This window comes from Motacilla alba, chromosome 11 (genome assembly GCF_015832195.1).
Source record: "Motacilla alba alba isolate MOTALB_02 chromosome 11, Motacilla_alba_V1.0_pri, whole genome shotgun sequence".
Taxonomy (NCBI): Eukaryota; Metazoa; Chordata; class Aves; order Passeriformes; family Motacillidae; genus Motacilla; species Motacilla alba.
The window spans coordinates 11,936,150-12,008,238 of NC_052026.1; the positions used below are offsets into that span (position 1 = coordinate 11,936,150).

Sequence of the window (72,089 nt, forward strand, 5' to 3'; positions counted from 1 at the left end):
ACACCTGTTTTCAATATGAGCAAGAAAGTCAAAGTTTAGAGGAAGAGCATCCTCAGGTCTGGTCTCTTGTCAGCCCCACCCAGAGGGCTCTGGTCTACCCAAAACGCTGCCACTGCCCTTGCAGTCATTTTACATCAGTAAGTGCTAAAAATTATACTCTGGTCCCATGTTCCACACATGAAATCACACAGCTTGAAACATCCCCAAGCTCCCTTTCTAGAACTGGTTTCCACCATCTCGTGCTAAGGGAATAAAACAGCAGTGGGTGATCGGTAGGTACAGATTGCGCACATGGCAGTTTGCAGTTTGTGATGTGGGCGTGGGACTGCACCCCGAAGCAGAACTGTGATCAGGCCAACTAAACCACCAAGGTGTTAAACGAGTAGGGAGATTGTTTACATCTAAATCACGGCTGATGTGACTGAGGTTCTCCATTCCAGCCCTGCCTCACCTTGCCAAGGAAGCAGAAACCCCCAAGTTCCCTACGGGTTTTATAAGAGGAAAAATGAGAAGGTTTCAACAGCCTGCAAAGCCGTGACCAGCTGGACTGTGGCACACTGTAAGTGTGTAATAAATGGACTACACAGCTACCAAGCTTTCCTCCAGGGCACAGTGAGAATGTTAATTACCATTGTGCAATCCTTTGCACTATTCAAATTACTTTAAAAGTAACATTTTGGTAGACTTCACCAAGATGAATATTGGGAACAGGTTAGTGTAAACACTCCCATTAAAAAAGAAAAAAATCCTTCCCTCCAGTTCCACCTGACTGTGCTGAAACTTAACTTGGGAGGTTTTGATGATGAAGTGATATCTGGCATGAGGTGTATCTGACTACAGAGAAACACACCTTCTTATCTTGATGTGATTTCTTCCCCTTTTTTCAATTTTCAGTACAAAAAGGCAGACTGGCTCTCCCTTGACTTAAATGTAGCATTTTGAGTTGCACAGATAAGTGCGTGACCCGTAAGGTCAATTAAATGCAAACACGAGTGCAATTTCAAGTTCAATACTTTGTTTCCTCTGGCAACAGAAAGAGAACACTAAGCATGTAAACAGTTACATCATGTTGCCTAAAATGTGTTGCACTAGGAGAGAAACACGCATCGTACAGATTTCTGGCTTACTAGAACACGCAAAAAGACAAAAACAAAACAAACCCCCCCCCCCCCCCACAAAACCAAAACCACAAAAAAACCACCACAACCCCCCAAACACCAGAGATGTCGCAAAGTATAAATGCACATCTAAATCTAGGAGAAAAGTGTGTAAGGCTATTTATCAAAGCCTGATGCTCTGTGAAAATACATTAAAGCAAAGCAGAAGTTACTTTCAAAAGGCAATGCACATTGTAAGCATCTCTTTTATTGTAATATAAAGAAGCATACATCATTCAGTTCTTTAAAGTACAACTCAAATTGTACACTAACAAAAAAAGATCCATTCAGACATCCATGAACATGTCAACAACAGAATTCATTATATTTTGCTCTGCTGGTATTGCACTTGGAATGATTGAGAAGTAAGGCACAGTAAAAACAAAGTCATTTAGTGCTTCTACAGCAGATGTCTTTTTTTAAACACGTGCTACATGACGTAAAAGTACTTCTAGCTTATGTATATACACACGGGAAAAAGAAAAAAGCATGCACTAGAGAATTCAGATTTCAACATATCTTGCTGTTTCATAATATACAAATAAAGTAGTTTAAAGATGTAAACAAATTGCATGCACATAAACTAGAGCAAAATCTTTAATACAGTATCTGAAAGCTATTATGCTTAAATAAAAAAATATAACTTATTAGTACTCAGGTTTATGTGCCATTTTTGTCCTGTAGAGATTAAAAATATGGGGCTGGGGCAGGGTGGGAAGAGAGGATTTTTCTGGTTTTGCTGTTGGTTTTATTTTTTTGCTTTAACATTGGCAGCAGTACACTGGTAAGAAGGTCAAATATGGCTTTTGCAAAACAATGTCTAATGAAAACATGAAAAAGCACAATTGGTTCAGGATCCAGCATCCTGATATTTTCCAGTCAAGAACAAAACAAAACAAAAATCAATATGATCTACGCTTTGAACTGGGTAAGCCATGCATTCCAAAAGACCTTTCTAAAGACATTTAAACTCTACAAGAACGAGACACTTTGTCAAGTGTAAACTCTTAAAAACTAAACACAGAAGAATCTGAATGACTCAAGCATCGTTTTCCACTTCAAATGCTACTGAGTAAGTTTCACCCGTGGCTGTGGTAGCTGAAGTGATACTGGACTGTCTTCAGAATTACCTGCATGCCAGGAGCAGCTTTGTTTCTTTTTACACAGGTATGTTAGAAATTAACTAAATTAACTGCACAATTTTTTTGGTTTCACTTTATCTTTGGCATAGGAGACGCCATTTTTCAAATTAAAAAGGACATGCACCATGCTGCATTCCAACACGTTATGCTGAAAAGGCACATTTGTTGCTGCCTGGGTGGCAAGGGAAGACTTCTTATTTTGCAAAAGGCACGGTGTTGAGTGCAACATCCTTTCCTCATCCTCCAGAGTGTTCAGTTAGACCAGGTACAATTGCACACAGCGGCTGCCCAGGAGCTGTCCGCTTCTCTCAGCCACCGCCTGCTTAGCTAGATCCAGGCTTGGGAAAGTCACCAACGCCTCGCCACTGGGCTGCCCACTAAAGTTGTAAAGCATGAGGATGGAATCTGCTTGGAGCTGCAATGGTACAAGAAGAAAAAAAAAGATAAAAAAAACCTATTAAGACCAGAGACAACACCTGGAAATGCAGTTTTTAATGCTGGTGCATTTTTTAGTGCATCTGGCTCACTCCACTCCTGTGTCCATGGTGAAAATATTCTGGATGTTAAGAATGGGAAGGAGAAGGAACCAAGATTAAAGGAAATTCAGCTTTTAGCTTGGGAAACAGCAGCAGCTCTTATTCTGCTGGAGTGCTGAGTATAGTGATGTAGACATAATTCTGTGCAAAAGTTTTGCTAGAGAAGCAATTGAGATTAAAGGTTGATAAAAGGAGAGATTTAGATGTTAATAGGAGGTGAATGGAGCAAGAAGTCCAGGCATGAATAATCCTTGTACTATGTGGACTACTGACCAAGTGACAAAGGCTATTAAGGCATGTCAATACTCACACACAAAGTTAAAAAAAAAACCCAACACACATGCCAAAAATAAGAGAGCTGTATGAGTTCTGTGTTGGGAGAATGAGCTGAACTCAACACAGGTATACAGTGCAAGGAGGATTTTTTAGAAAAGTTAAGTAAAATTTGGTGCAAAATAGAATTAAATAAATATTTATTGCCATTTTAACAAGGCTAAGAAAAAGCAAGTTAGCAGACAAGTCATTGGAGTTGATTTGCTTTTGAGGGCATTTGCCCTCATAAAGTCTTAAAAGGCAGTTCCAAATTGCTGAGTTCAAAGCAGACATTACAGTCAGCCCTACTGTACCCCATCCATTTTCCATAAGATGCAGGAAATTCTTCCAAGCTAAGTTTGAACTCCTGGTTGTTGCATAGAAATGAATCTCAGTAAAGTTTCAAAATGAGAAACTGAAGGATCAAAAGCTCAGCATACAAGGTTAGTTTCTTTGAAAAACAGTGTCAGACAAAGCAATGCTGGAAAACCAACCAGTTTTGTGAGTATTAATTCAAGTTATGTTCATATGACATATGTCCTCTTGAGTTTATAAAAGGTTAAAATATTTAAGTGTTTCATTTCTGTAGAACTTGGGTGTGTCTGGTGTACTACAATAAACAGCAGACTTCTCAGTTATTACCAATAGCATTTCATTCATGCATCATATAATATATCAGCTTTACATTCAAACATATAAAAATAAATCAAGGGCATGCCAGAGCTTCACTCACCCAAACACTGAGCAGGCAGTAAAACTATTCTTAAAATATAAGCAACGGCACACTTTAAAAACCAAAAGCATGCATGAGACAGTTAGTACAAACTTTCTACCATTTCTTCTCAGAGAACTAAAGTTAGTCAAGAAATAGCATGCAAAAGTAATCAAAAACAGATATCATCCAGATATCATCAGCTCTAAAGCCCACTTCTAGTTTGGAAGCAATCTTGATTTATTTCAGAGTAACCCTATCTCGAAGAGAAAGCTGCACACAACTTGGGTTGAGTTGCAAATCTGACCTAAAAGGTGCTCTGCTCTTACCCAGCTCTTTGCTGTTAATCCATATGGGATCAACTAATTTACCATCAGTCCAGAACAGAACTTTAATATTTCAGCTCAGTCAGCTGAAAACACACATGGAACATGGTTCGACCTCTGAGCACAGAGGAGAGCTTTAAAAACATAGTTTAAATAGCAGTATTGGTGTAACACCAATGTAGGGATCTGGAAATTCATGTTATGAGAGCTGCACAGAAAGTTAGCAGAGAAGTCTACACCCTCTGCAAGCAACATATTAGAAAGAGCTAAAGGGACCCCTTCAGTTTCATTTTAAGACATACTGCGTTTAAGTTCTTATTGATAGATAATTCTAGAGAAATAGATTTTCTGTATGTACACGTGTGTTTTAAAACTAGATTCAGATTCACACAAATCTTTTTCCTGGATTTTTTTAACTCTATAACAGTGATACCTGTATAATACTACCTTGTAACACTTAGAATTCAGACTGAGCTACTCCCTGAGTTAGTCAAAGACTGTTTCCATGTCATACGTAGTAGAAACCAATTGCTGATCTGGTTTTCCAGTTATTCACCAGACCATGCTGTCCATCTGCTCCCTACAGATCAAACATGAGAAAACAACTAATTTGAAAAAAACTGAGTTGATGGTTGTTAGTGAAAGTACATTTGTCTGTGAAAGCAATCCTCTCAAGGCAAAGTATGTGACTGCCATTTTTAAACTGGAAGCTTGTTCTGTTTTTTTCTTAAGGAAAAAGAAAATGTACTAACTAATCAGTAGCATTTTGAATGGAATACAATAGTACTGTGGCATCATGTAGTTCACATCGGCCATAACAAAATTTCTCTAAGAATTATGTGTAAGTGCCAAAGTTGCGGGGAAATTTACTGTTAGCAAATCTAGTTAGTTGCATTAGAAAGTCACTATACCCAAAAAACCTCTTCTGGAAAACCTAATGAAATAGTTCACATTGCATTAGGGAGATCAAGAATGAGAGATATTAATCTCTAGCCAGTTATATGGTACAGAAAAGACACCGCCAGAGGTTTCGGGGTTTTCACACACACATTTGTATGTGTTTTCTAGCAATATCAGGGAGAAAAAAAACTCATCTTCTACAACTCTACTAAAAGGAGAATATTGGACTGAAAGGTCATGAGATACAAGCATTAACAAACCCTTCTGGAAGCTGAACACACCATCTGAGCAGAACCAGGCAATCACTACCTCCACCACTGCTGGCCCAGCAGCTACAGATCACAGTCAGCCCATCTCCTTGGGTTAGTTGATTTTTGAAGCAGGAAGACTAACACCAGGAACCCAATGCAAGCCACTAAGGGGGAAAGCCACAAGCAAAGATCTCTGTAGCACCAAGCCCTTCTTTCCCTTCCCATTCACCTCTGGAGACCCAGGCTCTGGCAGTCACATCTTACCTTCTTCAGAAGTTACAAAGAGTTACAAACAGACCCACTCTTTCGGTGCTTGTAACACACTCCTGGCTTGATCGCTCAGCTGAATTAGGCCATTGTAGTCATCAGGTGCATACTACAGTACAAGTGTGACATCGGACAATCAGCAAGAGAAGGAACAGTCTGGCACAGCAAGCCACACAGACCATCATTTGCAACCACAATTAAGAGCATCAGCTATAACAACTGGCAGGAGACACTGAATTGGACAGAAACCATTTTTACGTAAAATAAAAAAATACATTAATTGCGTTACTGGTTGTAGAAATAAAGTAAATGCTTGTGGGGAATGTTCTAAACTGTGTATTTGAACTGCTCCTTATCAAGGAAGGGAAATAGCTCAGACCATGAAGTGCTCCTTTTTTCCTTCTACTCATGAGATGGCAGCATCAGGTAACCAAACTCTTACATTTTCATAAGCACAATCACAAACCCAGTAATGGCTCTCACTGGGACGGATGAGCATCTTCCAGCCTGCACACTGAGGTGAGGGATCAGAATAATTGTATGGATCTCATTCAGATCTTTTATGCACTCAGGGAAATAAAGTGCAGCTTCTCTAGGGTAGAGTGACAAACACTTGAGCTGCAGATAATACTTGTACTCCACAGACTACACCAATGTAATGAAAGAAAATCAATGTCCCACCATGAATGCATTCACCAGGTAAAAGAGCATTTATGCTAGTGTAGTGTATTTCTACACTGGAAAATGAAATAAACTACACAGTGTAACTGCATCATGACAGATTGGTAAAAGTAATATATTAAAATAAAAACAGTGACTGTACAGAACAGTCACACCATCAAATTAGAACAAAACCCTCATATGTGAATCAGATCGAAGAATTCTTTGGGATCCTGAATATGAGCAGTAATCACTCATACTACTATCCTGGTACAAATATGACACATATTGTCAGGAAATACATCTTGGAGAATATGAAATATTGTTCTTAGCACATAATCTTTCCAAATCACATATCCTGGGAAGGGACTGAGCATTCTTACACATGCTGCAAACACTACTTGAGTGGTTCCTGTAATCCAGAAGACAAGAGTGTTTAGCATAACCTGAGTTGTAGAATATCTTTTCAGTGGCAAGAACAGTGTCCTGTCTCCCCCAGACAGAGTAATGCTTTAGATGATTGCCAAATGCACACAATGTAGATACACTATGCTGCCTTTCCTTTGATATTTCTATGATGCAAAAAGTCTCCTGCCAGCTTAGGGAGAAAAGGGGTATATGTGGGCATACAGAACACATATCCATCCAAAGGGAAGTTGAAAAGGAAAACACCAGCCATCTCATACATACCTTTCACAGAAAACAATAACCAAGAGCCCAGAGAATACAAAAGAAAAGAACCCCCCAGAATTTTACTACTGAATTCTAGCCACATCTAAACCCATGCCAATAAGTAAAAGACAAATATAGGAAGTATTTTCTAGATAGTCTCTGCCAGGGCAACCAGACCGTGCAAATATTAGATTTATGAGTTCCCAGACCTGCCCTTGAAACAAATCTACAAAATGTAAGTTTACTCTTTGGAAGGAATGTCTCAAGATAGTACATACTTTAGATTATCAGTAGATGTACAGTAGGCAAAGTTCTACAGTCTTACTCTTGTAAGGGACAGTATTTCATAAGTTACACTTGAAATGGAATAAACAATGTAGAAAATATGAAAGCTGGAAAAATATCCTGTACAGAGTTGTCAGAGCTTAGGCAAAGACCTAAAGAAAGCGAGAAAGAAAGAAGAAAAATAAATTCATCAAAAGACCTAGAAATAGAAGTAGCATCTAATCACAAGGACAGGTGAGAGACTGCAGTCTATTAAAACAGAAGCTGTAGAACAGTAAATTCTTTAAATAAAATGAAAACTACCCTAACTTGCCTGAGTAAGCACATGATTGTGAATATTTCTGATTCTGTCTGCATTTCAGAGTCCGTAAGAACAAAACAAGAACATCCAACCACACAGGACCAAACCAAGGGTAAACTGGTTAATAAAGATGTAATACACTAAACTTCCTCCTTGAATTTTCTTTTTCTTCAACCTATTTTATTTCTTTGTTCTTCTCTTGCTGAGAGAAATATGGGACTGTCTTCCCCTCATAGTCTGTGCACAGATTTAACCAGGTCACTAACCAGTAAGTCATTGATTTCCATTTCATTTTTGCAGTTCCTACAGTGAATATTCAAAGCTCAGTCTAAAAACAGCACATACAAAGCAATCTAGAGAAAATAACCCACTGCTAAAAAAAAAACAACCCAGCACTGAAACTGGAAAGCATATTTAGACACACTCCAACTGGGAAAAAACAGAAGCAAATGATAGAAAAGGAAAACATCATAGGCAAAATGGCCACTTCAGGAAGGCAGCTGCAATTCCTGCCCAAACTGCCCATAAACTTTATCACAGAACAGTTCCCAAGGGGAACTCTCAGGCTCTGGAAAAAAGCCTAGCTAGACTAAGCCTGGAGTATAGAATCAGATTTGATGGTAGGTAACTGCAACCTTCAGCACAAGTCAGGAGAAATACCCTACACTGGCTTTGCCCCTAGAAGCACATCAATTGTACCATAAGACTGCCAATACAAACACCCACAAACACCTGAATTCTGTGTGGAAGAGACACCACCTGAACCTTCTGTGTATCAGAGACTGAAACAGGTCATGCCTGTTCCAAAAATACAGAGGGTGCCACTTCAGTCTCTTGCTTCAAGCGTGGGAGGCAACAGACAGAAACTGTAACCACTAATTTACCAGTCTCAGTCTCACAGACGCTTTCTCCACACAGGCAGCATTTCCAGGTGGGAGATAAATTTAGGAATAAAGCAAAACAAGCAGTGTGCTCTATTCTGAGAGTGTGGGGGTGAGCATGTAGTGTCTGTATTGCCAGATGACTTCCAACCCCAGTAGGTGGGAATTCTTCCTCTACCACTTCCCCTTTCCCTTTCCTAGTCAGAGGGTGCCATGCCTAGGACGGGCACACAGATGATGGGGTATCCCCCTCTGAGACTGCAGAGAATCAAATTTCAAAAGGATCCCAAAGGAAATAGAGAATACTTCTTTGTTTAAGCACACATTTCAGAGAAAAAACTCCTAATCCCTAAAAAGTCAGCAACAATGAAGTCTGTTGTCCTGATACAACCGAGAAATGTCGTTAGTGCCCTTGGAATTTAGCCATCCGTCCACTTCACTTCCTTATTACTGTTTTAACCACAACTCACCCTCCTGCCCCCCACCAGCAAGCCTTAAATTCTGTGTCTCTGAAGCCTTGGAAGATTAATATACTGCAAAAGCTCTTTATAGCTGCAGACAAAAGACACTTAAGCCCAGTACAGGTTTAAAGAACACTATTTATGTAGAAACATGTACACAAAGAAGTCCTTACATTTCCATCCCAGCCTTTTTCAGCAAATTCAGGGGGCTTTTAAAAAGTTCAGATGGTGACCATGGCCCCTAAATCTTAGTCATCTTCTAGTTTGGTTTTTTTTTTTTTGTTTTGGTTTGGTTTTTTTTGCTGCTATACTTACACAAAACCTACCTAAATAGCAAGTCTGCTTTCTAAGAACTAATCCACAGGGTCTTTTTCCAAGCAGGCGTGAGTTCATTTCATATTCATGTCAACCTCCAAGAAACTGGGCAAGTACTACTAAAAGGAGGCTGAATCCTGGCCAAGACAACGGCTGTGAACTGGTTTTTGGTCAGCTAAGACCACAGGCACAGCTAAACTGCCTCTGCTTCTACATTAACCTAACAGTTCTTGTCATGTTACCAACCCTGCCGCTATTTGCGTTCTCAGAAAAAAAAATATTGAAAAACTGCACACCAACAAAAACTCACACAAACATACACAAAACCTAAACAAAACAAACAACGAAACCAAACCAAACAACAACAAAAATAAGAAAACTGAAAACCCTACCCCAAAAGAGTCTCCAGTATTTGGAGACCAAAATATTTGGCATTGATTCCTTTAGTGGCTAAATACTAAAACCCGTGAAGTGTTTAGCCACTAAATAAAGAAAAATAAAAATACTTTAGTGAAAAATTTTGTTCTGCTATGCATCAACTTCACACAAATCCATCACAACTACTACCCCTGTTCAATCATTATTTGTTGGAGTTCTCTCACTGCTTCTGCAGCTGTACAGAGTGATGGTCTGAAGTAACACTGAGGAGTTTTGCTGTATGTTATTACTACATTGACACCACTTCTTCCCCAGACTTCACCCCGTGATACGAAATATCAGTTATTTTTCTGAACTCCTGAAGAGTCTGCTCACAATCCCATCCATGGATCCCTTCAACATAAAGCCCAGAGACCAAGATCTGCTGAGCAGCTAGCTGGTGAATAGCAGGGTGAGGATTTTGTTGTTGTTTTGGTTATTTTGGGGTTTGTTGTTTTTTCAATGTGGTTTTAGTTGGCTTGGATTTTGTGGTTGCTTTTAGCTATCCTTTAGCTATGTATCCAGCCTATAATTGGACTCAAATCAATGGCCCTATTGCTTTACAGTACAACTAAAAAGCAATTCAATGTGAATTACTGAATCAGAGAGTACTAATTTTAGCTCTTTTGAGGATTACAGTACATTACAATATTATACAGAAAGGTGATGGGGAAAATTGCCATCTCCCTGATTTACTATTAAAATTCTTCCCAAGTTTTTCAATTGCTTAATCCAAGTTACAATAAATACATGCGAGCTGGAAGGAATTTTCACCAATAAAAACAAGAAAACAGAACTACAGGAAGAAATTGAGCTGCTGAAACACTAAACAAGAAGGTAATACTAATAAAACTAAATGAAAATTAAAATGCTGATCTGCAGACTTTAAAATTATTTGTTTTTAGAAGCATGTACTGATGTTGAGACCAGCTTATTGAAGCCCATGGTATCTCTTAAGAGGCAGGTCTGGTATGAAAAGTGCTTTCACTTAAGTAGCAACATGTGCACACATGCAATATACAGAGCCCATGAAGCCTGAAGGAAAAATTCAGAGGAGAATAAAGCAAGAACTAAAACTTAAACCCTGTTCCTTCCAGACAAGGACACACAAAGACAAAAATCACCCTTCCATTTCAGCATCTCCGATCTGGTTCCCAGAATACCAACACTGAAGACCATTGAATACCAACATCAGTTAGCTGTACAGAGATTAAAACCATGCCCAAACCACTGATGATTATTAAGGGCTCACTTTATGAACGAGCAGAAGCATCGTGCAATAAATCCTTGGGCAGCAGCAGAAAATGAGAAAACAATGTGAAGAAAGAAAAAAAAAGATTAGTTATTGCTCCAGAGATGTAATATTGTCCCATTACAGTAAATCACGATCTCTTTTTCCCCTGAAGGAATGAGTGAGTATAAAATTAGCATTACCACATGCGGGATTCCAAGAACAATTCAAAAGAATTCCTGGTTCCTTTATAAGATTTTGAACCTGATCTCATTTGGACAACATCTTCTAAAGAAATCACAGAGGTGACCAATTTAATAACAGTAACTGATGATCATAGGAGGCTGCAGCAGCAGAATATAGGTTCCACTTATAATGGCAAAATTTCCTATAACCATTTAATTGTGCAATACAAACACCAGGAATTGCTCTCCAGATGCAGAAATGAGGAGAAGAGCAAACTGAGCACGAGACACAAACTTCAGGTTCACTAAACTGAAGATTTACAAAAGGTAGAGGTGCTAGAGGTGGTCACTGACCTGTTTCATGCATGGACAGGTCAGGCCACATTTGTCAATAAGGTGCAGTTACACTTCTAGCTGAATTTCAATTTAGCAAATAAGCTTCCACACCATCTATTCACCAAAACCCCCAGCCAGTAGAAAACAATTAAAAGGCAAAATATTGATGGCTAAACAATAGGATGAATGTTTATTATTTCTCTGGGTATCATGAAAGCCACAAATAACTGAACTTGGTTTGAACTCTGGAAATATCTGTGGAAGAAAAAGCCCTAAAATACAACAATATGCAGTTTCTTTTTACTGTTTGTCAAAATTCACTACACTTTTTATGTGACAATCTTTTTCCACTGAAAAACTGAGTATGCAGAACTGCTTTCAAACATAAATGTAACGTTCAAAGAGAAGACACAACAGGTAGAGCACTGCATCTTCCAAATACTCAAAACTTGGAACATACATATTTAAGCATCTGTTCTCAGTCTACATTCATTTGCATACCAGATATCTGGCTCAACAAATTAAAGCTCATTGCCTTCTAAGAATCTAAAGGTAAAAAAAAAAAAAAAAGAAAGAAAACATACCACGCCTGAATGTTTCCTATTACCTCTTGCAATATCGCTGTTATCCCAGAATGTTGAAGGACAAACATGCAAAGATTATTGCCTTTTGACACAAATGCCTTGTTCACTTGCAGGGGTTTGAGAGCCACAAAGAGGATTTTAGGTCAGAGCTTCCAAGTAGTACCCAAAAGGGCAGAGTTGGAACTGTATAAGTGCTGTTACCCACAGAAGTTAAATACTCACCAGAACATATTCAATTACCTTTCCTTTTAGCGAATATGTCATGACAAATCATGGTTATAGATACAATATACTCTGAGACAAAAGGCAGAAGACATAAAAAAGGCTGCTGGAAAACAGTGTTTGTAGCTGGTGCCTTTTTTTAACTTATCAAGAAGATAAATTTCTGTTTGCACACCTGAGAGCATTCCATCAGTCCATACAGACTGACATTACTTAGAGTATATTTGCTGTCAATATGGACAGCCTGAATAATATACATTTCCTTTAGTTTGCAATGTAATACAGCTTTAATGAAAGATGTTCGTGCCTGTAACCAAAATAATTAGCAATTGAAACAGTGTTTGACCAAGACATCTGTGTCTCCTTTTGCAAGTCACCATACCCAGCTCACAGCTCTCTGAATCAGAAATCATAACACTTTCAGTGTTGAAGGTCAAACACTGACCCTACCAAAAGGCTCCCACCAGCAAGTGGCCAGGACTGAAAACTTTTGGCAGCCCCCACTTTCCTGTGGCAACCCCTTTGCAGCCCATTCACACTGGGGCTCTGAGGTCTTCAAACAAAAACCCCGAACTCAGACACCAAATCACTGCTTCCAGATGAGGATTTGTTTATTTAATAAGAAGGAAGGCAAATCGTGTGTTACTCTTCAGGCTGCCAGTTAAATACATAACATGCAGCTTGCACTCTTGTTTGGCAGTTTCCAAAAGCTCTTGCTTGCTCAGTTTGGCCTCCACTGATCAATACCCAGAGGTCCAAATACCGTCTCAAGGAGAGGGCTGCATACTAACCTGGTACCCCTGGAAGAAACTGAGTATCTCCTTCATTCCTGTGTTATATGGCAAGCCCTGCATCCGGACTAAGGCTCCAGGCTGGGGCAGGATGGGAGTGTGGGTGGCAGTGGCAGCAGCTGCCACAGCTCCTGGGGGAGCTGCAATGTACCCCACCGTGGTAGGAGACACTGGAGGACTGAAAGAGAGAGAGGAAGCAAAATTGTTACAAAAACCAATAACTGGTTCTACTACTCAGAATAGGCAAAGATGAAACTGAAAACTTAGATTTGAAAAATAATCCAAATACCACAGAAAACCAAGAAGTCCTGATGTGGATTGTTTTGTGGACTTCCCTAATTTCTCTTCTGCATCTCATGATCTATTTTTAGAGAAGGGAGGGAAGGCAAAATAGCTAACATTTGTAGTTAAAGACATAAGGAATGGCATTTGTTATTTCACAGGGGAGTAGAAAAAGTAGCTGCAGACGACTTAAGATCATTAGTAAAAACACAAAGAAATAATGGGAAGGGGTGTGCCATAGTATGAAGAGGAGGAAAACACTCAAATCTGGCATTTGTGGACCACACAATAGCGAGTAATTAGCATCTCCATCTCTGCTCAGAGCCCATTTAGCAAATTACCAGGTACTCAAGCTAGCAAGTGTCACACAAGCCTAGGAGCTATCAGTGAACAAGCTATTTCCCCACAACCCTTGTACCAGACTTAGGTGACTCATGCTGATATCATCTGTGGGAGGGGAAAAGGTGGAGATTTGTTTTGATTTCACATGTAAAATATTCTTTGGTCTCACTGATGTACAAAATCAAACCTAGTTCGATTAGGTAGACTCACCTGTGACTCACCTATGATGAGTCTTTCAGCATGAAAACAGTTTTGTAAGTAAAAGAACAAACTAAGAGGTGAGGGTAGAGGTGTGGATTGACACAGCTCTTCTGGCCAAGAAATAGAACTGCCTTGATCACATTGCCTCAGTGCCAAAAAAATCCCTTTTTGGCCAACATTATCATGATATTCAAGCAGAAGCTACAGAGGAGATGAACCCCCTTACAAGGTCACAGAGAAACAGTTACTGTGATTTCTGCCTCTGTTGCTGAACATTAAGTTCCCAGGACTATCTGCACTAGAAGTGCAAATTTAAGAGCTGTTCACAGGTGACCACAGAGTCACCTACTGCGCTGGGATGAAAGGTCAAGAGGAGCAGTGAAATCTCAGGGTTACCTGGGATAGTAAGCTGTGTAGTTCATGTAAAGCTGAGCAGCCTGGGCTGGGTAGTAGGTAACAGTTGGAGGAGCAGCTGCAGAGGCCTGGGGCGTCCTGGTGGATGGCAGGAGGGCTTGTGGCTGGTAAAGGGCTGCTGCCTCTGCTGGGATCACAGCTGCTGTTTGGAAAGCAGCATAAGCTGGTGGAGAAAGACCTAAAACCAAACCAGGACACAGCAACAAAAAGCAATCAGAATGGAGAACTCTCAGATGAGTAACCCCTCTCCTACAGCAGTGTGATTAAAACCATCTGGGCATGATTGATGAACACTTGAGCAAAGGCTGCTCTCTAGCCTCTCCCCTGGAGACCTTTGCTACATTGCCACGAATAACAACTGGAGCATTTGGAATGAGTAATTCCTAAAAGTTCACAGCTCCTAGATCTGAGCAGCCTTGTCTATATGTAAATGGAAAGTAGGGAACTTCAGAGTTAATAAAAGAAAGCATCAAGCCATGTGCATAGAGAAAGCAGGCGTGCACACCAACACACCCTGGTGTTTTCTAACAGAAGTCGTACTCTGTGGGACAAAAGCACCATAATAGTGCTTGGGCATCCACATGGATGCACACACGGGCATCCATAACTACTGACCATGAGACTTCCTGAGACTTCAAAAAGTATTTTTAGGATGTATCAAATGGAAGGGAGAATACCCCACTAGATCACTAGTCTGATGTGTTTTGATGAACAAATACCTAATTCATACAGGAACAATAAACTTGGCTTGGTGTGCAGTCAAATTGGTTTTATATACTATATTTGGCAACTTTTTACTATTTTGCAAATACACATCAGTATCTGCTTTGTGATTTGGTAGTGAGACTAATTAGGACCATACAGTAAAATTCCATTATAGCTCCTCAGTAAGGTTCATTGTAATCTTAAAATAAAAAAATTAGAAGCCATCCAACTTCACCACTCTATGGTTTGTTAGTATGTCATCCCAGTGGGTGTTTTTCTTCAAAAATAAGCCCAAAGAGTACCTTCTCAATGCTCTGAGGCAAGATAGCAAGAGCACTCATCGGCAGCTGGAATATAGAACTTCTCCCCGTTTTAAAAATCCCTCTCATTCCAAGTAGGTTTCACTACAGGCAAGTCTACTGCAGAGCTCAGAAGAACAGTACACCCATAAAAAGCAAAGTGTGCAACAATTTCATTGGCAAGGCCTTGCTGCCCTCTACTCACCACCGAAAATACAATAAAAATGCCTCTGATCAGTCCCATTATTGCCCAGAGGGAACAATTCCAATCTTAGCATGTACACAGATGGATGATTATTGATCATGGCAAAACCCGAGTCAAAAGGTGAAAGGCCACAAAGCTTCAGCACCTACCACATATCAGCCTTTAGCAGCAGAGAGCAGAAGAATTGGAGACTTACATGGTAACTTACATGGCGGTGGGGATAAGCCACTACGATTTAAAGTGCCACCCATTAAAACAAAGTTCATCTCCTCTCCAGAACACTGGAATACTTCCACATAACGGTCCTTCATCATTTTTTTGTGACATTTTTGAGCCACCATAAAGGCTTTGTCAGCAGATTTCATTTGGATAAAAGCATCGCCTGACGGTCGTCCCTAGGGGAGGCGGGAAGTAATTGTAGGTCAATCTGTTATGAAATCACCCAGATCACAAGAAATGCAGAAAGGACCAAGATCAAACATCAACTGAAAGCCTGTATCGTTATTCCTTTTCTGGCATGAGTGACTCACAACTCAACAATTCTATCTGGGAGCAGAAAAATCAAGACTCATGCAACAAGTGCCCAGTGAACACAATGCTACTTCAGTCCTCTGCAGAGAGAAAAAGAATCATGTAGCATGGAAAAAAATTTTGAGGTCTCTTATCCAAAAGCTGTTCAAAGCAAGACTAACTTTCAATTTACGTCAGGCCACTCATGGCCTTCTCCACTTGAAATTTGAGCATCTCCAGGGGTGAAGGTTCCATATCACCTCTGGGAATCTGTTCAGGTGCTTAGCTAATTTCTCATTGTGATTTTATTTTTTCTCATTTCCATCAACTGGAATGGGGTTTTTGGATTAGTTTATTCACATTGTCTCTTATTCTTTTGCTGTGAAGCCGTAGGAAGAGCCTGGCTTTGCCTCCCCTACAACTACTTTCAAGGTAATAGCCCAAAAGCATGAAGTTACAGATCCTTTGGTAAAATCCATAGCTGCATTGGAGGTTGATTTCCAAGTCTGATTTTCTGCAATCATACAGATATACCTGTCTGTATAAAATACAAAAAACTTCCTTAACCAAAAAAATATACACACACAAAATGCCCCCCCTAAAAAAATATAGTAGATCTCTCATTTGGTTTTTTTAATACCTCAGTATTTCTGTCATGAAGAACTTACTTTTAACACAAGACAAGAGGGAAAATATATCTCTATGATCACATCATTAAAATACACCCAAACCATGATTTTTAATTATCAACTCTCTTTAAAGCCTGAGCAACTGCTAATCAAGTTAGAAAAACCTCATTTTGACACAAAGGGCACTCAACACAGCAGGAACTCTGAAGCTGGCAGAGCAGCTATGCCATCTAAAGGAGAAATTTATGTTGTGTATCTCAAGCCTCTGGCTGAAAACAGCCTCCAGGATAAGGTTATCACTCAAAGAACAAGCTTCATCTTCCCCAGGCTGATGCATATATACATACAGAGAGAGAAAAGCAAGGGTGTATGTAAAAGGGGAAGAGAAATGAGGCAAAGACAGATGAAGAGAACATTGTATTTTCCCAAGGTTGGAGAAGACTAAAGCCAAGATCAGGTAAGCTGCCCTGACTTCTAACCTGTTCAGTCAATGCAAAGTTACCCCTCCCATGCAAAATGCTGTTACCTGCTGATTAAGGACCATGTGAACTCCATGGGGCTTGATATCCCCTGTGGCATCTCCCATAAATTCCAAGATGTCATCAATGCCAGCAGTGTAAGGGAGACCCCTGAGCCGCACGCAGTCGCGGACGCTGCCCGTGGCGATGGTGTACGGTGGGGGTATGACTGGAATGATGGGAGTTGGAAGGGTTGGAATGAGAGGTGTTGACATGTATCGATTAAGTACCTGTTGGCAAAAACCCCACAGCAATGCAGATTTACAATCATGTCTGAGCATAGAGCAGTTCTCACAATACTATTTCCAACATCAGAGAAAAATCCCTTCTTACACCAAGCTATTGCAGTTATTTTCCTGTTGGGCATTTGAAAGTTTTAAACTCAGAAAAGGAGAGGGGAAGGCTAACAAATTCAATTTGCCAGACCCAAATAACAGACTTTTCTCATGTCAATATTAAAAGCCAATTACCGTTTATAGTATCTCAAAAAGGAACATCTGAAATCACATCTGTGCTAATAAACCAGTATTGCCACATACAGTTCTTAGTTAAATCAGGGCAAATTAAAAGAACAGAGACCTGAAATAGCTAGTAAGGAAAAGCACTAATTCTGTTTTATTCTAAGACCTGATTGGTTAAATGAGGGTGCTTATTTGTTTAACCCCAAGTACAGATTTTCTGAGGGAAAAATAAAAATTTTATTATAAAAATATATTCTTATCTTAAAGATAAGAATATATTAAAGATAAGACTTTGATCTCAACATTTTCTCTTGACACATTTCCAAATGACAAAGGGAACACAGGGCGCATGTAGGGGCTTACTGCTGCAAACCATTTTTAGTGATCATTATCACAAATAAACACATTCTACTGAAAGAGATACTAAGAAACAGGTCACAAAGCTTTAGTTTTGTTAAAAGTGATTCGGCTTAGGGAGTTTGTTTCAAGAATCTCCTTGTAATGCATTTCAGGACAGAAATCTCTCTCAGTCGTGTGGAGAATATTACAATTACTTTGTACTAACACGAAACAGATGAGAGCTGGCTTTACTTCTTGTAATTACTCAAACAAGTAGCCTGTAATCTCCTAAGGAATTATCTCTTCCAAACTTATCTAAAAGTTTGGGTGTCAGCCTGGACAGCTGTCATAGAGTAAGAAGCACATACACATAGGTAGAATATAAGTTATATCCAGGTCTCCCTAAAAAAAGTGGAAGGAGAGACTTGGTTGCTGTGACAGAGTGATTTTGCTCCTTAGAGGATTTTGCTTCCTTCTCTCTCAGGAGGGAAGTTGAGGGGGAGAGGGAAATGACACTGCCCAATCTTCACAGCGCACAGATTCTTGGCTGTGGTAATGTCCATATCACGGTAGTAGCAATGATCTACAAGTGTGGATATTCTTTCCCTTGCCCCATTCCTTCTACAGAAAGATTTCACCTGTCACATAAGTTGCACAGTAACTGTATTACACTTTTATAGCCAGTGGTTATGTTAAGACCAGACCAAATCTAATAGTGGTTCCTTCTGGAGCCACCAGTCTAGAAATATTCTGTGTCAGCAAGAAAAATACAATACGTGATGTTTTTCATAGGGACAAGCTGCTGATGACAAAATAAAATGCTTCTACCAGTTTAAGAAGGTAATCATAGGAACTGGTGAAGGATAGGCAAAAACCAGAATATTTTACCTCAGGAAAAAAAAAAAATCCCTTCCTTTCACCAAAAAAATCAGATACATCCTCTTGATTCTTACTTTCCAAGAAAGCAGTTGCCCATTTCATGCCTCTAGATTTGGATTTAATATTAGAAATTCTGTACATGGAGACATGGAGACTAGCATTTAAAGGCAATACTGCAGATTCTCAAGAAGCATTACTACAATAATATCAATGTACTATATTTTTTAGAATTATTTTTGTGATTTCAGTCAGCCTTTAAGGAGAAGAAAAACATGCAATGATTTTCACTTTAGAGTCTGAAGGATGGTAAAAAAAAAAAACCACCCAAGCAGTGGCAGCTTAAAAAAAACTACAAAACAAACACCCCTCCCCAAACGTAACAAAACCAGTGCTGCACAATTTTTCATGTCCATTAGGAATTATGCATTAACCTTTCTTGACATTTTTCATATAATAAATGTTCATGGTTCTCTACAAGGTATTTGTGTGCAAGCATTAGAAGAAATGTTTCAACTGTTCAGTTTTGAGTCTCACAACCAATAGTTACAACCTGTTGGACTTCTGCTGCTGTGCTCCTGAAGAGTTCAATGTAACGCTTTCCAAGTATTTCTTTGTGCTTTTTAAGTGCATTCTGTGCATATTCTTCACAGGAAAATAACACAAATGCATCTCCTGTGGGCCTGCCATCTGGGTACTTGACAAAGAGAAGTCCCTCTTTCCCTCCTGTGACTGGGCACTCCGGCCCCAGGAACCCCAAAACATCTTCCTGGGTAGCAGTGAATGGAAGGCCTCTCATCCTGATGATAACTTGATTTTCCTTGGATAAGAACTGGGCCACTTCATTGGAGGTGCCTGGCAGAGAGATAACAGCACGTGGTATCAGCCAGGAGCGTATGGTCAGTGCTGGGCACCCAGTGCCAGGGGATGCAGCAGCAGGGAAGCACTAAGGAAGAATGCAGCCAGCAACAAACCCAGACAAGACCCAAAACACTACTAACTCTCAGCAATCTGTTTTGATCTGTTTGTTTTTTTAAACCTCTTTATCTACAAGTGCTTCATATTTTAATGAAATCAGAGCAAAGATGAGATTAGTGTGAATTAATACAAGATACACAGATGCTTCCACTGCAAAAGCTGGTCTTCTGCCCAAGGAGAGAAGTCTGAACATAACAGCTCAAATGCTCACAGCTCAATTTCAACAACTTGACAGGGTCAAACATTCTTGGAAGGCAAAACAGGAAAAGCTACTTTATTATCCATTTGCATCTTCAGTCAAGGAAAAAAAAATAACTTGAACAACATTCCTATGAACTGAAGTAATCACATTGAATTCCAGCATCACTTACCTCCTGCAATTTTTAAAAATTCTTCCCCAGTTGCTTTGTAAACCTTGAAAGAAAGAACAAAAAAATCCACATGAAAATCACAATGTTCAGCTTTAAACCATACACACACTTTCACAAGCAAGAGAATTGTGTTTTGGTACTCTGAGCAAAACAGAAGTGCAGTTTGGTTTTAAATGAGAACACAGCCTAAAATATTCAGGTTTCTCTCCAAAGATTTCTTTCAAGTCACAACTTTTTACCTCAATGTATCTGCTACCCATGTGATGCTTGTGCCTTTCCAGGGCAAGGTCTCTCTGTTCAGAATTGACAAACCGAACCAAAGCCTCCCCGTTTCTTCTTCCTTGGGAATTCAGACAAAGAGCCACACCACCTCTGGAAGGTAAAGCCAACAAATATAAGCTTAGTCTGAATCTTTAATACATTCAATAAATAATTGTGAGAGAATAGTAAAGGAATCAGACTTAAACATTAAGATTACAGATTGGAAAAGAAATTGCCACTATCCAAAATTTAATTTTTGTTGTAACACAATTATACTTTAAAATCTGCTTCATTGAGATCATGGATCTCATGTTGTTCACCACTTTCTCAACTCCCATAGAGTTGCAAATTTGTCCTTCCTAGTATCTCAGAGATGCACATTTGAACTTCCCCACCACTCTAAATAAAAAAAAAATATTTTCTCAGTGTTGGAGACCTGGAATATATATGAAGTGACAGGTATGCTAAATAACCTCACTAACCTCACTTTCTCCATATATATGTATACACATAAATCATATGAAAATTTACTCCAAACAGCACATAGAAGTTTCTGAGTGTGGCCTGTTTAGGCGGTATAGAAGAACAACAAGTTGGAATAAAATTAAAGCTTTTTTCATGTCTTGGCCTTTGCTTTGATTAATGCAGTAGGAGTTTCTCCCTTTTGACACTAGCAATAAATGAATGTATATTGGTTTTCAATTGATAAGTCTCTTTTCTTCTTCACACATTTCAAAACTTTTTCTTGCACCCCTAAGGTTGGTAAACCTGTTCAGCTGTCGTGGCCACAGCGTGGGAAGGGGTCAAGTGGGGAAAGACTGAAGGACTCCAGTGGGGACAGTGGGGGATGTGTATAGAGCAAATATTAAAGGAGTTTTCTACTAAAGGCAAAGTGATAAAAAGCAAGGCAAATTCTCCTTATCTTACTTGGCAATGTTGAGTCCTTTGAAAAATCGAGCGATATCCTGGTCTGAAGACTGCCATGGCAAACCTCTGGCACGTATTACTGTCTCACTGTCCACAGTTTCAGATTTACTACTGCACAGAAACAAAAAAGAAAACAAAGTAAGCTTTTACCCGGGTTTTCCAATATTTTATCAAACTTCAGATTACAACTAACTGAATTGTAAATTTGGAGCATATTTTCTGTTGATACTCTCCTATCTCCATTATTCCTTTCAATAAAGAATGGGAAGATAACTTGGATAATTCCTTTATATCTACAACACTGTAGTTGCACAATGTTGTCACCGTGTTGCAATTCCTTAAATAAAAAAATAGGAAAACTGCCTCAACATAAAGTAATGTGGAACTGAATTAATTTTATTTGAAAGATCTAGCAATCCAAGCAACACAAATTACTTATGCCTAAGATATTTCAGTCTGGTCACTGAAATGTATTTGTAAAAAATGAGCCATTCTGTTCCTTTGTCCCTAAACCAAATACCCAGTTCAGCACAGAAAACCACTTTGGGAAGCACCACACAGCTCAGCTCATGCAGGGTGCCCTGGCCATCAGTCAGCCCTGTTGATATAGGGAAAGTTGACAAATATTTCTTCACCCTGGGCAAGATAAGCCAGCCTCGCTGCCATGCAAAACAGAGGCAAGAGAACAAAGAGCATTTAACTTGCAGTGACTTTAAAGAGATGGATTAAAGTACAGCATTCATCATGCCAGCCACAGTCTGGCTGCACTGCAGTGCACGCTGAGTACACTGGGCTGTTCTCAGGAGCCAGCCTGCTTTCACATGACCGTGCGGAAATATTCACAAGCTTTCCTTGCCATACACAAGACTCATCTTTGTTTGTAAACAACCGTGACAAGGGCACTTACCAAGGACCTGTTTCATACTTGTGTTTCACAGTTTCAGGCTCAGCAAATATGTGATCTGTGACAAAACAGGAAGTTTAAATATAACGAGAGTCAGAGATTACTTAAGAATGACAGCGCCACGGCCAATTCTTTCAGAAAAGAAGGATTTCAGCATTCAGTATAAATAGTTAACTTACTACAACCTTCTGAAAGCATGCTGAAAATGATAGCCACCATGGTCTTCACTTGCCACACGCCAAAGTCCTCCTCTGCTTCATCTGTCCCTAGGCCTAGATCTAAACAGGTGATTATAGAAAATAACAGACTTGCACAATCCTTTGTAAACAAGTCATAAGGCTTTCCTGCTATTAGCACAGAACTACTAATCAAATGTATTGGTCTTAGAGGGAAAAGGTGACTATTAGACATGTTACACTGCTCATAAACTGGTTTATATTCACTTCAACAGATACCAGTTTGAAAAATATTGACAGCTTACATAATTGCAGTGTTAACAGTCCAAAAAAGGAAAAGCTGAGTAAATTCCTATCTCTTTAAACATAACTGAACTTCAATCCCATTCAGATGGGCCCCAACAATGCCTCTAATTTGAACTGAGATGTAGAGTATTGTTTGGGTTTTGCTTTTGCTTTATTTTAAACTTAGTGTAGTCAGGATCATTATCTGCGAACAGTGGAAACCTGTAGGCCATCTGGTGCTGAAAAAGCCCACTGACAGCTCAGCTTTTCCTTTAAGATCAAGTACCAATGCAAGAGATGCTTTTCTTTGGCAGATTTACTTTGGCAGATTTACGATTTACTAAAATAAGGTTTAGAAATAAATTAGATTCAATTTGGGAAAAAAGAAAATACAAGCAGAGCCACTCCCCTGACACACACTTAAGCAGACACTCCTTTCACATTACCTGTGAGTTTATACAACCCACATCTAGTTTTATTCTTCTAAACTCTGTTACAATCACAGAGGTAAAACTCAAGGAACTTAACTGATTGTGAGATATAAGCTGCAGCAAAAGGATACATTCTGCCATGCTCTTGATAGTCTGATCTTTCACGGCGGCTGAACTAGGGTAGCAAGTGTGGAATTCTTTGCGCAGATCATAAAAGGAATAGAAGCAGTCTGACAACAAGAAGTTCTGCAAGGAAGGCAAAAGTGTTTGGTTTGTACATGCTATTCCTTTAAACTTCAATTAGTACTTTTGAACTGAATGAGGCACTCTCAGAAATCATGTAGTTCCACGTCACCAGCTTGTTGGTGATGGAGCAGTTTGGTTCCTTTGTAACACAGTTCAAATTCCATAACTCTACAGGACTGGATGTCTACATGAACAAAGACAAATAGCCTCTGGGAGTCAGACCCATGCAAAACAGCTGGAGAGGATGGCTGGGAAAAAAAAATTAAAAGTATCTATGTTTTGTTGTTTAATTCCCATTCTTGACACTATTTTATCTTTTGCGGCTACACTGAAAAGCAGATTTGTACCAAACCATGATGACAGGTTTTAAATAAATATTTCCACAGAATACAAAATCTCTTTCAGCAACTTTCAGGAAAAACCCACCAACTGGCCAGTTCCTTCCATGTCAGCAGCTCTTATTCTTGTGGGGCTCCTGCAGACCCTCTAAGCCAGCAAACTCAAGAGCCACCACCTTGCACAAAGGCAAGGTTCTCCTCTCTGTGCAGGACAGGGTACTCTAAACCCTCCAGGAACTTGGAGCAGAAACTGCTGCTTCATGTGGGAGTAGCAAACAAGATGCAGCTCTGCTTCCCACTGAATAAATGCAGATGGGGAACCACTGCCAGGCCACATCACCACCTGTGTGCTTACCCTCCACAGGACACTGGTTCAACACAAGCCTAAGCAAAGCAATAGCTCTCCATCTCTTCTGCTGAGATTTAATCTGTACCTCTGTTTCCACTCCACATACAGAATTCAAAGTACTTGCATTGCTTCTGCATCCTGTTTTTCCTAATATTCCTCTTCCTTATGTGCATCTGGGAGTTCAAGTAGTATGGCTGACTTTCAAGAGCAAGTGCCTAAAATAACTACTCAGGGCTCAGGCAGGGAGGGGATCATCTTCAATAGTCTCGGGACACTCCAGTTCCCAGGTGGAGCTGTATCACTCCCCTCCCAGTGCTGCCTGCACCAGTTGTGATCTGGTACCTTCTTGGATGTTTCCGGGTGGAGAACTTGTCGGATGAGTAACTGGCCATCACTGCAGAGTGTGTAAGAGCTCCTTCCAAGTACTTTCAAATCACTGGATACCAGCTGACTAAACTGAAAAATGAAGTGAAAAATTTCATTGTACTGACTGATAATTTCATGCACTTGCCATTACTTCAGCACTTTTTTTTTTTTTGAAGGAGATAAAGTAATTCGCTATTTCATAAAAGTTTTTGAAAAAACATGATGGAGAACAGACCTGGCCTCCTGATTAAAGTAAGCAAATAAACTGTATGCATTTGTGGAATAGAAAACAAGAACACACAGAATATAATTTAAAAAAAAAGATTAATTAGGAAGATATGGCAGAATTATGAGTTCATATGAAAAGTGATCATATTACACTGGCAATGTACAAAATCTGGACTAACTGTAATTTAAGCTATTAAATATTTGAAAGAACTTTGAAGATAAATCACAATACTGATTTTGCAATACCTTTTCTTCACTTATAACATCTCTGACTTTGATTATATCCGTAATAATTATTTTTTTAACTTCAAAACCAAAAAACCTACTCATCAGGATTTAATAATGTTTCAAAAATAGCATATTAAGAAAAATCAAACAAATAATGATCTAATACCTTCAAAAGTAAAATTATAATCAAGTCACGTCCAAGCTAATAAAGTTCTTGGTAGAGATAAGGTGTTATGAATACCAGATTAAAAAAAATTATTCCCAGCTCTAGGATGGCTACCCCCCAGCAGATCAATTCTTAAGAGGAAAGGACTCCAGCTGTCTTATTCAACATTATTTTCCATCCTTAGATAACAGTTTCCAGCCTTTCATTACTCTATACCGGTGTTAAATTCCTAATTCCTAATAAATCAGCTAGCATACTATAGTACCTACATGTATCACTAAGCAGTAGCTTGTTAACTAATTTTCAAGGGGACAAATGTAATCATTCTAAGCTTCCCCCTGGGTGCTAACTCCCTCCCAGGAAAGCATCACCTCACAAACAAAGCAATAATTACAATCACGATGCAGTAGCCACCCACTGCTCTCAGCAACAGCTTATAAGTCCAAAACAACCACCCCCAAGAGCAAATTACAAGTTGACTTGAGACTCAGCCAACATCTTTGTGCTGTCTTTTAAGCTGTGTATGGGGAGAAAAGAGAGTTGGTTTGTGTTATCATAACACGTGTGACACTACATCATTACAGTCTCTGCTCAGGAAAGATGATGTCCTCATGACCTGATCCCACAGCTACACAGAACTCACAGTGTGAACAAATGTTGCAGCACCTGCAGCCCAAAGGTAAGGCTCCACAAGGGAAAACATGTGTATTGAACATGATTTAGAAGGAGCAGAGACGTGATTGTCTCTCCAGGCTTCATTTCAAAATAACTGCTCAAACCAATCCAGGCCCTTTTCTAGGCTTGGGCAGCTGACCAGAGTCCCACTAGCATTTTGAGTTCAGAATCCTGTAGTAGTGGGCACTGAGGGGCAGAGCTGGGTAAGGAGGGGCACTCACCTCAGCACCTTGTGTTAAGTTGCTTCATTTGCAGATACATGTACAGATATAGATATGAACATATCTATAAAGTGAAGTTATTTAATTGCAGAGAACATATTTGAAACTATAAGAAGGGTGACTATCCCCCCAAACCAAAAAACTTTATAATGCAATTCTCTACACACTATCAAAACAAACAAAAAGAAAACAAACACACCACACACAGACAAAACAACTAACTAAAAATCAACCAACCTAAACTTGCAGATTTACAAACTTGTTTCCTCCCAATTGCTAGTACAGGCTGTGGTCCTACCACGAGCTGAAATCTTGAAGAACCTGAGGCTTTAAAGCCAGTTATTGTTCAAAGATGATTTAAAGTCAGAAAATTGAGATCTGAGAGTGCTCAAAATACCTCAGTTGATGTGTAAACATCAGCAAAAGAAGAAAAGTGGACTCCAGAGGAACCACTTCAGAAAAGTAGCTCTGTAGATGGCCACAGTCACAGACCAACAACAAATATTCTCACCACAATCACACACATGAGAATTACCTTCTTACTAAATGCAGCAACTTATTAGGTTTGGGATTTTTTTGTTGTTTAACTAATGTGCACAGTAAAGAGCAAATATTTGTAAAAAGGGTTTGGAAATGGTGATAGGAATCAGCCTCCAGAGAGGGTTCTTGCTGAAAGGAAGCAGGTTCAGGGATTCTTGCTGAAAGGAAGCAGAGCCTTACTGATGAACAGCAATAAAACACTCCCCAAACCTTCAACTTTGTACCCTGTGTTACTGAAGATGCTCAAGAGCCAATACAGAGAGTGCACTTTGGGAGCTATTTTGATCAGATACAAGAAGAAATCCAATCCACACAATTTGAAGGAAGCAGCAAATGTAAGCAGCCTCCTGCTGTACACATAAAATGTAAGAACTGTAGATCAAAAAGACTTCATCAAGTTAAAAAAAAAAAAAAAGGAGAAAAATACTCGCACGAGGGAGGAAATGCTCAGGTCAAATGGTGTAAGTCAAGTTAGTAAAAATCAAGACTGTTGCACTGAAATATTCACATTTTTTCCAGGTGGTGTTTCCCACACAACCTAGAGCTGAAAAGACAACACAGATATTTTCAGAAGCCAGTAGTGAGAAGATGCCAGAGTAGTAAAATATTGCATAAGGACACCGATAAGCCCAGAATTCCAACCGTACTAAGGTTTAAAGAATTCCCAAGGATCAGCATTTGTTTTTATTTTTACCAAGCGTAAGTATTTGTATTGCATATTTATTAAATGTCAGTGATAACATTCAACATTGCAAACTCCTTTCCAATGGAACAATCAACATGTCAAAACAATACTCTACTTTTCTTACCAAATGCCAGCAGCTTAAAGTGCTTAGATAAACTGCCACAAGGTTGGCAGGCCTTGCTGGGAGCTTATTTAGAAACTTCTATTTTAGAAACAGCCTGTTTCAAACTTTGGGGTGTACTGCTCTGGAAGAGGGCAAGAAGACTGTGGGAAGAATAGTCAGGATACATAAGCAATCTTTGTTATTCAAACCAGCTTAACTATGGCATGGGTTAACTGAGGAGAGGAAGGGGTAGCAGAGTGAATGGGAAGATTCACTCAGGATCAGAGCACAGGACAAAATAGCCCCAGAGGAATGACAACAGATATTTGAGATCAGCCTGAAGTAGCTTCTTTCATCCACAGGAGATGTCTTCAAATTCTGCAGAGGTTAAGTATGAAAGGCATAGCTGTGGACCTGCTCTTGCTGCTATAGATTACACTGGACCCTCAAGTCTTTCAGGCAATGGACACATGTAACACCTGTGTCAAAAGTGTTAAAGCAGCTAGGGCAGATGTGTTTGTAAAGCCACATTCTTCAGCACAACAAGCCACACCAGTTAAGCAATTCAGCATTGCCCAGGTAAAGCCATCATCAGCCTCCTTTCTTGCACCACAAATTTCAGGCAGTGTTTCAAAAGACAGCCTTGAATCAGCATCCACCCAAATGGAGCAAGCCAAGGACAAGTCAAGACCAGCACCAGATTTACATTACGTTTTTCTGTCTCACATGTTGAACAACCTGTCCACAACTCTGTCATTTCATAAATTCCATCCCCATCTCCTTCACTCCACTAATAAAATCCGTCTCGGCTATTTACCTGCTGTCATTCACCTCCATGCTGCCGTCCAAGCACGCCCCCAGTCCAGCAGGCAAAGCTGCCCCACCTCAACGCTGCCCCCACCAAGCTCACACACCCTGTCTGCCCCGCTCCTCTGCTCCTTCCAGAGCAGTTACACACTGGTAATTACCTGTTTGCATCTTGCAACCAGCCCTCATTTTGACTGCAAGAACCAGTCTATTAGCATCATCCTCCACCTTTCCTGCTTATTCCACCAGATCAGTCTCTCCAGCAAAGCTCTGATGTCATTCCTTCTTTAAAGGAATATGTTCAATAATTCCACACCAAGATTAAAAACAGAACAGAGGGAAGAGGAAGAATCAAACAAGCTGCTCTGTATACTTGCCTCCACGAAACCTAAAAATGTTCTTAGAGAAGAGGTGGTGAGAGGGAAGGACAGACTTTGAACACCAGTTTGAAAAACTGGCTAAACAGGATTTTGGTCATGTAGCTGAGAGTACAAAGAGATTGAAGAGACATGTTTTGCCAGCAGCAAAGTTGGATGAAAGCCAGCACAAGCTGCTGTGTTTTTTACAGATGAATCCCCAGGGACTAAAATAACAGCCCCCTTCGTGTTGCCTTAAATATAGCTGAGCTAAGATGTAGATCTTGGAGAAACAAGAAGATTCTTCATTAGGCTTTTTCTATAGTTATGATGCACGAAAAACTAAAATAAACATCTGCCTATTTGGATAGTCTCATTTCCCTTACTAAAAATAGCTGTCATCCTTGAGAAAGGCCACTGCATCTGTGCTGTATCTGTGCCTGGCATGGTAATTAAATACTGAGATAATTCAGGCACAGAATGCACCCATGCTGTCAAATGGAATGATTTCTAAAACACCATGGCACTCTGGGGGATTCTTTCTTCAAATCACCTCTGAGAAGTAACAGAAAATTCAGGTGCCTCTTACACATCAGATTTCCAGCAGCTCCTAGTGAGTCTTTAAAACAGGATCTTTTCCTTTAGTTATGCACAGAATTTCTCTGTTTTGCTTCTTTTGGCCCTACTGACCCATCACAGCTAAGACAAGATAAAATCATTCACAGAGCTTCAGAATTAAAGTCATCCTTGCAGTTTAAGCAGGTCTGGAATGCCATGTTACAATATAACATAAAAATCCAGAAAACAGCCTAGCTTGTAGTCCACACTTAGGCTAGACTTGAATCTATTTCAAGTAGAAAGATGAGTTATATTTATCAATATTCTTTGCAGAAAGAATTGTCCTCACAGTGTAGGGATCTGGTTTCAAATTAGCAGTATCAACAGGATGTTACTAAATAGCACAGAGTTTACAATTTGGTGATTGCAGATGAATACATGGTCTACTTTCTGCAAGATCAGCATATCAAGAAGTGCTCATTTTTTCATCCATGCCATCTTTAGACTTGGGAGGGTGAACAGATCATATCTGGTCCAGTCAAAATTTGAGACATGAGACAGAGAGATGCTAGTTGATTTGGCTTAAAGCTTGTTGAAAGACTTTGAACAGATTTAGCATAATAGATTGTTGTTTTGCAAAAAAAAAACCAAAAACCCCAAGCAAACAAAACAAAACCCACCAAAACAAACAAAACCCCTGACAATAAAATATTTTCAGGAATGAGAGTTTTTTGTCATTATTAAGAAGAAAACTTTCAGGAATAACTTAGAAGAAAAGTTATTTTGGCTCACTTAGGACTTATACTCTGATATATTCCCTTGAGCTTAAAAACCCCTTATATTACTAAAATGAAACTTTTCTAGAGAAAGTGAAAATAAGACTCCACAAATGTGTATAAGATCTGTATAGTATAGGAATTTAAAAGTTTTGTCTGAGGCATATAAATGTGCACTGCTTACACCTCCTTTGTGCAAACCTATGACTAAAGCCATAGTGTTTATAACCATGGATGCTTTCCAGTCTAACTTGTATTTTAAAAAAATCATCACCACTTATTAGACATTACTGCAATTCACAACATTAGAGCTTTAGACTCTCTTTCAGGCTTTTGGTGTGAGTCATTCTTTGCTTGTAGCATTGAGCATATAACAATGATCAGTCTTCTTTCAGTTAATAGCAGCATGGAAAACAAAGGATAATCTTCAAAAAGGTTTCACTGAAGATTTTCTATTCCCAGTTCTGTTTCAACAGGCAAAAGGTACTGCAGTTGTTGCCTCAAAGCCTGATTTTATGCGAAGTCCTCTACAATTTATTCCACAGAACACCCAAACCAAATTATACAGTTGCAGGTGTGGTTCCTGAAAAAAGATCTCCAGCAGATGAACAATGAAAGAGGCTGCTGAGAGAAGTTGCAGATTCTTCATCGTTGAAGACACTAAAGACCCAAGTGGCCATGGTCTTTGGCAGCACACTCAAGTGCCCCTGCTTTCAGGGCTTGAACAGAGGTTTGGACAGGTGCTGCACACCCTGCTGCTTCTCAGCTGTTCCATAGGTGCCTTCCAGTGCCTCCCACCACTTTGGACTCTCTTTTGCCCACTCTGCAGCTCCACCCAAGATCAGGACACCAATGGCACCACAGTGTACTTGAGGGGATAGGGGTGTTTGGGAAAGGACATGTTTTCCAGGATGGGGGGAAGTGAAGGAGATCAAGAGTTGAGATGCAGCCAAATCTCATTAACAGAACCTGTCTGCCACAAAAACATAAGCAAGATTGGAGCACCACTGAATCCTGAAGTTTGTCCGAAGAATTAAAGGGTCTCATACAGCATGAGAAAAGTCAGGAGGAACAAGCCATGGCTGTGGTATACAAAGCTTGCACACACACAACATACCATGACATGTCAGCCTAGGGAAATATTTTCACTTGGACTTTGTGCCTCAGTTCCTACACCCATGAGGGTTTCACATTTATTTACAATACTCTCCATGAGCAGTCTTCTGCTCCTTCACTCTTCCAGCCCTGGTGATAATGTCAGCCTTATCCATGCAATGGAGGAATTTAAAGCATGTCAATACTACTGGGAGGTGCACAGACTGCATTTCAGCACTATTTACAAGTATGATAACCCTTTATTGTGCTGGGTAACTTTTTAAACAGAGAATCCTATAGTAAGCCCTTGCCTTTGTTCATCTGTTAACTGATATTCCACATGGCTGATAATGGACACATGGTGACCTTGTACTGAAATTGCTGTATGGAAAAAAAAGAAAAAAAGTATAAGCCTCAGTGTAGCCACAAGCTACAAATAACTTCTTTTCACCTTCTAGCTAAACAGGGGTAAAAATACTGTGTTGAGACACCATTCAGACATAAACATGAAAAAGAAATTGCCCCTTGGTTTTAATTCATTGCAGGGCAAGCATGCAGGAGATGACAGAGGCAGCCCACGTCCATTCACTAGAAATGTTCAAAAATAATATTGCCAGTTGATTTCTCCTATTAGGAGGAAGGCAATTATTTGCTCTACTGAACACTAATGCCTGAGATTACTTAGTGACTGCAGACTAGCTTGGACAAAGGCAGGGGGTTCATTTCCAGCTTGCCAGAGAATCTGATTTTGCTCAGTATGACCAGTCAAGTTACATATCACCTTATACCTCTTGATGGCCTAGAAACTGCATTAAATAACAGAAGGACTAATCAGTCACAAAGGCCACCATAAATGTACTCAAGAGAGACATTACATAGTGGCCAAAACCAGTTAGAGTACAGATCCATCGTTGGAATTTGCAAGTGTAAGAGCAAATTTACCCTGCTAAGTCTCAAGGAGAGGCAGGATGTGGCACTGAACTTCAAGCACTGGAGACTGCCTTCTCCTCAAGTACATTATGCTTCTTCTTACTACCTGATAAATCTGCTGCCACTTTGTCTTCTTTCCTGAACACAGATCCATTCTAGGTGCTGCACATCCTGCTGCTTCTCTAGATGTTCCAAAGCAGTTTTCTCCACACCAGCTGCTTATTTAGACAAACTCCTGTTGTTGCCTCTCTCGCAGAGAGAAATGGATTCTTTTCCACTTATGCCAAAGGGGACAACAAGGGAGCAAAAGGGGACAACAGGGTCTCAGCTATCCTAGGCTTGGGGTTCTGCCATGAAATTCCAATCACAAATCTTCAAAATAAGTAGGAGTTGAAAAACACAGAATTATGTTTTCAAGAGTATTTATTATATTCACTTTTATTTTTTTACTTCATTGGGAAGCTGAAGTTACAGGAAATAATACCACCTTCTCCTCCTCCTTGTTGTCACCTCACAGGTCACCACAAGTCTCTCAAGAGAGAAAGACCTACAGACACCTCTTATAATTACTGCAAGACTTCAAGGGGGAAATGAAAGGTATTCTTCAAGTTTATTGCATCCTTCCACTCAATAAAACAGAGAAAAATCCTTTAAAATTTATTATACTCCTTCAGAATTAATAGCAACTTTAAACTTGCTGATGAGAGTAGCCTACAGCTAATTTCCTGCATAAAAATAAGTTTGTTCAGTGTTGTTCAGCAACAGGTGGAACATGAATACAGAAACTGAGCAACAATTGTCATGGTTTGTCTGTCCAGTGACACTCTCTGGAGCTTAGAAGACAGACCATTGTTACTCAGGGCTGTGGTAAACTGTTTTAAAGATGAAACTTCCACATTATTTCTTTCTGTTCATTTTAATTGGACCTGGGTCTTTGTGCAGCAAATTAAACAATAGCTACCTAAATGCTTTAATTCTTCCTAGGAAAGAATGCAAACATCTAACCTTCTGCCATGAAAAAGATCTGTCCAAGCCATGCCCCTTGAGCATTTTATGACCATTTTTGATTAATTATTTCTTAGATGGAAGTTTGAAACACCAGATTATTTGCATGGTTTCCAGCTAAGGTATCTACAGCATCTAATTCAGGTAATGCATTAAGCATAAAAGGCAAGACCATGGCTCAGGCCATCTGAATGTCACAGCAATCAGGTCACAGGCTTTTATCTTCAAAAGCACAACCTGTTTTAATAAGAGAGTGTTGAAATATGCAGAGTACTCCACAAATAAGCTACTTGAAGTTAGCCTTGTGTAAGATAAACACCCCAGTCCAGCAACGTAAGAATTTCAGAGTTTGTGGACTTTACTACTACATGATGTGTAAGGAAACTGCTAAATAAAGAAACACTTACTGAGATAAACTATGTTTTCACTTTAAATTAATCTGTGTGAAAGAGGCCATAGCTGTCAAAACCAACACAATAACACAAAAATATGCATATCTTGCAAAACATGTAATCATTTGTTAGCACAGATTATTCATAAGTCTGATTTTAAGCAAAAAGAAAATTTTGAATACTACTAATACAAAACAATCCCTACTCTGTCAACCTTTTACCTACATTTCAAGCAGGTTTACAATGGTGCCTCACAGTCCTCACAGGCTGCTTGCTATCAGCTCAACTCACAGAGCAAGTCATTACAGCCTGAAAGACAAGGTTGAACATACTTTCCAAACTCTAGGTTTTAATTAATGCCATGACTGCAACATTTCCCAAAGTCTTGATATAAGCACAAGCTCTCTCCCAGTGTTCTATACCTCCCTCACTCCCACTCACCTCTGTTTCAAGGACAAACTTTCATTAGCAATGTGATCTTTAGCACTGGCTCTATTGACTGTAATGCTTGGTACTGCTCTATTTACTCAACACTACCTCATTGTTTGTAGTGCAAGCTTAACCAGTTGTAGGAGAATAGCCAATGCCTGCAAAATTAAAGCATTTTTTTTTTCTAATAGGTTGTTTCACAAGTTTGTTTTTTTTTTTTCAGTAATACTCAGGGAAAGTAAAAAGATGAGGCAACACCAAAAGAATGAAGAGACACTTATCATCCACAACCCAGTTTCCTGCATGATTTTCCTCATACTTCTGCCTCTCCATTAAACTTGTACTGTAAGAATATCATAAGCATGGACTTTCCTGAATAACAGCCTTGAAATCTATGAAGTATCTTTGCTTATATAAGAATCCAACTGATTCTTGATCAAACCCATACGAATATCAGCAAAAGAAAGTCAAACTTTCTTAAATTGACTCTGCTTTACTTTGTAAATGGGGGAGTGTTCCCTTTCTTGTACAAACATGTTTTCACAAATACATAAAGGACAAGTGGAAGTAGATCCCTAAGTCAGTTTGCCTTCAATCTCTCAAACTTTCAAGTCACAGATTAGGGCAAACATCAAAAATTGGTAATGACTCATAAGGAAAAAAGAGAGTGAGAAATTATTGGAGGCATGATTTTAGCAGTTCACAACTGAGAAAGACCGAAATTTACTTGGCCTTCGAAGGGATTCAGACCTGCCCAACACAGAACAAGGACATTAATGGTTACACTATTTGGATGTTGCTTGCTCTTACAGAACTACATCCTCCCTTTCAGGCAACTTACTGCTTCCAAAGCAAGCTCCTTGTGACTGAAAGACTTGACATGAGTTTGTCTGAATGTGAAGCAGGTCACAGCTTCTTGTGATCAAATCTTAGCACTTGAGATTTACAGAGAAAGGGTGTTGATTTATATTTACTTCTGTTTCTTTAAGCATAACCACAAGAACAGCAGCTTTCTTCTTCACTTCATATTTACAAGGTGCCATCTCACATGCTTTACAATAATCTGAAGTCCTGCATAAGTTTAATTCTCTTGTAAGAAATAACACTGAGACACTCGAGTTACCAATCAAGCAAACTGCAAAACTCTGTCACAGTCATATTATTGTGACAATTAATTATTTCCAACTCTGTATCTCTCATGATCCCCCTCCAATCCAATGGTATGTCATTCTAGAGGATTGATGTGTTATGCAATGTCTTGTGTATTTCTTAAGCTGCAAAGTTAACTTAAATCAACTTTCTGCTACAATAAGGTCTGGTTACACAGCCAAACTTCACAGGGTTTTTTTCACTTTTATTTTTCAAGTTACATTATTATAGTACTACTTTCCTCTTAGTGCAATTCACTGCAACAGACTTACTTACCAAGCAAGTAAACATCTTTACAGAAGCTACAGAATTAATTTCACACACTGCCAAAGCTGACACAGCTCATTATAATGTTAAAGCACATGCTTACATTTCTCTACAATAAGAGCCAGAGAATGGAAACCTCACTGATTAAGTTTTGATTTGAATTCAATAAGAATGATAACAAAATTCAGAGACTGTTCTAGACCTTTAGCAACAGAATCTTTCATTTTAAGCTAACAGGTGCCCAAATCATCACAGGAGCCAAGTTTTTGCAAGAAGGAATACAACTGTTTCTTAACCTTAAGTTTCTAACCAGTATTTTAGTGTTAATAAAATCCATTTCTCAATCCTTTTTTGCCACACTCTGCCCACTGCAGCTCTACAAAGAAAGGCAGCAGGAGGAAAGAGAAACCAAAATATTTTGAAATAGAAGTTTGGGGGAAGTGAGAGAATTAGTTTTAGTTGTTTTGTTTTGTCTCTCATCAAAAGGGGTGATCATTTGAATTTCAATTCCCAATACCTTTTGCTTAATATTTATCTCATAACTCACATCTACCTTCACAGCATGTGGATTTAATGAATGAGGGACAAATAAGCAAAGCAGCTGTTTGTGAACAAAGCAGGAACAGAGGCTATTGTATAGAAGTACACTGGAGCAAGTTGTCAACAGTTCAAAGAACATCACCACAGATTTATCAGAGCAAAGCACTGAAACATGGTTTGTAGAACAAACATGACTTCTGACTCAAGACTCTCCTAGAACACATGTCAAGGTGTCTTTCAGAGCATCAATTTTCCTCCTTTTTATTGGCATAAGGTTGTAGCTAACAGAAAACAACATGATATCTCTGCAGGAAAGAAAAAAAAAACTTTTCCAGAGGAGATAGGAGATGGCAAAGACATGAACATGAGGAAGAATTACTGGTTTTGTTTCTAATTAAGATTAATCAAATTTCCACTTTTAATGACAGAAATTATAAAATGAGCGTTGACATTATGATGCTAAAAATTTGATCTTTAATCAGCATTTTTAGTTCTGGCCACAACACTGCTTTGCTAGCAGTATCAATTCTAGCAACTGGGCATCACTCTGAAACCCAACTGCTCAGCAAAGCAGTGCTGCAAGAGATTGACAGAGACATTGTCCTCATTTGGCAGCACTCAGCTACCCAAGAACTTAACATATAACTTAAAAGTGTTGGTTTATTAAAAGGGGGAAAAAGATCAAGTAAACCAACATACAGATTGAGGAAGTGTGCAGCCCTTTCAAAATGCTACCAGAGGAAGAGAGAAACAGCACAGGTTTGCAGACAAATCCACACACTTTTCTAAGCTGCTTCCATGTTAACAGCAAAAACAGATAGAAGCACTGCACATATAAGTACTGCCAAAATAATAGAATACAAATCATTTAGGTTGGAAAAGATCTTCAAGACCATTGAGTCCTACCATTAACCTGACAGCACCAGGTTGACCACTAAACCATGTCACTAAATGCCCTATCTACATGTTAAAATCCTTTATGCTTCATTTATTCCTCAGCCACTTTTGAAAACCCTGACAATAATTCATTAACACATTTCCAGTGATCTTTTCAGTAGCTATTTAGAGCAAGTTAGAGGAAAGAGGTTCAAAGTCTCTGAGGATCATGCAATCCAGCAATCTTTGTATTAAAATGCTTCTACCATCTATTTTGCTGTCTTTCAACGACTTTAAAAAAACCTGCAAGAACAATTTCAAGAGAAACTCAAGTATTCAGACATATTTTAGCTGTGGAAATATCCAAATGTATTAGTGACACAGTTTACAAACATGGCACAACATCACACCCTGTGAAGACAGGCACCTCAAGCTGTTCTGCAAGCTCATAGTAAAGTTTATTTGTCCATGTACGCTAATCCCAGACTTAGTAATTAACTGTTACTGTTCAACTTCACCAGAAAATGTAGCAACATCTGCTATCACAAAAAAGTCTACTCGTATCCTCAAACCACTGGGATAAATTATTCACTTCTCATTAATATTGGCACTTCTAGTTTTAAAAGAAGATAGCCCAGCTTGCCAAGGCTACCACACTTTTATGCCTATATGGAAAACAATATGCAACTTTAGACAAATTCTTTTATTTTATTCTCCGCTCATTCAGAAGTGAAATGCACCTAAATACAGGAACAAAGCAAGGAACCTTTCTATTTCCTACAAGGAATACTTGAGGAATTCAGATAAAAGTATTACAGCCTTTGGAGAAGGTAATGTCACTACTTTTCCAAATGACATAACAGAACATAAGTGCTACCAATAACAAATGGATCACATGATCTACATATGCATATTTCTGTATACACATATATATATATATTTAATATACACAACAGAAGAACTGTTTATGCTATGAAGTCTTTTCTGGGCTTTTTGAGGGAACAGATTTGAGTGTTTCAATAATAATGTAATGGGTTACAGAGCTGGGTAGTGCTGAGAATTTGTAAAGAGAAAAATAGTTTATCTAGGCCATCAACAATAGAATTGCAACTAAGGTTCTGAAAAAAGATTTAATCATAGCTAAAAAATAATAAAAATCCACACTGCAACATCCTACAGCTACAGGAAGCATATCCTTACTTCCCACAGTAAATATTGATGATATTCCAATAAGAAGTATGCAACATAATTTAACCAATCCTCATCTATGTTTATCAATGAAAATAGAGAGCCATTGGATGTTAATAAATGTGAAAACTCTGCATAAGGCTACCTGCACACAGGACACTCAGCCCTCCTGTAAGAGCAGGAATCCACCACTTACCTACCCTGACAACCTGAAGGCCCTTGTGTCTATCAGGAAATCCTCATCACTCACTGCTGATGCCAAACCAAGGCCACAGTTTCACATAAATTGCTCAGTGCCATACCTGTCTTAAAATGTTACCCTCCTTTCACCCACACCTTAGTGCTATGGCTGCCCTTGGGAAAACTTCCTAATCTGTCACATGTGCATCAGACAAAACCACTCCAAACCAGAACTGCCTTCAACTCAGAGCAGTGCCCTGCTCCAGCTCAATCTGCAGCCCCAAAGACTTTTGTACAGGCAGAATGCAGGAGGGAGGGCCATGTAGCAGCACCTGTCTAAGTGAAAGGTGCCACTGAAGTGTTCAGGAACAGAAACAGCTTAAGCTGGTATTGCCATCAGACGTGTTGGATCATGAAAACACAACCAAAGGGTGTAGTTTCACAGGATGTGAGCTTGGACAGCAAAGCAGTTTTAAGTTCCCACCCCATCTGCTCATTTCAGTGATCCTGTTTACAGCACAGCTTCACAAAGAGTTTTACTGACACAACAAAAAGATGGCAAAATCTGGTGAAGGGCCAGGGGAGAAGCTGGCTTTACTGCTGAAGCCAAATCTTGTGAAATGACACCCTAAGTGTTTGTTGTGGAAAGAACAGCCTGTCTAGTAACACTTGCCAAAGATTCACCAAACACCTGCTCCAAACCGTCAGAATTCAGACCCAGCAAATACCTCAAACCCTGTTGGAAGTTTTATGGAGGTGATGCAGCCAACAAATAACCTGAAGTTGGAAGATCAACTATATGACTCAAAAAAAAAAATAAAAAAAAATAAAAAAAATAAAAAAAAATAAAAAAAAAGGTCACCCTGCATTTTCAGATTTTTCTGCAGTTCAAAGACTGGGAGGTGTACTAAAATAAATTTTAAAAATAATTTATCCAAAATGAAGATGTGACAGCTGGCAAGGGAGCCAAGAAAATTTTCTGCTAGCACTTTGTGAAGAAGAAGCTGCAGAACAAGTTTCTCTTAAAAAAGGGGTTGTAACCGGTTTATCAGGTTAGAGGAATTAATGAGTTCTTCCACCTCTCCCCCCATGCCATTTGTTTCCAAAGCTCATTTAACCAGCTTGTTTCTTGCTGAATTCGCTGAAAATAAATTGCACCTGCAGCTCAGCTGGATGATCAATAGGCTTGACGATGATCAAACATGCTTGAGGGAACTGGCAATTTGTTATCACCTGATAAAGTGGCAACCACTCAGTATTTTCAATTTGAGCATTACTTAGGAGAGTGTCTGGGCAGGGAAGGCCCAGCTTTGTCTCTCTATATATAACAGTATGAATCAAAATATTCACTGGTGTATTTGATTTAATATATTCAATCAGCAAGACTAGGAGAGTTCTTTTAAACAAATTTTTAATATTTTAATGTCAATACATAGATTAAAATTGAATATTTTTAGTAGGTCCAAAAGCAAAGCCAGGTCTCATATGAGAATGTCTCCCTTTTTATGTATATCGTTCAAAGAAAGATGGTAATTACACCTAAATACTGCAGACAGTTTTCCAAAATTATTAGCTCTTCTTACACTTATCCTTTTTCAGGAAGACATGCAAATATTGCCTTGCAAAAGGAAAGTAACATGTCTTAAGGCAAGTCATGCTGATTCAGCCAGGTTTTCTGTATGGGAGGGATTAAGAAATCCACAACACTTTCAACTTCATATGGGATTTTTAACTTAGAGCCCCCGTGGCTACAATCAGGGAAGCACATGAGGATGTCAGCTTTTTGATGACAGAGTAATGGGGCTGAGAGAAAGGCAAAGTTCATTTTGGTTTTGCTCTTTAAAAGCAAGGTTCCATTCCTACAAAATTTCAGACAGCAACCTGAGAATTAATGCTCTCCCTTAAAAGCCTGCAAAGTGGGAAACTATAAAGCTACAGCAGTTAACTTGAAAAGTATAAATAACATGCTAAATAAGCCCGTCCTGTGATTTGAGGACCTGAACAATGAAACCTGGCAAGACTGTCCCAGTCATGCAGGAAGAAAACTGTTCCCTTTGGTAAGTAGCGTAGCTGATGCATGTGTACAGGCTTAGATCACAGGCTCAAGAGAGTTCCAAATACACACTTGAACAAGAGATCTCCCACTTACTTTGTTAAATAAAAATCCTCAGTTTTCTACTCAGTAGCATTTTGCTACACCCTAGCAGCTGTGAGTTCACCTTTACTGGTCTCACATCAGAGGTAAGTTATAATGCCATTTAGAACTAAATACATCAAGCAAGGTGCTCCCAAAGGGCACACCACATTTTGTAACTTCAGGTAACTATTTCCCTGACATTTGTACATACTCCACCCCCACAAAGGAAAACTATCACAAAACTGCACATCACCTATGAGAAAATACAAATGGATCCCAAAACTGCAGTAGTACCTCTGGAATCATATGCTTGTTACCCTGGACAAGTACAGCATTTAAAACCTGGCAACAAAACACACAGAGCATATGCTGCAGCAAACAGCTTGGTTATTTGGGGGCACTGTGCTTCAGAACCTCACCTTGCAAAATTACAACAACCAAAACTTATTGATAAGGAAATCTATTTCAGAATATTTCTTAAGACAAACTCAAGTAGTAAGCTGTGCAAGATGTAACATTTTAAGAATATGAAGTAAAATTAAAATTATGCATCATTTGATGAAGTGCCTGGTTAAAAGCAGAGTAAAGACTTGAGCACAGATTACGGGCCTTTGGTAGACCCTATCATTGCTGGAAGGTAACTGTACAGCAGTAGAAGGAGACTTTCTGTGGTCAGGGGAATAACTCCAGACCCACAGAAGCTGATCTACTGTTTACCAGCTGCAAATCACTGATTCAGAACCACAGAATGTTTGAAGTTGAAAGAGACCTCTGAAGCATGGATAAAAGTTACAATGGATTTGTGCTCAGTGGTTCTCACTTCCCTCTGCATGTACAGACTGGGAACCCAAGACAAAAAACCAGAAGCAGGCACCAAAACTTTCATTTACATGATTGAGATATGTGCTAAGGTGAGTAATTTTCAGCTGCATCATCAATTTTCTACCACAATCTAGGCAGGGTGTGGAAAGCTAATTTCACGTACTCTATAACATTATCTCAAATCAAGGTACAAGTCTACTTCCTTTTCCTCCTCCTTTTTAAATAACCAACTACCTGTTGCTTTTGCTAATCAAAATGCTTAACTGAGAGAGGAAAAATAACCCCTGTATGTGTTGTCACCTGGCTCATCCTTAAAATACATGATGCAATTAAAATATCCCACGGACTTGTCTTCAAAAATGCAGAAAAGGATTTACTATTAAGAATATAGAGCTTTGCTTTTTGCCACCACTGCAAGTGGGAAGTTGAATTAATTCTCTCCTTATTCCCACAGGAGCCAGGACACAGAGGGGAAGGGAGAAGAGTTTAGGTAAGGTGTGTTCCAGAAGACTTATGATGGAACCGGCCACATCACAACTGGCATCCAACAATTAACAGCAAAATCATTATTTAGTTGCATAGATATGCAAACAAAAAGGAAAAAATTGTTGTTTTTCAAGAGTCTCTACCCACCTACACACAAAGGTAGTATTTCCTTTTATTTGCTAAAGCAGACCCACCTACAGTGCAATTTACAGCAATAAGATACAATCTCTCATAAAGTATTGGGTATAATTAAAGTGTGTCTGTTATAAAGGTAAACAGAGTGTACTAGGCTAAGCTGTTCCAGATGTCTTTAGTGCAAGATCTGGGACAAGATCAAACCTGCAGCTGCACATTTTCTCAGGGGTTATTATGGAGCTTTAAAAAACAAAAAAAAAACCCCAAAAAAATCACCCCTTGGTCCTGGACTCCAGCAAAACAAATGCAAGTAGAACAAATGCCACTGCAGCCAATGCTGACAGATTTTAAGCCACATAGAAGTTACGTGTTCAAAGACACTCCAGAGTGTAGTGTCAAGCATGCAGTATCAAAGAGGGTTAGGACCAAGTCTGCCAAGTTATCTGTGTCACCAGAAATTACAGCAACATGAACCTGTTCTACTGCCTAAGCAAGTTTCTTGCTGGAACACACCTACGAATGATTCAGACAAGGTGTGGAAAGGCAGGTTTATATGTTACACAAAAATGCACTATTGTATTTTTCCATTCAAGCACATTTTGTGCATAGAAAGGACAGTCAAAGTAAGCAAACTTTCGGGAACTGCATTGTGTACACTATTTGCACTAAATTTTTTCAACTATCTTAAGTCCTCTTGAGCTGTAAGTATAAGACAAATTTTAGGTTTACTGTCTCAGTGTGATATTAAATGAGCCAAAGAGCAAAACTACAGACATCAGAAAAAAATCAAACCAAATGACTTTATAATCCACTCATTAGTCTCATCTGGAAAAGAGTGATACACAACAAGCATATCTGATGTTATATGAAAGATTTTGAAGATTTCAGCTGATTTTAAGACTAACAAATGAGAGAAAAGTTTTTTCAATACCCATCAGAGCAGTGATCCTGTAGATTAGAATGTACCATGTGAAGTTTGAAAGTTTGATTAGCACTGCTTTATTAAGCAGTACTCTTACTGGCCTACTCTTTCAAAGCTTAAGAGTGCTTAAACTTGGAATAAAAGTAGACCCATCAAAAAAAAACAAAACACCAGAAGTCAGATCTTCCAAGGACTCATAGCATTAACTCAAATACCCTGGTATCGTACACAACTGTTTCAGAATTATGGAGTTCCATTTCAAATGGTTCAGGTCTCTTTTGGGTTAGCTTAAAAACAAGCATGAAAACTTGCTAGTGATTTCAAAGTGAAAGACAAAATTAAAATCTGTTTCCTTTTTCAAATCCATTAAATCTCATCCACAGGCCTCACCCTGAAGAGCCCCTGCTCCCAAAAGCAGCACCTCACCTGTTGAAGAACCCGGTCCAGTGGTTCAGCTTTGCCCAGTCCCTCTGGTGTTAAGCCACTGACTTCGCGACACTGGTCACTTAAGTCCAAGTTGTCTGCTTTCACCAGGGATTTGTGTAGTGTCCCTACCTAAAAACATTCAAGAAATTGTGGACAAAAGTCAGGAGCAATCGAAATAGCTCTTCATAGCATCGTATTGAGACTGCAGAAAAATCAGAAAGGGGCAGGATCACCTCCCGATAAACGCCAGGAGAAAACGCATTTGTCTATTTCACAAATCGAAACCTTTGGCCGCGGTTTCTCTCCCTCCCACCCCGGAGAGCCACGCTCTCTGCTTCGGAGTATCCAAGCCCGTTTTCATGGGAGGCCTTTTGCAGTTAGCACCGACTTTTGCGGGAGTTGTTACGTACAAAGGGAAGATTACTTAACATTAAGGCAGTTTCGTGAATCCACTAATGAAATTGATAGACCTGTTTGTTTTATCAAAGCCCTTCATCTCTAGAGGGTTATTTATGATAGGGCTTTTGGGGAGAAAAAAAAAACTAGAGATGACTTTTAGGTTGGCCTAAGAATTAAAAGAAGTCAATATTCTCTTAAAGGTTATCCAAACATCGGTTAAACAAACAAAAAGCAGGCCCAAAGGGTCCAACGGTGACCGTGAGGCGGCTCCCAGGGAAGCGAGCACGCTCGGAGCCACCCGGGGCAGCTTTTTGTTTTAAAGCTTCAAAAGTCCGTAGACATCCTCGAAGCTACACATGATTTAAGGCGGACGGGGCGGTGGGGTGTGGAAGCGGCCAAACTTTCTTTAAAAGTTATTCCTTCCATCAAGACGGAACAAAAAGGAGCTTCCCGAGCGAGAGCCCCGGGCAGGGAATGACCCCCGGGCACGGGCCCCGCGCCCTCCCCTCCCTGGGTGCATTTGTGAAATGAACAAACGGCTCCGGGCAGGCGGCGAGAGCCGGGCACAGCCCGCTCGCCCCGCGCCGGGGAACGCGCCCTCGCCCCGGATATCGAAGCCATACCTTCTTGTTCTGTAGATCCACAACTTGCCACACCAAGAGAATTAGTTCCCTCTCATCCGAACCCAGTTTAGCCCCATATGCACCAGCTGTTGCCCCAAACAACACCACCAAAGAGTCACTGTGCGAAGCCGTCATGACCACAGGGGGAAACAACTACAATCAAAAGCAGAGGTCAAAAAAAAAAAAAAAAAAAAAAAGAGGAAAAAAAAAAAAGCAAAAGAAAGACACACTAACAAACAAGAAAAAAATAAAACCAAAAAATCCCACAAGGCTCACCCCCTACCTCCAAGTAATCAAAGGGAAAAGGAGCGAACGAGAAGTCACAATATAAAAAGAAGAGAAAGAGCTATTTAGGAGGTTGGGTGTTTGAGGAAAAAAAAAAAAAAAAAAACATGGAGAAAGAAAGCTCCCATCTCTACCTGTTCCCGGTGATCTCCTTCCCGGGGCCGATTGGGAGGTGAAATTAGCAAGCTGTGGGTTTCTTTCCCTCTGACATCATGGCAGAAGCTCAGTCTGGGCTTGGGCTTTTTTTTTTCTCTCTCTCTCTCTGGGTTTTTTTTTTTCCTTCCCTCTTCCCCTTCCCCTCTCCTGAGTTACCTGCCCTTGGTGCAGCTCATGTGACTCTAGTCAATCTCCCAAAGGGACAAGGCCATTGGGCCTCTGGAAAAGGTGTAGGAGGGACGGAGGGAGAATCAACGCCTGGCTGATCCGGCCTGATTGGTTTTTGAAGGAGATCACAGGCAAACTCCCTTTCTCTGTTGAATTCTGCCTGCAGGAAGTGCCTGTACCTGCTTTCGGTTCGGCGGGTCCCGCCCGGCGAGCGGGGCACACGGGGCTCGCCGCGCTCCGACCCGCGCTCGGCTCGGGGCAAATCTGAACAACTTACGAGTACTGTGGTTAAAACACAATTTATAACTTAGCATTGAATTCCACGGAAGAAAAGTCTTTACCTGCTTCTAAGTAATTGCCCTTTGTGCACGTTGCTGTGTGTGTATCCAGCTACCGACGCCAACGGTAATGGGTAATGAAAGTGTAGCATTCCACAGGGATTTTTAAGGGATGTTACAGGCAGAGAGCACTTTGCAATTTAGGCCCTGTCTTTCATACAGTTTGTAAAGACGAGTTTTAGTAAAACAATCCTTTTTGTTTTGAGAAAGGATGTATATCCAGGAAGATTTGCAAAAACACAGCGTAAAGACCTGCCTTTTCCCTCCTACAAGTGCTCAGCAAGGAGCTGTCTCCCGGGCATTAACTGCAGCCCAAGATGGGCAGATTTCTCCACTGCTCTCTCCTGTTTCACTGGCGAGACTACAACGGGAAACACCACCTAGTTTAGCTACTCCTGCTCAAAGGCAGCAGCAATATTTGCAACATCGGGGACTGAGAAAATTTTTGGAGATATTTTCAAATTGAAATTGATTTTAAAGCAGAAAAAATATATAGGGCTTCTAAACTCCTTTGAAAGTTATTTTTCCTACTGCTGCCACTGATGAGTTACTAATGATTTTTAAAGGCCAAATGCTGCAAGTTAGACTAGTCATAATTTTTCTTTCGTTTAATTAAGTTTTCAGTTTATACTTCAAAATTAGTGTTGTGTTGAAATAGAATTTTTACTGAATGAAAGTTGGTGTTTCTATTTATTTACTGATGTCTATCCTGGGAAAATGCAGAGCTGAGCATTTAACTGTGAATATCTGATGGCTTAAATTATTAAATCACATTTTCTCATTTTCTTTCAACATTCCAATTTCATAATTGATTAATTATAGCAGTTATTATGGAGACCTCCTTCTGACAAGCACTGACTCCCCATGCTAACACCACCACAAGACTAATTCCATTTATTTCGGTGAAAACAAACTACAGTTCAAGGATGCTGTGCGATGTGAAGTATCCTAGAATTCATGTGTTACAAGTATTTACCTGACAGAGGCCATGCTGGAAACCTTGCACAGGTGCATCTCACTGAACATCACAAGACAGTTTAGCACCTCTCAGCTGTTGTCTCTGCAGCTCAGGCAGCTCCCTGAGAAGCAATCCTGAATATACACTGTTACAGAAAGGCAAATTCTTGACCAAAATTGGAAACTTTAAGCTGTAACATGTATACATTTATATATTCAAAATATTTTCAGCGTTGTGTTTTCTAGCATTGCTGAATTCATGCCACAGCTACATTTTCCTCTGTCAATGCATTTCCAGAAGTCCTTGGTGGAATAAAATCCCATTCATTTTCCTTTTGTTGTATCCTTTGGATATGGTGGTAATGAAACAGTGTAACACACTGTTATTGACGATGGGTTGATTCTTATCCCTGAAGTCTGTAATAAAAACCACAAAAGTGAGAAGTGTGAGAACAGTTCCTCTTTTCCCAACCTGTTCCCCTCCTCCCAGACTCACACCTATATATGGAGGTGTTTGGAAAGAGGCAGTGTTTGTACAGATAAGTGTAAATACAGATTCTAACTGCAGCTATGTTCACAGAAAAAGATACCTGGCTGTTGCAATTTAGCTGCCTTCATGAGGATGTCATTTTGTAGCCTTAATATGTGAGTATTTTATACATAATGGGATTTTAATTAGCAGATTTCTATAGAAGATCATACACATGATAAATTCTTGGCCAGGTTGACACATGCTCACAGGCTCCAGTGAACTGGCTCAGAGAATACCAATATGTCTGTAGGATCTAAAGTGAAAGAAAAACTATTGAAATTCACTCAGAGCAACATGCCAGATTAAAGAAGTCCTCTTCAAATCAATGTCCAAGACCCTTGAAAATTTATTTGAAATCTACACATGCTATCAAAGGCTGGTGAGCCCAAAAGCTTCTGTGCTTTTCACAATTATATTAGCTCATCTCATAAAATGTAGCCTCTCTTCACAGAAAGCCAATCTGGTTTCTATTTTTAGACTATCTTGACTCATATAATTCTACTGTTACTAATTTATCTGAACTATTCTAGCAAAATGAACTTAAAACATATTCTAAAATGTTTTAAAAACCCTTAAATAAATGCTGGCCTTCCTGCAATAGCACACATTTCAAAGTATCAGATTATGCAACTGGCTTTTCATTCATCTTCTATCTACAACTCTCCCATTCTCTGCTCTGAATTCTACTAGCAGTTTATTGATCTAAATCATCTAAAGGAATGACATTGTATGTCTCAACAGAACAGCAACAGGATCCAGTTCCTGAAAAACATATGGGACAAGCCCTTGTACACTGAGCATAGAAAAGTTAATTTGTAACCAAGATCTTGCTGAAACAAAGAGTTATTGCTCACCTTCAGCTTTAATCCTGGCAGGCATGTTTATAGAGGTCCTTGTTTGTAGGCTCCATATGAGGATGATGTGTCATAACTGCAACGGGGTGGAGAAGAAAAGTTTTAAAGATGGACACTCATTGTTATGCAAGCTCAGTACTGTGATTATTTTGTTTCTTATTAATCAAGCAATTAAAACTAAAATAGATCAGTTCTACAGTTAGATCACACGAGAACACTGAAGAGACTCATTAAAAGCATTGTGCTTGAATGGATAAATTTGTAATGGCATTTTCATTCAGGGAAGGGAAGGGAAGGGAAGGGAAGGGAAGGGAAGGGAAGGGAAGGGAAGGGAAGGGAAGGGAAGGGAAGGGAAGGGAAGGGAAGGGAAGGGAAGGGAAGGGAAGGGAAGGGACCATCTCTTTTACTACATTATTAAAAATTCCTGTGAAATGAATGTCCTGATGACTGAAGTCCTTTTGTTAAAGCCTAATAAAAGGAGTACGAAAATTTGAGACATGAGATCTGGAGTAATATCCTGGCTACATTTAGATCTACAGAAATACCTCAATAACCTTTCAGGGAACATGGAAGTCAATAATTTGTTCCAAACTAGCATGATATTGAGAAATTATTTGTCCTCATGAATATTTTACTCATCAGTTAAGAGGAGGAAAATGATGATGATGATGAAATTTAACCCTGTAAAATGGTTTGAAATACCCTGGAAAAAAAGTGAATTAACTTTGAAGTTGGGTCTAATTTCAAAATTGGCCAAGGTGGCAGGGCAAAGATATGCACCAAAAGAGGTCCAGAGGTCTATTCTAGCTAATTTTTTCCCTATGATTTTGAGAAAGAGAGATATTAAATTGAATAAGTATGGAGCCTTGGTGTTTCTCTGCACAAGAGGGATAGTAGGAAATTCTCTGCATGCCTCAGCTTCTCCAAACTGAACTGGCACTGGAAGTAAAAGATCTGTAAGTGATGTGTAAGCAAATGTGAGAACACATTTAGATTTCATACTCATTAAATCCTTGGCTCCTGGACTGGATTGTAAGATACTGCAGCAATATTTGCTGAAGGAGGAGCTTACTGTAACTCCTGAAACATAAACCCATAGGTAAAGAATTTTCTGCCATCCTTTCTTTAACAGAAAATGAGTGGGAAAAGGCATGGGAACAAGTGCTTAGCAGTGTTCTTTGATTGCTGTCCAGATGTTTGGAGACATCTGATTTTTTGGTTTGCCAGGTAGTTGTGCCATGATTACAGTGCACTGTAGAAGCCTTGAAGTAATTTCTATTGAGATATCCACAAAAGCTCAGCAATCTGCATAAGAGCCTCAGAACTGTGGTTCTGAGGGATTGTTACCCTGCAGATGCCAGCACCAGCAAGCCACACTGGAAGAATCCACTTAGAATCCTGTGTCAGTTGGAATTTATTTCTATTGACTTAAAGGTAAGTTAAAACATAAAATTGGTGACTAGACAAGACAAATAAAAATGAAATTACTTCCCCTATTATTTTACACAGCTTCTCTACTTCATGGGATGACAATCAACGCAGTGGTTTAATCCTACAAAGGTTTTATACGTGCTCTGTTCCCATTGGAGTACTGCTGTGAGTTGTTTAGCCAAGTGAGTTGTTTAGCCACATTACACTTACCAGGCTTTTGAAAATCTAAGCATTTACTTTTCCACCAAACTTGTGGACAGAACAAACATGCATGCATAGTAGTCCCTTTCATAATCTATAATATTATTATAGATTTACATTAAAGTTAACAGTTTATAACAAATAAACTGAATTTCCTTTTTTTTTTTTTAATTGGAAATAATGCTGTCTGTCAAATAATTTAATAATTTACTGAACAGTTTTCTGGATTTAGAATCACTGAAATTATTGCTGATAGGGACCTCTGCAAGCCCTCTTGTCCAACACCGGCTTACTTCCAGCACGCCAGCACATTGAACCAGCCAATATTTTGTCCAGTTGTGACTTGGAAACCTCCAGGAATGACCCACTCCAGTTCACTGCTGCACTGCCCAATATTTTGTCCAGTTGTGACTTGGAAACCTCCAGGAATGACCCACTCCAGTTCACTGCTGCACTGCTTTGCTGATGAGAAACTTTCTCCTGGTTGCCAATCTGATCTCACTGCTAAATTTTTAAATAATGCAACTAGTTGAGACAGGATCTTTAGGCTGTGGTAAGTTAGACAAGCCATGTGCTACAATTCCTGTTACCTAATGAGATGAATATGCAAGTACTCCCTGACCCTTTCAATCTACCTTACCTGGGATTCAAATCTGACTTTGTGTGAAGCTTTATTCCCTTTACAACCTGCCTAAATACATTGCCATTGCAATTGCTTCTTTTTTTACGAGTCTCGGGTATAGTATAATATGAGAAAGAAAATTCAAATGAAAAAATCCTTTTTGAGGCAGGTTTTTAAGAAAGACTGATGTGCAGTCTTAGATTGGAACACTTCTATATACTAGCCCGTTCTCTCTTTGCCCATTGAAAGGATATAGTGGTTTACAAGTCTGTCAGTGTGGCAGAATATCCAACAGTAAAAAATTTGGTTTTTATTTATGAAGTTAATCTAGTGAGGTATTTGTTACATAAACTATAAAGGAAAGAAATTCCATTATCAACATTCTTGCTACCATCACTATTGCCCTAGTGAAAGGAGTAAAAACATAAATTGATAACACAATTCACTGCAATAGCAAAAAGCCAAAATACTCTCTGTTATTCACTAGTATTTAGATGCCATTAAATAGAATAATCCTCTGAATTTATGAACAATAAAATTAAAAATAACACATTTATGGTTCAACAGGAAAAAGTTATATCCTCTTGGGAAAAGATCAAGAGTTTAACTCCTCATAATAGTAAATGAGAATGACCTAATGTCTACATAAAGCGTTTAATTTGGGCCATTTTGTACTTTATATTTTAACAGACTAACTCAGAGACTTCCAGTCACAGGAGTAGCAAGACAGGAAATTCAGTATTGTTTTACCCTTATAGAAACCTCCTGTAACACTCCGTCAATGAATCAATGATATTCAGCCTGTCATATTCCCACACATAAATGCATTCACACTGTACAGCTAGAAAGTTCTCAGAAGTTCACTGAACCACAAAATCACTGATGTTGCAGAGTGAGAAGTTGCCACAGCCATCTGGAACACTGGATTCCAGTCACCCATTTCCAGTCACCTCTGCATGTAAACACAAAAACCAAATAGAAAACATAAGACTTGTAAAGGCTGTTATCTACATCAAAAGATCTGCGTGCTCCACACTGCTCTCACTTACTGAGAGCTGGTAATCAGTGCTGCAATGCAGCAGTGGTGAAAGAACTGATCATCAAATACAAAGGACTGTACACTGGAACTCCAAGCTATTCAGTGAAAAACAACTGTAAGGTTCACACAATTAATGATGAATTTATGCAGGTTACATCTCCTCAAGCTTTACTGAAAACTGGCTGACACCGGTCTCTCTCATGAGATTATCTTGGCAGAAATTACTAATCTCTGTCTGTTCATTCAGATTGTACCACAAGCCCTCAGCTGACATAATAACCCTGATAAAAATGGAAGGTGTGTTCCTATAATATTTAACTGCTGTGATATTTAACCTGTTTCTTCATTAGAATTTAATTAATCTTATTCCACATACATATGCTAATATGTAATATGCTAATACACTTCTTTTTCTCACTGCAGTATAAACAGAAGTAAAATATAAATGCAAAACCTAAGCAAAACTTAACCACCTGTTGAAGTGCTTGGGCTTTGAGAATATTTCATTGAAGTATTTTGTATAATAAATTGATGAATGCAATTATGTGCAACCAAAATAGACGTGATAGGACCTATCATTCAATAATTTCCTGATCTTTCACCCTGGTTATGGTTATTTTGCTTCACTTCACTTCTACCAGCAATTGTTACATACCTAAGATCTGACAAGGGGATTTCAAACAATTTCAAACACACCCTGTGTCCTATCCAACCCAAAGATGGCATAATTTCCACAAAGTAGCAGGCTCCAATTTTTTTTTTTTTTTGGTACTTCTGTTTTCACTGCCCTGTCTTGAAAGTACAAGGTCTTTAAAAAGTCTTGTCTGACTCGTGACTACCAGCCTCTAGCAGAACTAATGCCAATTTCTAGGAAGATGAGTTTATTTTCTACTCTACCATTTGCAGCTTGAGAAGACAACTACAGATTTTGCAAAATAACTGGATTTTTTTTCTACAGCACCTCTAAATGCAACTGCTCGCATGGAAGACTCTAGTTCACATTGAACTGTATTATATAGTTACAGTCATATCAGTAGAGTCATCAGATCCTCACTCAAATAAATTTCCTTGTTCTATTCAACAAATGCTCTTTCACTTTAACATCTGAGCATGATTAAACAAATGCCTCTTGCTTTGGCCTGATGCTGGATCCTGCACACTGTGGAAGTAAGACAGAAGTAATGTCCTTACAGATACATCTGGCTGATATAGGAGAGTGATATGGTTTCCTGAGAAGAAATATTCTCAGAGAAACATATTGCACAGTCAGTAAATGTACTCAGACAGAAAGAAGACAGATATACCTAGATTATTCCTTTTGGCATAGTGTAGAAATTTTAAATTTAAGATGCCATATGATGCAATTCGGTGCATTTTATCACTTAACAGCTATAGAATCGCTTTTTAAGCACAGATAATAACTAAGCACAGGCAAGCAGGTGCAATTCCCTTCCCAGCAAGTTGGAGTTGTGATAATATACCCTGACAGAGCTGTTTCATAAGTGCCAGTACTACCTCACCTCCTTTTCACAACCCTCTGCTAATGTGGCACACCCTTGTTTGACAGGAAATGTCACCTTGTGTTCAGTCATTCCTTGTTCTCCTCAAATAATTATTTCAACCATGGTGTCACACATTTAACATACATTAAGAATTTGCCTTTTCTACACTGAAATACATGGTGGTGAGGCAAAAAAGAGAGCCCTGGGGCACAGGAGAGGAAGTTACCTGGCACATTCTGGGAGTGGCTCTGCAGTGACTTGGGTGAATGCAGCGATGATAACGCTCTGGCTCTGGGTGAAGTGGATGTCGAGGACATAACTAACTTTTAACTGCTCCTTTCCAGACTCAAGTGCTCTGCTTTGTGTGAGGAGGGAGTCTGAGGAGTCCATCCTCCATTCTCTAAAGTGGAGTCATTCCCTCATTCGGTTCAGTTATCCTGGAAAAAACGAGACTCATGGGAATGGGAAAGTACAAGGGGGTACTTCTGCCTGATAGGTCATGAATCCATGGCTTTAGGGCACATCAAGCTTTCCTGGGGCCAGGTACCGCTGAACACCTGCAGCCTCACCGAGGGCAGTCAGGCCAGCTGTCACTGTCACACCTGAGTCACGACGGGCAGCATTCTACACCTACTTTATATAGACATAAGATGCAAGATTGTGAAATCAGGTCTTCCTGTCTCTTCAAAACTCTGGATTACACTCTATCTATGCAGGAATCCCTATCAGAGGATATATAAAATATCAATTTTTTTATAAATTAATGCGTAAATTTCTCCTTTTCTCACAACTCATCTTGCAAAACTGACTTCAAAAAACATTTATATTTTGCACTGTTATCAAAAGCACAGGATTTATCTATCCAAACCTTGTGAATCTTTTTGGTTTAGGGGAACAAGGTGGAGCCCACCACCTTCAATCAAGGATTGGCTGCTTTAATCAAAGAGATGTGAATAGCTTGCATTCTCAGCTTTTGATTTCCACAAAGCCTGTTTGTTTTACTTAAGGCTAGCAGTCCCTGTTGCCAAGGAATTGCTAGGGAGCTAAGCCACACCTTTATGAATATACTTAGCACTTCCTGCTCTGTGCAGCCTTAAAAGCAGTCTCCTCTTCTCCAGAGAGATAATTGGAGGTTAAAAAAACATAAACATCTACATCTTAAGATCTTGCCTGGCTGGCAAAGCCACCTGTCTTTGTGCTCTTGTTAAATAGTTCACACAAGGTCTTGGGGAAGTGTTTACCATAAGATGTATTTTTCAGAAGAATTCAATCTTTGGGATGGTGATAATATGTTTCTTACCCTTTCATCTGTTTGAGTCCAGAGCTTCCATTGGTGGCTGCTTTGTGACAGAAGGAAATGAGTTGGTGTGTTCCTCTGAAATCCCTCTGGGCTGGTGCTGTAGGCTGAGTGGTAGCTCCAGCACACAGGGTAAGGGTTCATTATTTGTAATATTTATAAACAACCCTCTCAGAGCTCTGAGACAGCACCGTGGTGTAATTGCTAGATCACTTGCATCCTCCTTTTTCTGCTTAATCTGTAATTTAAATTATTATATAGAAGGATTTGTCAGTCCTGTTGATGCTCAGTAATTACATCAATCTCAGGAAGTTGTGTTTACTGTTTGTTTGGGGTTTTTAACATAGTTTACTTAAAGAAACAACTTTTAAACACACATACATTTAATGCTGTAAAACAAATCTGAGCACAGAACTCATTGCTGAAACTTGTGCTCTCTAAAAATGCCTAAAGCAGGCAGAACACTCATATCAGAAACATTTTTACTGATGAATCAGTGCCACAGTTTCATAGATTTCCCTCTTTATCCTTTCCTCTGATGCAAGGTATAAAATTATCTTTTGTTTTATTGTCACTGCATACTGCAAGTGGAACTTCAGGCTCCCACTAAAGATGTCTTACAGTTTTCATGGCATGTTATAAATGATGGCAGCTTCTAAGGGTTGGGTGGGTAGTAGGGATGATTAATAAGATATGGTTACTGGCACAGCAGTGAGGTGGAGTAGGTGTGAGTAATTGTATTCTGTGGGAACTTAATCAGAATCCTCTGGTTCATGGGCATGAAAGTATTTTGTATTATTCCCAGCATTTCTAAGAAAGGACAGAAAACCAACAGCACCTTAGTGCAAGTTTCCTAAAGGATTTCTACACAGAGGGAGAGACAGGCAACAATAGAAAACTAAAAATTTGGAATCAGTTACTTTATTGCCACTTTTTTTTTTTTTTTTGAGAATGAAATCTGCAGTGCACATTAGAATGATGTGGACTCAAATGCAATGGGAAAAGATTCTCACTTGAAGACTTAGAACTTGTTGTACAGGCCTAAAAGCACTACTGGGAACAGACAATGCATTTGAGGATGCAGCTTCATTGCTTCAAAGGAATAGCAGTCTACATAATAGTCCCAACGTATTATTGGGGGGCAGAGAAGGAGGTTGTGAGCACACACATAATGAAACTAAACTAGTGGGTGTAAAGTAACAGCCAGTTTCATTTATTTGCACAGTTTATCTATAGTAGCAACCAAAGCCCCAGTAGGCAAACAGCCTGGACAGCTGGTGTGGAAGAATGGATTCCACAGCTCTGCAAGGATTTCATGTGAAGCAACATCCTCTTACTGGGATTAGCTGCCTTGCTCAAGACCAGCCTCAAAGGGATTTACAAATCCACTATATAACCTTATCCAGAGTGATACAGTAATGTCTTCATTGTTTGTGGACAATATGCTGCATCAGAGACATTCGGTTTTTTCTCCTAATGTAGAAGAGAAAACACCCCTTCCTTAGAAAAATCATAAGGGACTGGTAATGTGGGGATTAAGCAGGCAGGATTATACAGTCTCAGCTGAAAAAAAAAGGTGTATGACAACTGACAGAAACTGCTAAGTCCCTTTCAGGAAAAGGGATTATTAAGCCAACAGTTCTGCAAGTTAGGCCCACAGTTCCTGGCTCTTGGGCAACAAGTATTCGTTGTCAAATGCTGCTATTTAATATAAAATGTGCTCTCTTCAGTCTTCATGTGCCTTTCCACAACACAATCAAGGCTAGAAGACAAAAAGCATTTGTTACATTTCAGCAGGGAACTTGGGTTGGCATTGGGCATGATGGTTTGTACAATGGTTTCGGAATACTGAGGGAGAGGATGGGCACTGGAATACTCTTAAACTCATAAAACCACAGTTCCTACCTTTATTTTTAATATGAAACAAGCAAATGTATCTATGAAGATGTTGTAATGTATCAAGAAAAATTACTACAGACATGAAACACTGAGGAGTTTATTTGATCTACTCTCCTTGACTGAGACAAAAGATAGTAATTTCAAGAGCATTGTTTATCCATGAAGGAAAATCAGAGCTCAGGGACCTATTTGTTTCTTTATCCCTTTAGTGAATAAAGACATAGACTGCTTGAACTGCTTGAACTGCTTTAACATCAAATTTCAAAGAATCAAAATATAAAAGTTCACTTTCCAAATCTATTTCCTGAATTAAAATACATCTTTCAAATAAGGCAACATTAACATTTGGATAGCAAGCTCATCAAAACACATGATCCCACATTACAGACAAATATGGATGTATATCTACAAGCACCTATACATAGCTCCTTTGTTACATATTCATTTCCATTCCTCACCTTTCTGTTCCCTCAGAGTTTTCAAGTTTGGGCTAAAGGTATATACTTGATCTGTTCTCATTTAGCATTCCTGACTTCCTTAATCTTCTTTTAGTTCATATTTTTCTATCCTTTCTCTCAAGTATCTGAAAATACAGAACATTAGATGAGTACATAGCAATGCAGAATAGTCAAATGTCTGTAGAGATCACAGCTTTCCCACAAGAGTATTACAAGTATAAATTGAATACATATTTCACATATCATTCACAAATTGCTGTCTCCCCCTGCTCCACAGTGAAAGGAAGTAACACTTCAAAGAAAAACTGCCTCAGTAGTGTGAAATTTATATCTGCTATAAGGCCATTTATACTTGATTTCACATTTGATTTGAGTGTGACTCTATCATTTTCCTACCAGCAGTAGATATGACCTTTTAAAGGAATGACTGCGTAGGAGACACATGCTCCTTTCACATGAGTGATTCTTTATGACAGCTTTTCTCCACCCCTCCCAGCAGTGCCTTCATGTTTAAGCAGCTTCACTCTGAAGTTACTATAGCTATGCAACTCTTGCTCATTGTAGCCCTTAATAATTGCTTTCAATCTGGATAATGCTGTTGCCATATACTCTGTGCAAGGCTACACCTTAAACACCTAATAAAATGAAATTCATGTCAGAACAGCAAGGATTACTTCTGAACTGCTTGACTCAACGCAATTTTTTCATGGGCTGGTTATGAATAACAAGTGCTGCACAGGAGGGTTGTAGAAGCCCATCTCTTTTTCTCCTCATTACTCTTCCTCTGTGTGACACACACCAACATATGGCCACAGATGTAGTCCATGTGCCTCAGTTTGATATCCTTGAGATTATAAAAAGGCATGATTGGCAGAAGACTCACTGAGGATTCAGGACTCAGGATACTTGCTCCCACTTGACAATAGCATGAAATTATATTTTAGCCATAATTCTGAAGACATCCTTTCAGCAAGGCTTTTGGAAGGGATGAGGATATACCTCCATTGATAAAGAACACACAAACCAGTTCTGGGTATATCAAGCCAACTCCAGCATCAGGCTTTGGTCCAAAAGTGGATCATGATTGAATTTTTCCTAGGGCATGCAGAAATTGCAAATGTGATGTAAAATGCATTCCTGCAAAAGATGTGGTATTTCTTAGCATTTTCTCAAGAAGTGTCACTGGGATACTACAGGTATCAGCTGTGAAGGCAGCATTCAGCACAGAGCTAACTTGTTGCATTGAAGTTCATCAATGCTTCCTGTTAACCAGAGCCAATAGAAATCAGCAAATAAAAGACTCTCCTGGACCTTGTAAAAATTCATTTACTAGTCATGAGTAGAGCATGGGTGATTTCCTATCAAAAGTTAAAGCACAAGTTTTATTGTCCTTACTTTTTATATAAATTAGCCATATTATACTTCCTGGACTCTGGATCCATTCTGAATAAGGAATGCATTGCTAGTGTCATATTCAATGTAACCTATTCCTTTGCAATATTTAGATGCATTGTATTTCATCACAGAAAGCTATGCAGTGAAGGACATCTCTTACATTTATTTTCATTTTGAACTTCCCAAAACTGTGTCCTTTGCCCACTGCTAAAGGGTAGAATTATATTAATGGAACATAACTGTCATTTAGTCTCTGCAAGGCCACACACTTAGGTATGCAGTCAAATCTGCTCTAGAGAGCTGCATTTCTGTTCAGCTCTGTAACTATGAACTTCTCCCATGAGATGCTCTAGAAGAGGTGAGTGAGACAGTGTCCCAGAGCAGTGCTCTGCACTTACTGCCTTACCTTCAAATCTAATGGTGTTAGCAACTGAATCAACATCTCATACTGAGTTTTCTCCTCTGTACTCATTCAAAGAAATAATCCTAATTTGTATGTCGTTCAAGAAATAGTAGAAGTAACATTAAGCTGTACCTTGACTACTTTGATGATTGGACCACTGAACTGATCTAACACTATTCAGACTTGCCAAGTCAATCTTATATGATGAACTTCATGTGAAGAGATTCTAGTTTTTGTTTGTTTTACAAAGTACTATTAAAGGAATCTCTGCTCAGAGTTGCGCAACATCTTCTGCCTCCTCTTTCTCTTTGCTTCCTTCAACTTAATTCTCATAATTCTCCTTAATGTCCTGGGAAGACTTGACAGTCAAATTTTACCCAGTGATTAGACTTTTCCCTTTCCCTCCAGATTTGTGTGTTCTCTGGTCCAATTTGAATTTTTTACCCTGGAGAGGAATATCAAAACAAGTAGATGTATCTGAAACTTACAGTAGGCATGTTCAAACAGTAATAAGTCTCACACTTCTTTTGCACTACAAAGAAAACCACAGGATAATAAACTCATCCAATTTTAAGTATAAAATATGTATGTTTATATACATATAATAATGACATGTGGGAATCTGATACAAGACTTTCATAATATAGAGGTGATAGACAAAAGCCTCAAAGAGCCCTTGGATATTCTTCCCCTTTCCCTTTCCCTTTTTAAATTGTCATTTTTCTTTATAGCCCACCCAGAACTAGGTCAACATTGAAAACGCTCTTGGGCAGTGACTGCACAATAAACCCAAGGCAAGAGGACAAACATTCTCCTGCACAACTGTACAGTTTGTCTCAGAGAGGCAGGTGGAACAAAAGAATGTTTTAATTTGTTAGAAAATAAAAAAATCAGAGTATTTTACATGAACTACAGCTCAAAAAAGACAAAAATAGAGGAAGATTTACAGTCCATAAAACATTCATCAGTAGCAGTACCTATGTCCTGTATGTTAAGTGGTAAATGTCCATTTATTTGTTCAGGGTAGCTTACATCTTTACTTTTAACCCTCACAGCTGAGTAATAGAGCATCCTCTATTGAGGATGAACATTAGAGCTTGAACATTTTTTATTATGCAGATCATGTAGTCAAGCTATGATCCAGAAGGAAAACACAATTCAGCCATCATGTGGCCTAAAGCTAACAATTTTTCATACTTTGTGTGACTTGTAGCTTGCTAACACAGAATTATGTTTGAAGAGCTGGCCAGGCAAAGGCCTATTCAGCCTCAGAGTAAGGAAAATGTTTCCAGACCTGGAGTAGATCAACAGCCATGTGTGACAACAGCCACGTGTGACAGCATATTCAATAGCCTCAGCAGCATCGCTGAGAGAGTGCTGGACTAGCACTTATGAAACTGCTAAATTCATGGTGAACTGATGCACTGCTCTGCCACTTTTCCTCTTAGTGGGCAAGATGACTGCAAAACTGGCTGAGGGTGTTTAAATCTCTTTATGGTTTTTTTTTCATTGCATCGTAGAACCAAAAGAAACTTCTACAACTTTCATATTGAGATAGTACCTAAGTCTAAAACTCTATCGGTTTGAATAGTTAACAGACAACAGGCTCACACGACCACCTGCAAATTTGAGTTGAATTCTGAACTTAAACTCTGTTGAGAAAAATCTGGAATTTGACACATGCCTTTTCAAGTAAAGCTTCTGAACACAACTTTTGAAGTTAAATACTACAGCTAAGCTGGTTTAACAGCTTGGCATTGCCAGAAGTGGGAAGCTCTTGTTGTTTCCCCACACTTCTTTTTCCCAGCTTCATGTATCCCATCTCTTTGTACCTGCTGTAGCTGAGGTCAGACTCTGGCTGAGCCAAAACCACTTGTTAATTCACCACTAAAACCCCTTTTGATCACCAACCAGACTGACTGGGTTCTGTTACTGCCAGAGCCTACGTAAACAGAGGGACCACAGTCAGGAGAGAGAAAAATAGAGTCTCCTTTTAGCAAACCATAAGACTGGCCAAAGCCTCCCTTTCTTTACCTACACAATGTAAAAAGCTGATTTTGTGTTTTTAACCAGAGGTTCAGAACTTGTTTTGGCAAGTAAATTTTTGGGGGAATTTTTCGAAGCCTTGACTTCCTAACTATTCTTTAGCTAAACTAAGTCACAGTTTTGCAACTTTTTTCTTTTTGACAGTTGGCTGGGGCCAAAAATGTCATTTTAACTATAAGCTGCTTTCACAAGCACTGCTGTGAAGAGTAATCACCATGATTTCATGCCCTTACAGGGTCCTTCAAACAAATACTTTAGTGTGACAACAATGTAATCACAGACTTCTTAAGGAAATTCCTTTGCTGAAGTGCTGTGGCATTCATTTCAGTCAGTTTAGTACAGACCATATTGATCTAAAGACAAAAAAATAATGCACTTCAGATGCAGATACAGAAGGAGACAAAACAATAAAGTGACAGTAAGCACCAAATTCTTCACCAGTTAATGGGTCATGCAGTCATAGCTACTTAGCAGTATTTTGAAATATCCACAGCAACTACTTCAGCCTCTGGGTCATTGCAATTTTACATTTTCAAATATTTTGAGAGTGACAGCTAGAGCACAGAAGAAGGAAAAAGCTGTGGAAAAAAGAATTGTACAGCACTGTTCTTAAACTTGTTATACCATCAGTGCCTGAGACAGAAATTGATCTTGAACAAGAATGTCAGTGTTTCTTTCCCAGAATATCGCAAAAACCTGATGGTGTGAAGGGTAGATCTTTTCACTGCACCAGATGCACAACCATATGTATTTTGAGTGCTCCTTTCAGACAGTTCTTCACATGCATCTCTAGCAGTATGCACAGACACACCCTTTTAACCAGCTCCTTTTTAAAGTATTACTTCAGTCAGCTACGAAGTGGTTCAGGTTTTCAAGAAAAGACTCCAATCTTATGGCTGGAATAGTCATTTTATAAACACCCTGTCCCCATTTGTTAACCAGCTTTGCTCATGAATAAGTACCATGCTGCATTTTTCCTCCCCATCCCCACCTTTTAAGAACAAAAGCAGCCTCGGGCCATCGACTCTTCCCCATCACCCTTTTAATCTCTGAGAAACAGCTTCTTTCTCAATTGTTCTTGCTTAACTAATGCAACATTTAACACCCCAGATGAATCAGCACTGAGCTGCAAGTAACCTTCTGACTACTGATCCTTCAGCTCCACAACACTCAATTAATGATGAAAATGCCTGGACTCCTGAGCTGCATTTTGGGAGGTCATTTTAGAGTCTACATTTGTCTGTGATACTTTCTCACCTCTTGTTCCTTTGAATCCAGAATTCCAGTACATGCAATTCATTTCTGTGATGTGGTGATTTCTGATTATCGGAACTCATGTCATCTGTGGTTTTTTTGCTCTTATCTGGGCAGATCCTAGGTGAGGTTTGAAGTTTAGGGGTTCAGAGTTTGGTACAATACTTACAGGAAATCCCTGTATGATATTACCAAGGATCACAAGGAAGCATTTGAAAAGGTATTGAAAAGACAGCAGCTCCAGTCAGCAGAAAGTTTCTTGTTCTCATCCATCGGGACTAAACAAGAAAGTCAAGCAGATGATGGAAACAAGAGAACAGGTTTGTTACTAAACCTTTCCTCAACAATATGAATATGTATTTATTGGTACATACATACATATTTAAAATGTAAATTACAGAAGTATACACACACACACACCCCTTTTTTTTCCCCCAGCAGTTATTCCTTAGAGTGGACAAGGATGACATGCTTTTATATTTTTGCTGGGGCTCTAACTTGTTCCTGTGTGCCAATTTTCTTTTTTTCCACCCCTCAGTTTCATCAAACAGAATAGCCTCTGTGTAATAGAAATAGCATCTGTCAGCAAGATAATGTCTTCAAGTGCTAACAATTTCAACCAGTAAATAAAATAACCCAGAAATCAGAAAATTATTTAAAAAAAAATCTATTCTTTTGTCTCCCCATTATCCCATCCAGGAAGAACATGTCTTTTAGGCAAGTGCTCTGTGAATGTTTTCCCTCAGTCGTACACACGATCTCATCCACCCTGCTCAAGAGGCGAAGGTGGGGCTGTGTTTATTGAGCAGCCTCTAGTGGTTCCCCAAGGAGCCACCCAAGGCTGTAATTGTGAGTGCTGCAGAGGCAGCAGGTACCTGCTCACACCTTGCACTCAGAGAAATGCTCTGAAATTGCCATCTTGCCTAGAACACTGAGAAAACTGCTGAGCCTTTCTTTAGCCATCTCCAGTTTAACAGAGAAATTCTTCTAGCAATGAAAAATCTTTATTAGAAACCAATAATTATCTATTACTGAGAATCTATTACTGAGAGATTCCTGCTTAGGCTGACAAAATCTTCATTCGTAAAAGAGGTGGTCCTTGGGCAGCAGCAATGTGAGTCGTTAATATAATAAAAAAATGCCCAGCATATGAAAGACTGAATACATATTAATCATGAAAAAATAATTATAACATTAATTACAAAAAATTAAAATAGTTTCCTTTGTTTATAATAATAAAATTAATTATAATGGCTTTCTAATTGTTGCCACTGCTTGTGTTTAAATACATAAACTTGGTGCTCTAATATTCCGCTAGCTTGAAAATGTAAAGAACTTCAAGCTTACACAGAAATTTTGGGGTCAGAAATTTGCAAACCCATATCTAACTATTTTGTGATGATAGACTGATATTAATGAATTTTTTTCCAACTTTTAATATCAGTTTTTTCCACTAAATATCAAGAAAAGAAGATTCAGCAACATATATGTTAGTTCACATGTAAAAACTAGTGACCATCACAGCAAAGAACAAAAGCTATATTTGAAGTATCTCCTTAATAATTCCTCTGACAACCGAAAACTTTAAATTCCAAAAAGCTCCAACCATTTTTTTTCAGCCCGGTTAGGATTCTGAGAAAACATTTTTCAGCTGATTCTCTACATTTGCATCGTAAAACTCCTGTCGAAGCTCTTCCCACCAGTAATTAATTACTCAGTGCAACGGGCATGTTTTCACTACAGCCGAGATCCACCAACCCTGCCCCGAGGGGAGCGCAGCTGCCCCACCTGTCAGCATGCAAATATGTTTGGTATGCCCAGTCGCATTCACAGCAAAGCCTGCAGCCCACTAACAGAAAGATTAAGGTTTCCTATTACTGTGAGGCACGTTTCCAGCAGATCAAAACAATGGACTAAAGGGGTACTCTGAAACCAGGAAGCCAAATTTGCAAGATTTTACACTTTTACTGAAACTACTTTGAACCCCGAAAAGAAAAACTCCTTTTTTGAGTTTCTGAACCCCAGTACAGCTTGGGGTTTGATTTTTTCTTTTTTTCTTTTTTTCTTTTTTTCTTTTTAAATTTTTTCCAAATTGCAGAATTGCTTTTAGGTGAAAAAAAAAAAAAAAGCTTCACAATTTTAGATCATTGAATAATGTTCTGAAATAATATCTAATAAATCCAGTGTAATGAAATTATTTCAGAAGGCTTATTTGTACTGAGTTTAAGAATATTTCTGTAGTCATTGTTTTGTTCTCATTTTTGGTATCCCAGACTGGTGGTCTGGGAGAGCCTCACAAGGTGGGAAGTGCTAGGAAAGTTTGTCATCCAAGATCTGAGAAAAAAAAAATTATTAAATATCTGGATTCTCATCTTTCATTTTTGCCCCCATCTCATCCTTACCTTTACAGGCCTCAATGAGGCTGGCTCTCCACAGTCATTTTCACCTGTCATCCAATACTCCCAGCCGGATGCCAGTTTTTGCTGCCTGTTTATTTATGCCCAAACCTGTCTTTCACACTATCCCTTAAATCTAGAAAACCCTGCTCAAATTAATTAGCATTCAACTTACCAACCTCAAGACATGTTTATACTCTGATGTTTACAGTAAACTGCCAGTTACAGTGGAGAGGAAGGTTGCATGCAGGGAATTTTGATACCATAAACACTGTTTCCTTCCAGCTTCAGGAAGTCTACTAAGTATGCAAATAACTGGACTTGTTTCTCTTTATGGTTTATTATTTCTTCCACTAAATTAGCTGCTGCAGCTATTGAAATATGGCTGAAATAAATCTCAATGGATTGTTTGAAGATAACGGGACAGAAACCTGACTATTGCTTTGTCTCTTCTGTTTGATACTCTCCTTGTATTAATTAATTTCCACGTGCCAGAAGCAAAGCTGTCTAATCAACATTAATACTCAGGTAGCACTGTGCTTAATTCACCTTTAAAAAAATTTGTAGACACAAACTGATTTTAGCTGTATTCAGAAGCAAAGAAGTTTTTTTCCTTAAAACTGTTAGTAGGATATTGTAAAATTTACATTTATCTGCCTTACTTTGGCAATGGACTTGAAGGACTAAAGCTTGCTCTTTTACTTCAATCCTCACTCCATATCCCAAGGGGAAAACTCAGTCATCTGTAAAAAAGGAAAGGAAATGTAATAGACTGAACTCCATCAGATCAAATCAGCTTCACCACAATAAACCGATCTGATTCTATACTATATTATGCAAGAAAGAAAATGAATCCCTGAAGTTTATAAGCAGAAATTCAGTATATCCCTGATTTGTAATGTATTTTCTGTGCATAGACACACACACACACAGAGGAAAAGGGCTGTTCCTAGCAGCAGTGAATCTTTGACATTCCTGCTCTACTCAGCAAGTGCTAAGAGACAGTGTACAAATAACAAACTTCATTATTGCAGCAGTGGCTCTCACAGCGTTAAAGGACGATTCACAGGCAACCACAAAATAAATTCATTATGTGTTTAGAAAGACTATTCAATTTGTGCATGAAGTCATGCATTTATGAAGACGAGTCGAGAAAATAGACATACAAAATACTGAACAGAATAATCAGACTTCTCATGGTGTGGCCTCTGTTGTCAAATGCCGCTTGAGGCTGTTCTCATTTACAAGTTCAGGTCATGACAGAAGGAAAATTCATGGGATCGTTTTGCAAGACACAGGGTTAGCAGGACTTGTGTTAAGGCCTCATTGCTATAGTACCTCAAACCCATTTTTCTTCCAATATTTGATACTGGGAGTTTCCTTCCTTATGCACCAATGTGACAAAAGTGCTGTAAAACATCTCAAAGAAGGGACTTGAATGACTGAAAGATGTGGCTAAGGAAACAAGGGAAAAGGGAAACAAGAGGATGCATGTAAGAGAAAAAAAATTTCAAATTCAATATGAATGTTAATGTAATATGGATGTTACAATTGTCAGGAGAGAGATACAAAGAGAAAAAGATCAGTACACCAAAAACATCTGAGAAAGACAATCTAATGTGGAAAGAACTGCCATGAAATCAGAGAGTCTTGACTGTTTTTCCAAATTACCTCCTGTGTTTCCAAAAAATTGTACAGAGTTTACTTAATCTACTACGTTTTCTGTCCATAAAATCAGAAAGAATGCTTATCTGATAGGCAATTTGGGTACAGAAAAACCTGTAAGTAATCTTCTGGCCTATCAAGTTTCATGCACTAAAATGAGATCTCCTCAACTGCTTCCAAACTCACATTCTCTGCAGCCAGCCCTCCATACCTCTGCTGGGCAGTGCCACAGCTCCCCTTTCCTTCCTTCCTCCCAGTCACAGCCCCAGGCTCCCTCCAGCCTCTGCTCCCAGCACTTTTCCCACACATCTGTTCCAAGGCACCTGTGTGACCTGTGGGCAGGAGGACACTGCTTGTTTGGGGGGGTACAGAACTGGAGAGAGTAAAGTCCTTGGGTGATAGAACCATCTTCTGAAACAAGTATTTGGCTACATCCATAACACCAGGAAAAGTCAAATCTCTGATTCAGCCTATTTGACAGGGGTTAAACAAATGAGTGAACAAGTTTGATGTGATAAAAAGTGTTGTCTCTTACTTTTCCTGAGGCTTTTTTCCTATTTGCTAGTGAAGTCTTGCTCCTTTGCAACCACCTGTGGTTGGTTTTGTTTTGTTTTGTTGTCTGGGGAAAAAACCCTGAAATAGGAAAAAGATATGTAATTGGAAAAATACCCCAAATAAAACACTGTACAGAAGGCAAGCAATTGTAAAGAGAACTACGTTGTCCTATAGCAACCAGCATTCACAGAAGAAAATTCAAGCAGACGTAGCCAAAGCAACTACAGAAGAATGCAAACATGATTCTGTAGCTAGAATACCAATAATGAGAACAAAAGATATACTGTTAATACAAATGATGGAATGAGAAGAATTGTAAACAAAGTCATTCACTGAAAGAAAGCATCAAATTAAACTTTCAGTGAATAAGTTAATTTTTTTTTTGTTTTGTTTTTAAAAGGCCCCACACCTGGAAATGTAAATAAAAGGAATATTGAGAGAGAGATGCCACACAGAAAAGATTAACAATGGAAAAATAGTCATTGAAAGCCATAGAATATTTTCCAGCTTGCTGTGGAAGTTCGATTTAGAGTAAGGAAGATGAAGGCAGGGTATTTATACCACATTAAATTAAACCTTTAGTTTAAGAAAATAAATTGTGAAAATATTCTCCTTATTTTTAAGTATAGTTGATAGACAAATAAGAGCTTCCCCTAAATTGCTTCAGGAACTACTTACTTCTCTCTACAGTTAAATAGGGAGTCCAGAGAGTGACAAGAGGCTGAGCCAAATCAACAGTTCTTGGAGGGAGGGCACTGAGTCCTGTCCCCACCTTTCCAGCTCCTATTTCTTTTCTCCCACATGTTTCTTGTGTTGCCTCTGAAGTTTATCTGATTCATTTCAAGGTCAGGCAATAAAATTCACTAACTTGGCAAAAAATGTACACTTTGGAAGGTGGGCAAAGGTAACTTCTGTTGTTTTATCAGGTTGAACAACCTGCAGCCAGATGAGCTCCAGAGGTGGCTGGAGATCAGCAGGGGGATCACATAGCCAAGAGCAGTGTGGGTTACAGGAGAAGGGCAGAGGGAAGAGGGAAGTGCTTTCTGGCAACAATCAGCTTTTAGCTGACGTCAGCCAGTTTTGTAAATTAAGCACCTTAGTTAAATACATGAAGTTATGTGGAGAGAACTGTGCCCCTGCCATCCCTTATGTACACAGAGGAAGAGCCTTGGACTTGTATCTTCACATCCTTATGGTTCTTATTCATGTTAACCAAATCATCTCCCCAGAAGTTTACTAAAGCTGAATTAAGAATATTTTCCACTGCCAACCTCCCATGGGCTATTCCGCTCCATAGTACTTCTTTTTTATTATAGTACTGAAAGCATGACACAAGAGGAAGCTAGTATTTGATTTACACATTTCTCGGTTTTATTGAAAATCTCATTATGCTTTTTGGGTTTTATTTTTAGACTCAAAACCTTATATTATGCAAATAGATGCCAATCTGCATTTTCAAATTTTCATTTCTCAGTGGGGTTCTCTGTTTTCTTGTTTATAGAGCTTTTGGTTATATATTTAAAAATTCCCTGATTCTTTAATATAGCTTATATATACTTCAATTTAGGCAAGTTTTGTGTGGTATTTACTAATTTTGTATGGTATTCAGATTAAATTTAGCCAGTTTACAACTTTTTTTTTTCTATTTCTAATATCCAGGCTGCTTGCCCCTATTAAACAAAGTTTAAGCAAAAGTTGAAACAAGGATTCTACTGCCTGCAGGAACAGATGTACAAACAAGCTGCTACAGGGCATGCCAGGGTGTGAACACAGCACATCACATGCTCTGCAGAAGCTCTGCAACCTGTTCCTTCTCTGGTTTGTTATGACCTCTTTCTGCACAAATCTGCACTTTATGATGCCTTGTTAGCCAACAGGAATTTGTGTCTAATACACATTTATTCAGGCTACGTGACCATGCTGGCCCTTTGTTCTAAATAGACAACATTTTCTTCTGGGAGTTCCAACTTTCCAATGTTTTCAGACAGCAGATGGATCTCATATTTCAACCACACACGCACATGGCAATAGCCTACATGTATAAAGAAACTTGTAGACCTCAGAAATCTCCTCATGAAGAGTAAATACACTTTAGGAAACCTTTCCAAAAGAAAAAAATCCTTGAAACCAGCTCTCTTTTGGGGCCAATTTTTATACTTTGGTTCCTTTGAAAATCTAAGCATTCAGCACATACTTAATTTCAAGCTTGGGAGTGGTCATATTAAGTCAATGAGGGGAAATAATGCATGCAACAGTTTTGCAGGAACAAACTCCTTGCACCATTAGTGATTTTCACTGCCTTTCTAAAAAAATTATTTGATTGACTTTGGTAAATCAATCTATTTATACTGTGAAAATATGACACCCTCTGTACACCAATCTCTCCCTGTGTCTCCCAGAGTCTGTCCCTGTGTCTCCCAGAGTCTGTCCCTGTACACAGGTGTGTGCACACACACACAAACTGTTCCTGTGTGCAGACTGGCTACCCATGCTGCTTGAGCAAAAGGTAAAATGATGATTTGTTAGCTCATCAAACCTTTTCTGAACAGGTATCATTTTTCTCTGTGTTCTGGTGGATATGTAAATATTGCAGGTTCTAAAAGAAACAAACGCCAGAGGCACTGAGGTGGGTGTGTTACACAAAACTAAAGCTCAGAGAAAAGCTGGGTGGCACCTGCAGCAGCTGCCCAGCCCAACTGGCTGAGCTGAGTGACCTGGTGAGAAATGGAGAGCTGAGGGCACAATAACACACCAGCACTGCCAGGGGATTGTGCTTTCTAAATACAGTGATGCATCCTGGGCTGCCTGAGTTGGAGACATGTTTAAATTCCTGAAGAAAGCTGTCCTGAAACTGAGGCAGTACCTGAGAGAAATATGTTGTAGACTGAGAAAGAAATCCATTTTGAATTAATGTATAAATGTAGCCTTCACCTTGGCTTCTTTGAAGTATAATTTGCCCAAAATTAAACTAATCCACGAAAATTCTGTCCTATTCTACCATGCTCATTGCATCTATGTGGAAAATACACAATAATTTTGAAATGTAATTTTAGAAGTCTGATGTTAAAATCACAAATAATGACACAGCATACCAGAAAATACATCAGGGGTCTTAAATATATTAATAATTCTAAAAAGACATTTTCATGCTTCTAAGATATCTTACAGTAGCTTCTGGGCTCATTTCTAAACGAAGGGATAACTTGTGATGAACACAAACCAACTATTTGTGTAGGATCTTCCATATAAATGAAGATTAACCTGAGATTTCAGTTTGACGTCTGAGACATGATGAAATCAAATACCTAAAATGCAGGGGTTCACTCTGGAAACTGTTATTTTTCAGTTCCTGCAAAATTATTTTTCCAGATTAAAATTGCTGTTTCAGATTGCTTTGTGCCTACATATTTCTTGTTTGCTTTTTTTTTTTTTTCTTAAAACATTTTTAGAAGCTTTTGCAACCAAAATATAGAAATTTTACTTTAATTAAGTTATGGGGAACTTTTTCTAGAAAGGCAATTATTTATAGCTTTAATATATGCTTCAGTCATTCCAACTGTGCCCTGAGGAAATGTTAATTTTTAAACTTTAATGTATTATTTTAATGTAACTTTCTCTGTTACTATTTCTGCCTTATTCTCAATTCAGGAAGCTACTTGGAAAACCCTACTAAGATAAATTCCATACTGGTTTAAGAAGTCTACCTTCCTTAAGAGCTCTGTTGAGGTACCTACCTAAGAAGTGTAAATTCCTATAGAATTTTTATCAATTGGATTTAAAAAAAAATCTAAGCATTTTGATAATAAAATTTTGAAGTGTTTTGCTCACTTGTGCAGTGTGATGATAATTTTGTTAGACTTATATTTAACTATGGTAATATATTATTACACTTATCTCACTCTTACAATGACATTAATTGTGTAGCCTCGGGTACCTGCCTTCACCTTCTGTTTTCCTGACTGTAAACTAGGAACAATAACAGCACAGCCAGGAGTCACACACAGCCTCTCTGAGCTGCACAGGGGGCTTTGCTGGCAGTCAGGTCACCAAGGCATCCCCTCTAACCCATTTTCCCCTCTGGCTTTCCTTTTGAGGCATAATGAAACTTCTACAGGAATGTTTTATATTAAATACAAAACTGCACTCCTTACCCAATATCAACAACCATCTGAAGTTGCTATGAATGTGAATTCTACTCAGAAAAAAACACAAACAAAACTCTTCTTTTGAGATGCAGCTCTTGTTGGGGCATTAAAAGAGTGCCCTCCTGACCCTTGCTCATGTCCTGAGGCAGTAGATTGGGTTACTTCGTATCATTGCCTTGGCTTGGATAACTGCTCATAAAGTTACAGAGTTTTAAAATTCCTGCAACACTACTTATTTCCACGAACACCTGCAGCTCTGGTTTCCATAGGCCAGTTCTAAATTCAGTAAAGAAATATTTCTTGTCTTTTACTGCCTTTCTTACTAAGGTTCCCCCTAATTTCTTGTGGACTGAATGGAGTCCTACCAATTTTGTTAACCACTGCAAAAAAGCAATTTTTTCATTTTCTGAACTTCCTTTTGTACTGATTAAAATCCTTCTCCCTTATATAATAAAAATAATATTAAAAAAATTAATGCTGTATTACTTATTTGCTGTCATGTAATCATTAATTACACACCCAGAGCTAGAGTTTAAACAACAGATTTCAAAGATAATTAACTGTTTCAAATTTGTACATGATGTTATAGAAAATGAGATAAATCTTTCATTTTTTTCTAGCATTGGATATTTTAGTTATTACCGTTTCTTTAATACTGCTCTTTGAAGAATTGAACACACTATAATATTAAACAAAATATAGGAAGTTGCTAGCTCAAGAGGCTTATCTTTATCTTCTGATCAGAGAAATGAGATTGGTTTTCCTGCGGGTCTTTTTTGCATGTCTGTTTACTTTACAGCAAAGAACTGATCTAAGGCAGATTTCTACATCACAGCTACAGCTTTTACCAGTCATCAGAGATACATCATCCTTCTCCTTAAACAGGAATGATGGTGAGCTACTTTGTGGAAAGGGGAACCAGTAGAAAGAAAAGGAAGTGGTTTTGCCTCAAGCAGCCAAGGTGAAATGTATGTTTACACTTACTCTGAAAGCAGGAAACTTCACTTCCCAAGCTTAGCAATGCCACACTGCGTGCTTATTTTTGCCTACACACGTGAGAAACGAGAAGGGATTTCCCTGGCACACAGACAGCAATGACAAGGTGGGATTTGGAGGGTGTCTGATCGCTGCTGTCTCCCTGTGCTACCCTGCCACGCTGAGGAGAGCTGGCAGTGAGCTCGCCTGCCGTGGCACTGCTGCGGGGCTGGCCCGGCTGCGGCCACCAGAGCCACCAGAGCCACCAGCCTCCCAAAGCAGGGTCCCCAGCTCCTTCAGAAACGCTGTTTCCAGGCTGCCACACACATTGAGGAACCCAGCAACTCTAAGAGCAGCTGAAGCACAGAAAGGGGTGTTATTCCCCTGTTGTAAGGCGGAATGTGAGTGTGAGGAAAGCGTAGGACAGACCACACTGCCATATGCCAGCCTAGAGCAGAGGCCGGCTCACCTCCCACAGCTCCCTCACCCACCAGGAAAAAATACAGCAAAATATTCCCTGGGTTCTTAAACAGCCTCATTGCTTTTGGTACACTCGCACTCATGGATAACACCAGTAATTTAAAAGATTAAATTACACCACTACCCCTCTGTGAAATTATCATTGTGCCTACAACCCTCTACTTGAGTTAAATTATATAGCAACAAGGAAACAAGTGCTCTATAACCAATGCAATATGAATTTGGTCCTTGGGAAATGCATAGCTATGTTTTCAAACACAAGCCAAGAATTTTTCTTTTCTTGCTCTTATGCTCAGGATGCTAAATATTTAACTTTATTCAACCAATGGTATTATGAAATGAAATGAAAGATCCTATCACATGGCAAACCCAACAGTTACACTGGGCTATTTAATTGTCTGGTTAACTCAAGTCAAAGTTCAGTGACCCACAGCAGGTGAAATTCTCAGTGCAGAGTGTGATAACATCTTTGTGATCAGAACAGTGTATGCTTTCCTAGCTCTTGTGCTCAGAGAATTTCTATATATTTCCAGTGGTTAAAAGATGTAATTTTCTGTATCTTGGAGGAGCAAAGTATCTTTCTGTGTATCAAACACAGAAAAACTGTCATGAGAATTGAAGAATCAAAGGAAAAAAAAGGGTGAGATGTAGGAAAAATATTCTGACATTTTTATATTGTAATTCTTCATTTGTAATATTAAAGGAATGTGAGTATAAGTGAAAAATAACAACCTTGAAATGTTAAAGTGTAAAAACAACATCATTTTTTCTAGGAAGCTCCCCCACTTTTTACAAAGTTGCCTAACTTAAGCCATTACATAAAATGGCAATTGTGGCTTATGGGCATTATTCCTTGAATAATTTACATTTTCCTGTTCTTGTTCTTTGTGTTTCCATTGCTGCTGGAAATGTATCAGGCCTCTGGGTGCACTAATTACTCTTAATGACCCTCCACTTCACAGACCCTGCCTCTAGGCCTGGGAATCCACATAAATTCAGGCCTGGAACTTCACCCCCTACTTGACCTGCCTTGTTGGAGTGCCTGTTTGAGTTCTGCCCTGGCCATGCCTGTGCTTGGCCAGGTACCTTGTGGATACAGGCCCTGACTGACTTCCTGATGTGACCCTGACTCACCACTGTGGTCCTGCTTGGTCATCCCTGGCTGGTTCTGATTTTCATTTCACTTTAGCTGTCAAAGAACAAAATAAGGTGTGTAATGTAAAATAGTTGGGTTTCAGTGTAGCATACAATGCAAATCTTGGGGTAGAATGGATATTTAGGGAAATGGCTATTGGGTAGAAACCTTTAATTCATGATGTCTTCTTCCTAGAAGTG

The 72,089-nt window shown here is 39.1% G+C and overlaps 1 protein-coding gene across 5 annotated transcripts; it reads right to left on the reverse strand.

Annotated features, from left to right (window-relative positions):
- Nucleotides 1-1,349: 1,349 nt before the first annotated feature.
- On the reverse strand, nucleotides 1,350-44,360 carry ESRP2 (epithelial splicing regulatory protein 2). Of its 5 annotated transcripts, none has more exons than XM_038148135.1 (17): nucleotides 44,121-44,360; nucleotides 43,702-43,854; nucleotides 42,680-42,808; nucleotides 24,334-24,447; nucleotides 23,190-23,304; nucleotides 22,346-22,444; nucleotides 22,170-22,224; nucleotides 21,263-21,373; nucleotides 20,314-20,446; nucleotides 20,075-20,117; nucleotides 19,279-19,580; nucleotides 17,058-17,279; nucleotides 15,601-15,787; nucleotides 14,166-14,361; nucleotides 12,945-13,122; nucleotides 5,601-5,712; nucleotides 1,350-2,714 (listed from the first exon to the last, which is right to left on the reverse strand). In XM_038148135.1, exons 2-16 carry the CDS (start codon nucleotides 43,834-43,836, stop codon nucleotides 5,623-5,625), a joined length of 2,109 nt encoding a protein of 702 aa, XP_038004063.1. In that variant the 5' UTR covers nucleotides 43,837-43,854; nucleotides 44,121-44,360; the 3' UTR covers nucleotides 1,350-2,714; nucleotides 5,601-5,622. The 5 variants fall into 5 exon arrangements, with proteins under 5 accessions (XP_038004063.1, XP_038004061.1, XP_038004062.1 ...); XM_038148133.1 differs by having other exon boundaries at nucleotides 15,589-15,787; nucleotides 44,121-44,354; XM_038148134.1 differs by having other exon boundaries at nucleotides 15,589-15,787; nucleotides 22,352-22,444; nucleotides 44,121-44,349.
- Between the last annotated feature and the right edge of the window lie 27,729 nt (nucleotides 44,361-72,089).

Coding starts and splice junctions, on each gene's coding strand:
- ESRP2 (XM_038148137.1), bottom strand. CDS start 43,836: ATGACGGCTTCGCACAGTGACTCTTTGGTGGTGTTGTTTGGGGCAACA. Junction 22,225..22,345: donor CATGCTTTCAGAAGGTTGTA/GTAAGTTAACTA, acceptor GTTTTGTCACAG/ATCACATATTTGCTGAGCCT. Junction 20,118..20,313: donor TGGGTAGCAGATACATTGAG/GTAAAAAGTTGT, acceptor CTTTCTTTCAAG/GTTTACAAAGCAACTGGGGA.